Source organism: Haliotis asinina, chromosome 1 (assembly GCF_037392515.1).
Source record: "Haliotis asinina isolate JCU_RB_2024 chromosome 1, JCU_Hal_asi_v2, whole genome shotgun sequence".
Taxonomy (NCBI): Eukaryota; Metazoa; Mollusca; class Gastropoda; order Lepetellida; family Haliotidae; genus Haliotis; species Haliotis asinina.
Window position 1 is genome coordinate 96,175,352 of NC_090280.1, and position 72,089 is coordinate 96,247,440.

At 40.2% G+C, this 72,089-nt stretch overlaps 5 protein-coding genes across 5 annotated transcripts; 4 read left to right on the plus strand and 1 right to left on the minus strand.

Moving 5' to 3' along the window:
• Window positions 1–22,981: 22,981 nt before the first annotated feature.
• On the minus strand, window positions 22,982–24,235 carry LOC137286057 (A disintegrin and metalloproteinase with thrombospondin motifs 9-like). The gene has a single exon (XM_067817772.1). The coding sequence runs from the start codon at window positions 24,233–24,235 to the stop codon at window positions 22,982–22,984; it is 1,254 nt and encodes a 417-aa protein (XP_067673873.1).
• Window positions 24,236–32,230: 7,995 nt separating this feature from the next.
• Window positions 32,231–39,819, plus strand: LOC137284720 (ficolin-2-like). The gene is made up of 4 exons (XM_067816643.1): window positions 32,231–32,467; window positions 33,183–33,225; window positions 35,575–35,718; window positions 37,120–39,819. The coding sequence occupies exons 1-4, from the start codon at window positions 32,258–32,260 to the stop codon at window positions 37,506–37,508; spliced, it is 786 nt and encodes a 261-aa protein (XP_067672744.1). The 5' UTR covers window positions 32,231–32,257; the 3' UTR covers window positions 37,509–39,819.
• A 2,242-nt stretch (window positions 39,820–42,061) lies between these two features.
• LOC137284731 (sulfotransferase 1A1-like) lies at window positions 42,062–48,114 on the plus strand. The gene is made up of 5 exons (XM_067816655.1): window positions 42,062–42,248; window positions 44,707–45,057; window positions 45,786–45,889; window positions 46,479–46,641; window positions 47,609–48,114. Exons 1-5 carry the CDS (start codon window positions 42,071–42,073, stop codon window positions 47,716–47,718), a joined length of 906 nt encoding a protein of 301 aa, XP_067672756.1. The 5' UTR covers window positions 42,062–42,070; the 3' UTR covers window positions 47,719–48,114.
• A 4,686-nt stretch (window positions 48,115–52,800) lies between these two features.
• LOC137277341 (sulfotransferase 1B1-like) lies at window positions 52,801–56,680 on the plus strand. Its single transcript, XM_067809035.1, has 4 exons — window positions 52,801–52,980; window positions 53,536–53,883; window positions 55,273–55,376; window positions 56,540–56,680. The coding sequence occupies exons 1-4, from the start codon at window positions 52,803–52,805 to the stop codon at window positions 56,678–56,680; spliced, it is 771 nt and encodes a 256-aa protein (XP_067665136.1). The 5' UTR covers window positions 52,801–52,802.
• An 8,070-nt stretch (window positions 56,681–64,750) lies between these two features.
• Window positions 64,751–70,844, plus strand: LOC137277349 (sulfotransferase 1A1-like). The gene is made up of 6 exons (XM_067809045.1): window positions 64,751–64,925; window positions 65,827–66,012; window positions 66,911–67,264; window positions 68,398–68,501; window positions 69,422–69,599; window positions 70,735–70,844. Exons 1-6 carry the CDS (start codon window positions 64,751–64,753, stop codon window positions 70,842–70,844), a joined length of 1,107 nt encoding a protein of 368 aa, XP_067665146.1.
• Window positions 70,845–72,089: the final 1,245 nt, after the last annotated feature.

Below are 72,089 nucleotides of genomic sequence, written 5' to 3' on the forward strand. Positions count from 1 at the left end.
AGTATCGACATACCTGTGTGTTTACAAATGGCGTCGTCCGAAGCTGTTAGCCTCGTTCTGGAAGTATCACATGACAGGAAGTGGAGTTAAATGCATCGACACCATGCATATTTTTATTACATTTTTTATACAATGGTTTGATTTTCAATGTTCAATGGTTAACGGATTTATGCTTTATTCCATATCTGTCGGTGACGTAGCCCACGTCTATTGCGCAGTCGAAACTTGTTTGCCCCCAGAAGTCGTCGTGGTCCATTTGGGTGACTCCGCATTTGCAACATCGCATGTCCCCGCTGTTGCATCCTCTATGTAGTAGCTTGTTGTTTTCGGTGCATTGGCTGCAGCGCAGTTCTTCTACCGTGTTGTATCGGTCTCTTGTGTCATAATCTTCGAGGTCGGAAACCATTAAAATTTTCAATGTTGTTTCTTCAGCCTTGTTGAGGTCTTCTAAGTCGTGTCGTATCAGGAGCTGAAACATTGAATTGTTTAATGAAAAATCAGGACACTATATTTTTTCTAAGTGTTTGATTTTTCTGATAAATATGTTGCAAGCAATATTTACCTTTTTTATTTCCTCTCGAATTGTAGTGTCGTCGGATTCATCTCCTGAGCTTTTGGTTGGACTAGTTTGAAGTTGTCTTTGATTTGTTTCTTCCCTGTCCATCGGACGTGGTCGGCCAGTGTTACAATCGTCCCGCTCGCATACTGTATCAGCTGCGGGAGATATGGGCTGAGTCTGGGGGTCCACACTGCTGTTATGTACTTTTCTCCCATCTCGTTCCTGGCGTAGAGGTATAACATTTCCTCCGGATATTCCTCCATGCACAATATCATGAATTGCCCCATGACTTCTGCAATTTTTGTCCAGACTTCTCTCTGGAGATTGTTGAGTTGGCTGTATCGTTTCATCCACAGCTCCATTTTCGGGGGGAACTTTCCGTATGTCAGGTGCCACCAGCGTGTTGTTTGGGGTGGTTCCGGTCCTAGAAAGGGAAGGAGGACATTGATGAATTTTCAATTCTTCAGCATTAATGGTATGTTCAACCTGGCATATGAGTTCGTCCCCCTCGTCATCAAAGTCTGTATCGTTCGATAGTGACTCTGGTGTGTTGGGTGGAACTTCTACTTTTGTTATTTCTATGTCGGAATCTGTGTCAGTGACACATTCTGGCTCAGATTCAAGTTGTTCGAATATTTTGTTCCACATAAGTGGATTTAAGGGTTTTTTCACTTTTCTTAGGAAGTTGGCTGTTTTCATTTTGTGAACGTATGTACGTGCTTTGAAAGCTGCTTGCCGATTAGGATAGTATTTTGTTAGGCTTGAATTTGTTGTCACTATTGTTGGTGTTCGTTTTAGGAGGGCATCGGGCCTACACTTTTGACGGACCATGGTGTCGGCTCCTTCGAAGATTAGCTTGGCCTCCTCCATGGTGTTTTCGTCGATCAAGCAAGGTTCTTCGACTATTATGACGTTTCTGTCGGTGCTGTCCTGCCAGATAAACTGCGTGTTACCGGTGAGCTTTGCTTCACCGTAGAACCTTGCTATGGGGAGGAGGCTTCTCGCTATTAAGGATTTGCCTGCGTTAGGTGGGCCGTAGAGCACTATGGTGTTTTTTTTGCTTTCTAGTTTGTTAAGCACGTTGTGCAAGTTTTGCACAAATTGTAATTGGTCTATGTCATTGTGGGACATGAGTCTGTCGAATGTGTCTAAGGAAGTCTGGACACTTTCGTATTTTGTGGTTTCTTCTGTGTGTGAGTGTGTGTATTCTTGCAATAGCTCTCTGTAGCTTAGGCTTTGACTGCGCTGTTGTTCAAGACTTAGCGCTTTTTGCACTAAGGTGTTGTAATTGGATTGCGCTATGATTTCGAACAGCTGTGTTGTCTGTGCGTCTGTAAGTCTGTTTACATTGTACATTTGTAGTAGTTGACCAGCGTGTTTTAGGTTGTTGTCTCTGATCAGGTCGATTAAGAATTTCAAACTGTCTGCGCATTTGTTTGTTTTTGTTGTGGTTTCTTTTTGTTCGTGTTGTTGTTGTTTTGGTTCTGGCTTGTTTCTGTTCGCCAGTTCCTTGAACATTTTCGTTTTTTCAACGATCTGTCTCGGAGCGGTTTGGATGTATTTTATCCACCCTTCGGGGTTCCGCATTTTCTGTGTGTTGGGTTGCATCTGTTTTGGATATGTTGATTTTACATATTCCACAAATCTTCTAAAGTGATGGTTTTTGGTTATGTGATAAGCTGAGGAGTGCTGTACTCCTATGTGGACGTGGTGCACACCGGACCACGGTTTTCCCTGCTCCTTTTTGTCTCGGGAGTCGGGTGGATGTTCCGATATCACGTATTGCGGATGTTCTCCGCTGACTTTGTTTAACATGCTTATGAGCTTGTTGTAATAAGGTTTCTCTTTAAATTCATTGTATGGGGTTAAGGTCTGTATGACCATGCACCATAAGTTTTGAGGTGTTTCTTCGACCACGGTAAGGGGTATGAATGGTTGAACGTGTTCATTAATGTCTTGAATTGAAAATTCAGCGTCCTTACCCCTTTCTAGTTCTAGTCCACCGCTGCCAGTGGGTTTTCCCATCACTGGTTCCATTTCCTGGTCTCGTTGTTCGTGCTTGGTCTGTTTGGGAGGCCTTGGTGGTGTTGCGGTCGATGATGGTTGTTTACGCTTTTTAGGAGGCACGTTTGTAGGCATTTGGAATTCTGTGAAGACAAAACCAAAGGTTTAGTTTACAACATTCACAGTCAGTTGGTCTGGAATCATCATTCCCCTTTCCACCTCTTCAGCTTGACACACAGGTTCTGCTTCAGCCTGTACTCCTATAGCAGTGTTTGATATAGGTCTGTGAAGACAAAAACAAAGGTTTAGTTTTACAACATTCACAGTCAGTTGGTCTGGAATCATCATTCCCCTTTTCCACCTCTTCAGCTCGACACACAGGTTCTGCTTCAGCCTGTACTCCTATAGCAGTGTTTGATATAGGTCTGTGAAGACAAAAACAAAGGTTTAGTTTACAACATTCACAGTCAGTTGGTCTGGAATCATCATTCCCCTTTTCCACCTCTTCAGCTTGACACACAGGTTCTGCTTCAGCCTGTACTCCTATAGCAGTGTTTGATATAGGTCTGTGAAGACAAAAACAAAGGTTTAGTTTACAACATTCACAATCAGTTGGTCTGGAATCATCATTCCCCTTTTCCACCTCTTCAGCTCGACACACAGGTTCTGCTTCAGCCTGTACTCCTATAGCAGTGTTTGATATAGGTCTGTGAAGACAAAAACAAAGGTTTAGTTTACAACATTCACAGTCAGTTGGTCTGGAATCATCATTCCCCTTTTCCACCTCTTCAGCTCGACACACAGGTTCTGCTTCAGCCTGGTACTCCTATAGATCTAGCAGTGTTTGATATAGGTCTGTGAAGACAAAAACAAAGGTTTAGTTTACAACATTCACAATCAGTTGGCCTGGAATCATCATTCCCCTTTTCCACCTCTTCAGCTCGACACACAGGTTCTGCTTCAGCCTGGTACTCCTCAGAGAGTTGATTGCTCCTTGGGGTCCGAGAAACATCAGTGTAGGGGTGTCGGAAAATGGCCCTTCTTCCTTGTGTCACTTGGAGAGAGGGAAGTTAAAGTAAAACGGACAATTATACATATACATTAAATTTATATCAGTAAACAGTAGAAATTCATTCTTTCTTAAATAGTTACCACCATAATTGTCACAATAACTTGATATTACATACATCACTTGTAGGACTAAATTGTACACTACATCAATCTAAATGTACACTAACCTTCCTTTCATATCCCCGATGTAAGACTGGATCAGGGTTTTGTTTGCTTGGATGGCCATCCAAAAATTAATTGAACATATTTGAAAAAGAGTTAAAAATAATAATAATTTATAGTTAATATAGTTAATAATAATTACATTTCGATCTAACCAATGTCACTCCAGTAAGTACATTGGGTTATCACATTTTCAACAATTTTTATTTCACACCTGGTAAACACTAAATCTAGAGCCGTTATGTTTAAGTAAAAAAGACGAAATACTGACAATAAAGTAATTCTTTGAATCTGCGCACAGTAGTGATACAAGAAGGGTAAAGTAATTAGGATAAATCATAATGTAATTATTAAGTAAAGATATACCGTGCCGTGCCATGTTATCGGGGCATTTGTTGCATAGATTTACCCCACTAGTAGAGCACTGTAGTCACTACATGAATATATCTAGTTAGGGGATAACCTACTGTGCCACTAATTATCTTGATAATACATACCACACTGCTATCAGATAGGTTAAAATTGACCCGATTAACCCGTGACACCCAAACACGACGACGGTCTTCATTCACAGGAAACCTGTGGAGACGATAAGGAAACAAGCTGGGGCAGTCCTTCCGTGGCACTTTCTGGACTGTACAGATCGATTCCTTCCATCCTCTGGCTATTTGTACAGTCTGTCATAGCACCGAGTCTCCCTGATCCACGATCATTGGGCCTACTTTTGTCATTAGGCATATTTTCGGAAAAAAACAGTAAGTTCCCCGATGTCAAACGTCAATATCAATTTGCAGCCGTTTAATGGCGGACGACACTAGCGCCACGACAAAGGGGGATAACTCCGAGCGGCATGAAGCACTGCCCCGTGGAAAGACATAATTATATGTCATGTATATATAGGAGGTTACATCGGAGATGAATTTCTTCAGTAACCTGGGAGAACCAACTGCAAACCATATGCAGATGAACTACACGAGCACGGCGCATTAAATTGCTGGAAAACGTGTACAAATATCGTGCATGTGAACAGCTGCGTTTTGAAGTAAAGGGGTTTTTTTTGGAAGAGTTTGCGAATTATTTACCGATTTTCATTATTTCCGGAACTCACGACAATAATTTTTTCAATGTTACGAATTTATTTTGCAATACACCAGTTAATGTGTAATCAATACCTTTAAACTGTATGGGATATTTTTTGCAATATGTAGTTTTTAGAACAGTTGCGTGAAATAAGTGGCTACATCTACAGTAGTAAGTCACTTTGATGGGTAGTATATGAAAACTTATGATCATCTATAACACAACAGTGAAGACTATACACGTGTAGTTTATTGACTTTTACGCAGACGTACATTCATTTGCATCAACATTTGTCTGGTTTAAATCTGTTTTCCAAAAATAACATCTTAAGCACTCGCGATTTCAAATCGTGAACCCATTCCATATGGTTGTAAACTGAGAGTCACGATGATCTTGGCACTGATAGGGAACCACACTGAAAGCAGTGACTGCGTTCAAGGATGCGTTAACAAGCTCTTCCATCTGTCAATCACGCGGTCATCGTTCACCTCGGTCATAGCAGCGTTAAGTATTTGTCGAAATGCCCCTGTTCTCACTGGTCACAACTATGAACAGAGTCTTCATCGAACATACACCCAAAAACACAGTTCCCGTGAAAGCCTCACAATCTTGCTGACCTCGAAACTGTAACTCAAAGTTAGACGTCCCTCTGCATGTTTTAGTTGATTCACCATGGATACCTCGTTTGCACACATAGGCACTTTCCTGGACTTTTTGATGATCACTCGTTGTGTAGCTTTTGTGCTCATCCTGAAATTTTCTCACGGCATCTTTGACACACACAGCTCCGTTTTGATTGTGTGACAATGGACTCTTTCAAACTGTGGGGCGCTCTCATCACATGCTTCCAAGTGTAGACGGTTGCTCTGTCATCTGACGCATTGTTAATAAAAGCAGACCAATCGCGTTCAGTCATTAGGACATCTCTGACTTCCATTTAGATACTTCCCTTAATAAGAGAGTTAGGATTGGAGTTCAACAGAATGTCTTTTAACTATGTGCTTGCAATATTACATCACGGCTTAAATGATCTCCGACTTCAGCTGGTTAAAATCATCTTTTACACCCAAGCTGTGTTCAAAGATCAACAGTGGTTTGCAAGGGATACTGAATCTCAGCACTTTTGTTCTTGACATCAGTGCTGACCCTTGGTGGTAGTGAAATGAGAAAGAAAACACGAAATAGATGTTACGTTTTTAAGGAAGAATTGTTTTTTTTCATTTTCGAAAATATTAACAGGTGAATTCATTTTTTATTTCACTTTGAACATATTTTATTGTTCTTTCATTCCCTCTTTCAACTTCTCTTCCATTTGTTCCTTTCTACTTAAAGTTAAAGGTGACATGCAACGTAAAACACAACTTTGCAGATTCTGATACCTTTCGGTATGCACTTACCGAAACAAATCATAAAAAATGCCAATTCAACCTATAAAGTTGAAAAAAAACCGCGATGAAAAGAAGCCCGCGAACCGCGAAATCGGAGTTCAAACGCTTCACTAAATTCCCCCCAGCGCTAGGGGGAAAATTGGTTTCAACAGCTGTGCTGCGCTGCGTCCTTAACGCATGCGCAGTGAATATGTTCGCGGAGCTTGAAACAGTATGCATGCCCAGCGTCTGAGGTCGTGAGCAGTAGTCTAATCATGATTGTGTACACAAACAAGTAAATAATCTACTCGTTACGTAAAACAACTTGTTGATTGTGGTAAGCAGTCTCTGTCACAGAGAAAGCTCAGTGTCTGGTTTATTCACACCTATATGTCTGCCTGCTAAAGACATCATGCAATACACAGCTTCAATCATTGACCACGTGCATTTTGAACTTAACACCTATCAGACTATACGACATAAACAAAATAAGTGATTTATGACTCGTGCACCCGAGTCCCGTGTCTGCCACATTATGTAATTAGGCACGTGTGATACACATGACATGTTTTTTTATGTCTGTGGGTTGCAAACAAACTACCTTCATTTTTTTCGGGTGACTGGATCTGACGGAAACTGGTGCAAACTCTTGTCAGTTTCAAGTCCTGCTTTGTACTTGGACTAGTGACAGATTGCAGCCACTCAGTAGTTTACCATCTCTACTGACATGATTTTTTATTGGATCGAGCGCAAATTCAGAGAACATGTATTTTCCAAACCCAACATCTCTATATACATTCTTCATGGATAACGACTTCTTTTCGTGTATATGATTTTGTTTGACAACAGTATATGAATCAATACTGAAACAACGCATCAAGTACACAAAAAGAAGTTGGTATACATAAAGAATCTTACTTTCTTGTGACTGGCTATACTTCTAAAATGCCCATCAAACAGATCATCTTTCTGTACACACGATGAACCCTCAGCATATCAGCAAATGAAACAGCCAATCGGAAGCCGGAGTTATACTTGCATATCCACCCGCTGTGACTGGGTTCGGTCTCCCGAGGGATTCGTTTCGGGGGAAGTAAGCCCAAGTACAAAATATTGCACTTTTGAATCGCGATTGTACGCTTATAATTGTGTTTATTTGGGTTTTTTTTAAAGCAGCAATGTATATTATATGTCATGAATAAGTGATAAATGTGTTTTAATTATGTTTGATGTTTTGGTTGCATGTGACCTTTAAGAAAAAAGGCATTCAAATACAGGTAATTCTCATTGCGCAAAAAGGTACATGTCATGTCCAGCGGATGTTCTTTGTAGTCTGGCATTTTCAAGAATAGTAACATGTGACACAATCGACAATGCTTCATCGAAATACATACTGACACGTTCTTCATCACTGAGCACGAGACACTGATGATGATGTTGTGAGGGGTGATCTATTGCAGTTACATAACAGTTATTACTACACAGTTCATGCACTTCCTTTTGCAGTGCATCCAAGTAAAGAATTTCCAGAATAGATTCAAATCTCAGTCTATTTTGTCGCAGTTCACGATTTCGGAAAACTCTTTGATCGGGAGCACCCACTTCCAGAACAATAACAGAAAAGGGTCCCTGGTCTTCTGCTAATGATGATCTTAATCGATTTCTAAGAACTCTCTCAAGGCATCGAGTTCCAGCAAGATAGGCAACAAGGTGATTTTTTTCAAGGCATTGTCCCTTCTCTAATCAGTCTTTCACGCCTTCCAGTCACCTTACATCTGTACTGGCTTGTAAGATTTCCACTCATCATGTTTCTAGAAGAAAAAAACAACAGCAAAACTGTATTAGTATTAATTTATTCACATGTGTTCTGTTTATGATCATTATGTTTTTCTATACAAGGTTTTGTTTCTGTCATACAAGTTTTTGTCTCTGTCATATATGAACAAAGTTTTATCATACAGGCTAATAACTAGAATGTTAAAAATCTTTGGACAAAAATAAAAAAACATGAACACTAAAATCCCTTTCTTTCGGAGGTGTTTTTTTTTCTCCCACATTTTCAGGAACACCAAAGGGTTTATTTTCATGTTTGTTAGACACTTTGTTTGCACCCATTTGGGAGAGATTTTAGAAATCTCTCTAAAACACAACCACGTTACATTTTTCTAAATAGGATTAAATCCCATAGGTTCGAGATTCAATGCCATCTGTCAACCGGTATCGCTTGTCATCTTGAGGCGTTAAAGCCAATTTGATCACTTTGTCTGTGTAGAGGGTGTTGTGAATGAATCGAATCTGATGATCAGTGGCAATGCTTTGCTTGTGTTTGAAAAGACAGTCTTTCAACATGTAGTGCCAAAGATGCTTCTTTCTGAATGCTTCTTGCACCCCTTTGGCGGTGCTCTTCTTGACCCTTTCACCCGAAGTTCTGTCAAAAGTGAACCTACAGTTTGTTGGTCGAAGTCCGACAAACTCTATGATAGTCTGATCACCCACTTCGTCTTTCATCAAACTGATGACTTTGTGTCTTTCCATGGAATGAAGTGGGTGGTCTTCGGGATAGTTGGAGGTATCAAAGAGGTGGAGGTTAATTAACATAAAATCTTAAGGATCACGGAGAAGAGTACCACTGGGGACCAGATTTGATAAATCAAGCTGTCCGTGTCTGTCATCAAGACCCTGACATGACCACTTGACATCACACTGTAATGGAAAAATCTTACAGAAGTCCCTTAGCATGCTCCAAAACGGTGAAGCCCACGGAGACAAGTTGGTTCAAAGTGACCGACACTTTGTCCATGCTCACCACGACCAAATTTTCAGAAAAAAACATTCATGCTTTTGAGATTAGGCTTTGCCGAAAACCTCCTTAGTCTTTCTTCAATTTGCTTGTAATTTCGAACATTTTGTAACTGTTTTCCATACACGGCATTGGAAAGCGACTTGAACAAATCTTTCGAAAAAGCGTCCGTTGCCTCTTTGCGCTTTTGGGTGATGAAGTCGATATAGGGTTTCATCTATTTTGACTGAGTAAATTTCAAAATTTCAATACACTTTCATTTCCTCACTTGGCTATGCTCTCACATTGTTTTATTCAAACATATGTCAAACATTGAAATAACATGGGTCAGTAGTATCTTGTGGCTGGGATGTCTCCTCACTACTATCCGAACAGAACAAACAGTAAAATAACCAGTGAGAGGTTGATCTGTTTGAGACATTGATGGCAGTTCTAACGTCATTATTTCATGCAAGCGTACAATTTAGCGAGTCAGTATGGTTCAGTGACCGAATACAGATTTCTGCGCATGCGCTGAGGCTGGTTTATCAAATGCGTATTTAAATGCGGAATGTGGATCGGTTCGCGACGTAAGAATAGTACAAACACAACATCCCTTTTTAACTTTCAGTAAATAAAGAAAACTGGACTACAGCATTACATTTTCAAAATATGGAAACCTTGCTTTCGTTATAAACTTTAGAAAACGAACTTTCTGGTTTGTGTTAAAAACATATATAAAAACAAATATAATCATGAAGTTATATTCTCTAAAGAAATACTCCTATTCTTCAACTAGATCATATTGACTTTATCATGACTTTTCCATAACATAATCTTATATTTTTTGGAAAAAATCATACAGGCTATTAACAGCCAATCCATGTACTCATGGGTACAGTCAGGCCTTTAAACTACAATAAAACACAACTTCCAGCACACTCGTCCATTACATTTTGTATGATATACATCATAAGGAACGTAGATCGTAAGATATGAAAGTATTTCTGTCTTCAAATTCTTCCCTTCTACATGAACTATTCAAATTCGTCTCAGAATTGTTCTGCAATGTCTTTTCATTGGCTTGGGGGTATTATTGTGTTCTGATACCGTGTTTAATTCCGTTATGTTCAAGACAGTCCTCTTCTCACTAACAAACTGACGATGATCTGTGAGGAGTTCAAATGAAGCACCATAGAGATACATAAGAAATGTTAGCATGCCTACAAAAGAGCATGAACCGTTTCCGTCTGATAAAAACGTTTCTGACTGTCAGGCAGACTTTGGCTTGCATATGACATCACCCAAAGTAACCTATTTTGCACTTGTATGAGAACTGTTCCGATTCCCACTGGACTGGCATATGCTATCACTTTAGTTGTGGCATTCTTGTCAGCATACGCCAAGACATCGGCACTGACCGCTAGACTAGACCCGATACTGTTTCTGATGTCGAACGATTGTTGTTTGTTCTTGTCCCGAATCAAACTTCACTGTTTTCATGTTAATGTACGCAAGAGTTCCGAAATCGTAGCTTGATATTTTCCTTCAAGTTTACAAGTCCAAGAAAACTAAATACTTCTTTGGTGGCTCCCTCATCTCCAGAACCACTTTCACTTTTGCTTCAGCAGGACTGACTCCCTGTTCAGACAGTACGGAATGCTTCAGCAGGACTGACTCCCTGTTCAGACAGTACGGAACTGACATCGGTATCATTCCGGAAAATCAAATTATCTTCACTCGCTGTTAGAGCCGTTGGAAGAATGTTGGTCATGTAAGATGACAATCGATCGTTCCTTCGTCAATTTCCATGAAACATACACAACGTTGTCACTCCTCCCACCCTACTTGTGAAACTTCCGGCTATGTTTTGGGCTTTGGTAAAGGTGTTTCACGGTATCTTTTTTCCAAGTTTTCACACAGTTTGTAAAATTCGCTGTTTCACCCAGTTAAGTCTCTGCATTTCATGTCTGTGGGTTTCATCATATACCTGAGGACTTCCCCTCTTAATGATCACGTTTCTGATATCTTCCTTTTCCCTGCTCACAATCTAACCAAGTCGCCGACCATCCGTAGGACAGAACTTTCTTGTCCTTCCTGCCCAGTCCCACCTCCTGACGGAATGTTCTTCAAAGTTCTGTATACTGTAGGAGGTAATTCATTTGCTTTAGTCACACCCTTTTCCAAATCGTCTAGAACCATCTTTGTGCTGTCAAATACGCTGTGTCAGCAGAGGAAATCGTCGGCTACACTGTCTGCTACACTCTTGATGTAGTAAGGTATATTCCAAAGCCTACAAGAGTTGCCCCCCGTACCTAGTAACATATACTACATAATGTAACACCTTTTTCTAATTTGTGAATAATAAGAAACAGAGTTTTCTTCAATAATTTCTCGGCATACATTACTTCCATGAATATACAGTGAACTATGTGTAGGGGCAATGCTTTCATGTACTGGTCTCTTTGTAATGAAGGATACGACAGCATCAAACATATATTATCGAGTAGGGACCATCTTAATGCAGGCATTGTTTCAATAATCTCCTTCGATAAAATTACTAGGAAGTGTTTCCTAGAAACATTATTGTTTAGTGAAATGGGAGCATTGAACTGGAATGTATGGACAAGTCTTCTTTGTGAGTGAGTGAGTCCAGTTTCACGCCGCTTTTAGCAATATTCCAGCAATATCACGGCAGGGGACACCAGAAAAAGGGCTTCACTCATTGTACCCATGTGGGGAATCGAACCCGGCTCTTGTGACGAGCGAAAGCTTCAACCACTACGCTACCCCACCGCCCCTCCTCTTTGTCTCTTCTTGAACACAATAGGGGATCATAAGATACACAGTACCAAAATGTTTCGTATACAACATGACGTTAAACGCGGATACATATTTTTTAGAAGGAGGTGCACACTATTGAGAAAAGAGGGCATACACACTTCCATTTTCACCCGTGATACAATGGTCATTTAACAAAGGACAAGGTATGATAAGGTTGGTGGTTGGCCAACCAACAGAAAACATGTTATTTGTTTAGAGACAAGTTAGCTTTGCATAAAAATGCTATATTTTATATGATCTGAGGTGTAATTTCACTGCAGAGGTGCCCAAAATGGGTTTTATCGGTTTCCATGAAAACTAACAAGAAATCTGAAATATCAATGTGCCATAATGACTTATTTACAACTGTCATTTTATTTACATACAAATTACATCAGTTTTACAACAGGTAGTCATGCTGAAAAACATGTCAATAGCAATAACAATGTTTTCACTTCAAAGGGCCCAATTAGGGTTGCAATACATGGTTAATTCAATTACTTGCCAACAACATTCTTTGCAAATGTAATCCATAGGTCAATTTCACAACATGTAAGCATGATAACCAATCATGCTGTACTATAAATTGCAGGGGCCTCTATTTGGGGCACAGCATCATTTTAAGTAGTAAGTGTTAAAAGTCAGCATTTACAACCGGTTTTAGCAAATATACAGTTAAAATCTCATTCATCTTATGTTGTTACAATAACCAATGATGTTGCGCTGAAAATTACAGGTCTTGACCTCAATGGGGCACATTTTGGGAGAAATTACATTGTCGGCACTGCTTGATTTTAACACCATATATGTGTTAAAAGTCAGTATTCATAACCACTGGTGGCAAATATACAGTTAACATCTCTTTCATCATGTGATATCACAATAACCAATCGTTGTGCTAAAAATCAAAAGTCTTGACCCCAAAGGGAATCCATTTTGGATAATATTACATTCTTGGCACAGTTTCATTTTGACTGTGTAAACGTTAAAAGTCAGTATTTACAACCATTCTTGCAAATATACAGTACACACCTCCTTCACAACATGTTACCGATATTATATCAACCAATCAAACTGTGCTAAATCACAGGTCTTGACCTGAAAGGGGTCCCTTGTAGGTGAAATTACATTGTTGGCACAGCTCGATTTTAACACCATGTAGGTGCTAAAAGTCAGTATTCATAACCAGCTTTAGTATACAGTAAACATTTCATTTCTAACATGTTCTTTCAATAACCAAGAATATGTTGCACTAAAAATTACAGTTCGTGACCTCAAATGGGGCTTTTTTGGGTGAAAATACATTCTTGACACACTTTCATTACAACACCAAGTTGGGACTGAAAGACAGTATTCTCAACCCTTTTGCAAATATACAATAAATATCTAATTCACAACATGATATCACAATAACCAATCATGTTGTGTTAAAAATCACAAGTCTTGACCCCAAAGGAGATCAATTTTGGGTAATATTACATTCTTGACACAGTTAAAAGTCAGTATTTACAACTGTTCTTGCAAATATACATTAAACATGACAATAACCAATTAAGTTGCACTAAAATTCACAGGTCTTGACCCCAAATGGGGTCTATTGTGGGTGAAATTAGATTGTCGGTACAAGTTCTTATTAACACCATGCAAGTGTTAAAAGTCAGTATTCAAAAGACTTCACAGAGTGATTATTCACAACTTATCCACCATAAATATATCAAACATCCACTTACTCTTCATTCACTAGTGTTGCTGGAACCTGGCATCTTGGCTTGGTGTCTGCCATACCCAAGGTATCAAATGACACTTGCTATGTGTGCACAGCATCCTACAACTCTAGCACCCACTTTGCATGTGCAGTTCCGTCCCATCACCTTAACTTCAGTGAACTGAACCCACAAAGTGTGCAAAAGAGAGCCAGCATGGCGTGACTATTTTAATTCGGATTAAATCATTCCACTTCCTTACACAGGAAAAGCTGATCGGCATATGCCAGTGCCAGCTTTAGATGCTAAATACCCATTGTTATTTCCCTAAGTTCATCCAGTGAAAACACTGGAAAACTGACATCTGCTTCAGTGATTGGTATGTATACATTCCTCTTTCTAAGAAGGTTTTCTCTTCCAACAAGTTCTTTGACTGGATTGCCCTGCCGACTCCTCTCTATCATCAACGATGCAACTCTCTCATCTTCTGGATCCTGGGATGCCAATGCAGGCCTGTACTTGTTGCATAGCGCACAAACAATACGCGCAAAATCATGGGGTACATAATGATTTGAAACAACTTTATCCAAAAATCGCCACTGCTTAATTCTTCCATTACATGATTCGACAACCAACCGCACCTTTGTAATCAGTCTTGATACATTGGCATCTTCTACTTCGTGTTGTTTTCCCCTTTTCCAAGTGTGCTGGCACTTCTACATGGAAACCATGACTCTCAAGATAGGTTATTGAGTCTCTACAGCCTCTATCCACAATTAAAACATCACCTTCTTCCAACCAGTTAATAATATCATCAGAATTTGTTGAAAGCATATGCTTAATTATGGATGCATCATTATTCTTTCCATCAGCTGCATATGGACCAAGCACGCTAAGAATATATCCATCGGTGCCACCTATCATCATGGGTTTAACTAAAGGTCTATGCTTATGCATGTTGTGGGATAGCTTCTGAAATGGGTGGTCAGACCCTTTCTGAATGTAAAGATATGTCCCATCCAAAACAAGAATAGCAACATTGACTTTGTCGTTGGTAAAAAGTGTCTTAGCAACTGGAGTGGTATGGTTTTTCACAAACTCATTATGTTGAATATGCCCAAAACCTAAATTATTGGGTACAAAATGTACCATGAGACATTCCCTTGCACAAAGAATTGCTCACTGTACCTGTGACCATGAGTTTGTAAGTTTCAACAAGGTACCCAGAAGGTTGTTTGACAAGATTTACAAGAATGAGTGCAACACATGTTCTGATTGATCTAACACTTTAACCCCGCAAAGACTTTGTATGTAACACATCGTCAAACTGATCTCTTGTGATGCCGGTAAGTTTAAAATAATCATCATCACTAAGAAATGCAGGTTCATCAAAATTCAAAGTTCCATATCTGATGGGGGGTACTTCTGGCAGTAGGAAGGAGGTAAATAATTTCTGTTCTGTTGAAACATTTTAAATCTTTCTTTCCTTCAATCTGAACGAGTGCTTGCCTTGTAAAAAGTCTACATGATAAATGATTTAGACAACAGCGATTTCCAGCAGGAATAATGACACCTTGAAAGACAAAAACTTGATTTCTTGCATCCTTTGGAAATGAAGTTGATGAAATATTTAGTGAATGTTCTTAGGACTTGTTAATATCAATGACTTTTCAAAGCTTTCGAAATCTGTTGATTTTATCTTCCTTCTGACATATGTTCTACATTTTTTTACATATAATACACTCGTCAGTAAATGTATGTTTTACTTCTTTCTATAAGTACTTTCTAAAATTGTCATCTCTTAATTTTCTTCTCTAGTATGGCTTGATATTGCACTTTTTACACCAAATGCCTTGGTAAAATTTCATCTTGAATCTGAAACAAAAAAACAAAGCTAACTGTCACTTTGTCTTAACTTAGTAATAGAAGTTTTGTGTTGGTAGAACAGAATCACAAAATCAGTGAACACTTTGGTATTTATCATATCAGCAGCATATAATGTTGATGATAGGCCATAACTGAATAATGGATGTTGTACAATGTGTTTAAAAACTATCACTAAGGAAATTGTTTACTCAGTTTAGTAAATCATTTTCTTCAATTATAATCTACCCCGATAAAAAAAGGCTGACAAGGCAAATGAGTAATAACCATACTGGTATTTTAACTCTGTGGATGAGGGTACTTGTAGAAATATACATGAATTACCAAGACCTGAGTGTTATTAGAATGAACTTTGTAACACTTTCAAGGTGTGTGAAGTTTACCTTCAGCATGCTGTTAAAGTACTTTTTCATGATCTTCCCAAAACCTATCGCGTTATCACGCTTCAGCTGTCATGGCTCTGTCCAGAATCTTCTCAACTGAAAAAACAGACCATTTTATTTCAACAGAAAGGTTTAGGGGGGTTTTTTTTAAAAAAAAACAAACAAACGCTGTGACATTCTATTTAAGGGTAAGATTACTAATGTCATTTGTCTAGATTTGAAGGTTTGTACAGCTTTAATACACCCAGAGGCATTAGGTTCGTTTTCCTGAAATTCTGTCACATTAAATTAGATGTTTAAATAAGACATCATTTAGAAACATCTTTTCAGTCATATTATGCTTACCTTCAACTTGAGGTTTTAAGTTGTCATCTTCATGAAATGACACTCCTGGAAGCAATTCAACACCATTTTTCATATCTGAAACCAAATATTTGAAATTATGGAAGAATTACTATTATGTGCCAGAAACTAGTGCTTACTAATTTTTCTAAAGCTACATATATATTTGGATGGGAATTGACCTCCAACAGCATAATCAAATATAGAGGCCACCTTTTGACCAATTACAGATATATGATTAAAACTACTGTTGGAGCACATGACAACACAGGTAATCAATCCTCAGGTTCAATGTGACTTTTTAAAACAATAGGAAGTGATCCTGTAAACACATTTGTTAAGAAAAACTAGTGAGTGCTTTAATCAGTTCTGTGTTTTGGTTATCGGTAATTGACTGGCAGCCCATAAACCAATTATTTGATTGATAAGTACACCACTTATTAACAGTTCTGGGCAATTTGCAAATAATCTTTTAAAAGTTAGCACCCTAACATAGAAACAATGTTTACCTTTTCCATGTTCTTTACTGATTGGGAACAAAGGCAACCAGACTGACTTGAAAACTTGAATGGTCAGTGTCTTCGTGCTTAAGAAAAGATTTACATGATGTTAATTAAAGCTAATTTCAACAGTGTTGTAACATAGATTACCAAACTTAAGAAAAATAAAATAAAATATTTGGATTTGATGTGAAACAGGTAAGCAAAACACTGTAGACTTGATAAAAAAACTTTGAAAAAAAGAGAGACAATTTACAAGGATTTGAACTTGCATGTCTGATAGCACAAAAAGCCAACAGTCTACCATTGCAACCACTAGGCTACATATTCCTCTGCCTTCTAATGAGAATTTAAGCTTATATATTACACTTTACAACAATGTATCATTTGACGTCTGTTTGTGTTCATCATCTGCTAGACCTTGATACAGCTTGTTCGAAAAAAGAAGAAAAGCCTTTTCATACAGGTAAGCGTAGTCATTTTGGAAATTCATGCCATTGGAAACAACAAGGTACATAATTTCTTGGTAAATGTATATGTTTATACATGGCAATCCTGTTGAATGACAGTGTTATTTTGACAGTGACAGGCGACTCAAAGGGGTTCGATAAACAGATGATGGAACAACTATGGTTTAATTCTGACGTAATAACAAAGATTCTCACCTTTACAGTGCAGCTTGATCATATTTTGAGAATCTTCAGATGTCTTACTTTTCTAGCGGAAATCAACAGTGTCTCCAAATACCAATGTTTATTACATCACAGAAATCAGCCTTGCGAGTGCCTTATGATATTGAAAATTTTAATAAAGATGTTTGATACGTGTATTTTAGAGCACAAAAGCATTCAAAATATAATGTATGATGGCATAGATGTGTAAATGTGATGGACAGTTTCAAAAGGTATTATTTTATGTCCTTGTTTATTTTTTTAGATGTTATATGGGGCAATTTCATAAACAAGAAAAAATATACTTTTTTAAACATTTTGATGTTTGCAAAAGCGTGACCCACCACAATTTTTAGGTGTGCATTCTGATTTCCTCTCTTCATATGTGGTGAAAAAATTGGGATGGGTCATGCTTTTGCTCACACTTTTCTATGACTCTGAAAATCAGAAAATGAAGTTTTTAGAAGATATTGTTAAATACGTTAACTTTGAGGTCTTCAAAGAAGAAAAAATAACACTAAAAACATAAAAATGTTATTGGAGGTAACTTCAACAATTAATTTAGCCCTTTTATGCTAAAATTATCACGTAACATTTTGAAAATCATGACATGTGGGCCAATAAGGGCCTCTATAATACTGGCTGAAAATAATGGTATGTTTAAATATACGTTGAATGTTTTGGGACTTACGTTACCCCACAATAACTTTAGAATACTTTAAAAGCTTTTGTGAGGAGACAGTCGCTCTCATATTCAGCTGCTCAGTTCAACTTCCAATGTTTTGGGTGTTTTTTTATTTATCTATTTACAAGCCATTTGTCAAAATTCATGGGACTATTCTATTTCTTTATAAAATACAATAATTAATGACAATTCACACTTAACAAATCCCTTCCTGTTTTGACATTGAAATACTTATCCCTTGTGAAGCGTTTAGAGTGAGTGAGTAAGGTATGAGTTACCGGTTGTTTTCACATCGCCAATATTTTACCCACATCGGACGAGAACAAGTAATTAAAAGTCTGCAAACGAAACCTAAAACTACTAAAATATCACATGTGTTAAAGTAAAACTATCATGCTCTCATAAAACGATATTACTGAATAGAACAATACAGTATCAAATTGGGTTGTAAGTTGCCAATCACTGAAGTTTGATCACCATGCTAGAGGCCATGGAGACTTACAGTACCTTTGCTAGCTGCATGGACCCCAGCTGGAGTTACATAATCCATTCAGGTGTTGACAACTGAGCCAGAATTAGCCAATAATTTAAACGAACATTTACTGTGATTACAAAAGTGGTAAGATCTAATATACTTTGAAAGATGTTGTCTTATACACCCTCTGAGCAAACCCCCTTTGAGGATACAAACACTAACAATCGTAGTTACTACTTTAATCTAACAATTTTGAAATGTCATTGATCTATTTACAAAACCTGTTATTCAAACGTTTTCTGACAATACTATTTCCTTAGAAGAGTCGAAGTTTAAATGATTGTTAACATTAGTAAACAGGTCCTAAACTGTTTTGAAGAACTGTGATTCTTTCATCACAAGGGATACAAAACAGAGGATCCTCACCTTTAAGCAAGTACGAATCGCTTAGAAATACACCTCGAAAGGGTCGGCGCTTGTCAGTGCACACCTGGTAATGAATTGCATAATTTAACAGTATCTTGAAGAAAAGACCTCGCATAATTTACAGTTTATAGTCTGAAGATTTGAAACATCGTGCAGATTATAATCAATGCCATCTGATACTCTAGGCATTGGTATTGGTAGTGGTATTGACCATTTTATAAGAGTCATTTTATGAACAATTAGGTTCTTTGCATATTTTATGATGGTTGGTAAGAGCGGTCCTACCAACGGTCCTAAGAGCATCAAGATTAAGTTTTTCAGGTATATCTGCTTCTTGTTTAGTAGTTATCCTGTATGACAGCAATAATACAATGAAAATGGTTCTCCGTTAAAACGATATTTGAGGCTTCTTGGACAATTCACCACTGGTGCAACATTTTTAGCAATGTGGTTAATGTGTTCATTTTAGGAGCAATCTTCTTGTCATGTATGAGCTAACTGTTTATGGCTTTGAACGGACCTAATAACATTAGACTCAACTTTGGAGTTGATTGCAGTTCACCAGTGAAGCGGTTAACAAGCAAATTGTAGCGCAATGAGCAATGAGCAAATGCGCAGCATAGAGAATATGACAAGTCTTCTTATATGCGCGCATAGGTTGGCAACGTACTTCCATCGCTTCGGATTGAAAAATATTTTTAATGTCAAAATAGAATATCGCCACCATCAAAGGTACACTCCCATTTATTCACTTGGTTGTGCTCTCAGATTTTCTATCACATGTTTAATAATTAATCACGTGAAATGTTTCATTCAACATTTTAAGCGCCACGCTTTGTATTCAGATCGTTCTTCGCTTGCATTACCTCTGCCAGCTTCCGTTTGAACGGAGTGACGGAACAAGAATAGGCAGAAAGTTGAACGGAGAGGGGCAACGGAGGCGAAGAACTGCCTAATCACAGGCAAACTGTAGCGCAAATGGGGTTGCGCAGCATAGAGAATATGACAAGTCTTCTTATATGCGAGCGAAGGTTGGTAACGTACTACCTTCGCTTCGGATCGAAAAATATTTTTCATGTCAAGATAAAATATGGTCACGGTCAAAGGTACACTCCCATTTCCTCACATGGTTGTGCACTCAGGGTTCCTACCCCATGTTTATTATTACTCACGTGAAATATGTTTTAGTCAACGTTTTAAGCGCCACTCGTGGTATTCAGGTCGGTCTTTGCCTCCATTGCCCCTGCCAGCTTCCGGTTGAATGGAGTGGCGGAACAAGAATAAGCAGAAATTAAAAAGAAATACCCTATTGCTTAATTTTATCATGAACCTGTTTGAGTTTATACGTCTTATATGTCGTCGCTATTGTTAGAATTTCCGTAACATTTATTCTACATAAAAACACTTCTGGCGTAATGGGCGAATGAAGCAGGGGAGGTAACTGAGCATTCCATATGGAATAATACCCTCCTGTTCCTTCACTTCTTTGAACCGGAAGCTGGAAGGGGTAATGGAGGCAAAGAATGGTCTGATATACCACGAGTTGCGCTTAAACTTTTGAATAAAACATATTTCACGAGAGTAATTGTTCAACGTGGGGTTGATAATGTGAGAGCACAACCCAGTGAAGTAATGGGTGTGTACCTTTGATAGTGGCGATATTATATTTTGACATGAAAAATATTTTTCGAACTGAAGCGATGGAAGTAGTTTGCCAACCTTTGCTCGCATGTAAGAAGACTGGTCATTTTCTCTATGCTGCGCAACCCCGTTTGCGCCACAGTATGCCTGTGAGCGGTCTTACTGGATACAGAAGATATTACCATTTTTCTGCCCATTCAGATACTAGACATCGCGTTTGAAAAAGTCGTCAAACACAAGGTAAAAGTCGTCAAACACAAGGTAAAAGTCGTCAAACACAAGGTAAAAGTCACCCACATCAACTGGCTGAGATACATCGTTAAGAAGACTCGGTACGTACGTACACATACGCTGCTGAATACATGGTTCAAAACAAAAGGATACCACAAAATGAAAGCTCCGTCTGCAGTTAAAGAGAAAGAAACCATGGTGGACAATGCGTCACTCTGATGAGACGCAAGGCAATCTGACCTCCATTTGAATAACGCATGTGGTGCCGGAGCATCTATCTCATGGAGGCATGTTGTTTAGGAGGGCGGATGGCAGTAGGAAAATGTAAACCTCTTAAACCTCTTAACCTCTTAATGGACCTCTTAATGGATGTATACATTGACTCTATATTCAACGTGAATATAATTTTGATATACTTTGTTGTACAGGCAAATAATCATGGAACGGAAATATGCCCATATTAATAAGCACTAAATGTATAATTATGTATCCACGTTGGATCAAGATAAATTTATGTGTGTTAATGTACACACTGAATACATGAACTTTCAATATCTTCATACACACCCAGGTTGAATGAACTGTGTATATGTACAACCTGAATGAAGAAAAACGTGAATATGTCCATCTGGAGTAAAACAAAACATTAAATAAATGCCCTAAGTGTTCTGAAAACCAATGTGCACTTAGTATCTCTTATGGCAGTCTGTCACTATTGTCATCAGTCTATCTCATCTCAAGAGTCTCCTACATATTTGAAGAGAAAACAGTCACTATGTGTTCTTCCAAAACCTTATCCACTACGGAAGAATAGCAGCTAATAGAAGAAACGTGAAGTGAGGATGGAGTTAATAAGGAAAGTTTTATTGACTGCACAATCAATATTCACGAACTGTCGTTTTCAATAGCATTCATGAGGGCAATAAGGGCAAATGGAGGCATATCGTAAACCCACCTCCATCTATATGCCTTACACCTGTTTTAGCGAGATATTTTATTTTCTAAATAACATGTTACTTCGATTACATCTTGTCAGCTGACAAAAGGCCCAAACTGATCCAGGTTCTAGTCATTTATCAAACAACCTCAGTGTGGTCAATGTTCATGTAGCTCATAGTTGACAGGCGCTCGGTTAGCATGTAGAAGTTGGAAGGTAACATGGCAACGAAAAGTGTGGATCTTCAACTTCGGGGTTGAGCAGATATCAAAGAAAGCACAAGTTGCCAACCTTTTCATAGAGAGTTAGGCTCCCACATTCCCCCTGATTTTAACATTGCCAATGGCCTACAATTGTGTTTCTTGGCCCTGTGTCACTTTAAGCGTTCCTCCCGCATGGAGCTGACATCTACTGATATGAGAGGACTTCGAGACTTTAATAAAAGCAGTAATATTTATAGCTATAGCTGATTCATAATCCTCGATTATCCACACGACTGTGACGGACGGACTTAGATCTGATCTGAAACCACACAGCGAACTAAACATGCTCTCTCTCTCTCAAGGGAGCTCACTCTGGGTCAGAAACCTAGTCGAACTGCAGTAAAATGAATGTCGTTGCAGCAGCATTGAAACAAGCGTCATGAAAGAACGACTGAAAGTTACACGTCACAAACTGATCTATACGTCCATACTTGGTTAACACGCCTGCGTATATTCCGACAGTGAAATTACAACAAATACGTGCTTCATCAGTGTTATTCTCAATTACATGTTACAACACCGTTACAGTTCAATGTCAAACACAATAATGAACTCAAGCATAAAAGCATGCCAGAACATTGTTCGTACTTACGTTTTTGAACCTTAATGCACTATAGACAAACATACAAATATCTGTGGCTGTAGAATCATATTTCAGTGCTCTTGTGAGAATGCGTTTTATCACCATTACACATTCAAATGTTTCTACCTGCTAAAATCACCTTTGATTTAACACATAAAACTTCCCATGAAACAGAAACAAAATACTACTGCAATTCCTTTCAAAGAACAGAAATGTACAACGCTAATGGAACGGATAATTATTGGAGAATTTGTAATAATCTACACAGGTTGTTGCACTGCTGAGACCGATACTTACACTGATCAAGGGATCAGATCGATAAATATAAAAAAATGACATCTACTGGTAGTGTTAAGGGAAAGGGCCGTTTTAGAATGAGTGATCAATTCATCATCTCTGACATTTACATTTGTCAGTTACATAGGTACTTGACGGCGGAACTTTCATTGATGTTGTCTAACACATTCGGTGCCAATGCCAACCAGCCCTTGGGAATACAGCCTCCATCAAATCCGCCACATCTTAGATGGATAACAGCCCCCTCTGAACTTCTGGACAAAGCCTCCACAACTGATTTGTAGCCTACAGTTACCCACTGTTGGTCTTTTGACACGATCCATCCTGTTCCTCGCAGATCGATGATGAATTCCCCTTTCGTTCCACAAGGCCTGACCTTCAAATCTTCGTTGCTACCATAGCAATCTTTCGCGTGTCCGTACTTAGGAGGTGTTTGTGAAATGTTTGCATACGTGGTGTCATCAACTGACACGTACATCGTGACTGGATCAACTCTAATTTTCGAGTACCATACTTCACCTTGACGGCCTTCACAAGTCTGATACAAATATGTTTCCCCCTTGCAATGCCGGTTAGTCTTACTGGGGTAAATACCATAATTTTCATGGTGAAGTGTCAGGAATTCTTCAGGATTCCCGCTTGTCATATTGTGACAGTAGATGCGAATTGGATAGAAATCGAAGTTAGGCAACCTAATCCAGTATTCCCCATCAGCACTGGACGGCCCACACTGCTTCACCTCAAGACAGGATGATGGTACAGCTAAACGGCAACCTGTGTAGGACCAATTTCCACTCAGCCCACATGACGCAGTGGCTTCTGGGTGAAAATCGGATTCACACATATACTTCACAATTGTTCCTATAGGAAGCTCCCGAGCCGATACTGTGGTATTCAAAACCGCATGGGGAACAGCAGGCAGATCCGTCGTTAAACAACCAGACACCTTACAAACTGGAGCGTCTCCATCAGGAATGCAAATGGTATTGAGAGGACACAGATGGTTGGAACACACAGCAGACAGTCGTTGTGGCCAGTGTTGAATGTCCGAGAACAAGAAACTTGGAAAACTTCCCACTTGTGCGTCTGTGTTGTTTGACGACTTATAGTTGAGATCACACTGACGTTTTTCTGAATTATAGTTAAATGATACACAGTACTTTTTCCCAAGACAGTAGCGTGCACAGGTCATCAGCCCACTGACGTTTGTGGACAGGATTTCAGCATTTAACATTTTTATCCCCTTTTCCACAAACGGTACATTGTCAGTGCACATGTACTCTGATGTTTCGGCAAATTCCAAGATAGTAAGCCCATGCAATACAAGATAGCAAAAGACCCGAACATGGCTGCTAATTTCATTCCTCATGTCTAACCAGAAAAGCGAGAAGCAAACACCCGACTAGCCGCTCAAATGTTCTTCTAAATAGCTGATGTCTGGTCACGCGTGAGCAAATGTCAAAAGGACGCCTTACACGTCACCGTACACTCTGATCAACTAATGACAGTTCAATTCAGTTCAACCCTCATAAATGTATTACTACATACGCTTCTTCTCTGAAACATTATTTTGTTTACTTAAATGTAACAACAAAGTCGGTAAAAGCCTACCATCACCTTATGTTTGTTGCCAATAATATACAAATGGTGCTTTTAACACTGTTCCAGCAATATCCGGCTGGAAATACCAGAACCGAGCTTCACACATAAGACCCATGACAGGCGTGATGAGCGGATCAATGCTATATGTTGAGAGTGGGACTTCTCCAAGCAAGATTAAGATCAAAACAGAATAACTGACGTGAACAATCAAACTGTAACTAGAAAGAGACTGAGTAATGTGTTTGAGACAGGGATGTAAGCTGTTTGTATTTCTCACGTCATTCTATGAAGAAAACTTCCAGATTAGGCAGGTGATACTCTTGAAATATACATACATAGATGAATACAGTCCATACAGTTCACAGCCCTCTCAAATATATTTACATTTCTCTTTGAAGCATCAGTTAATTGATTTCCACGGGTACTGCACAACTTTAAACATGGAACTAACAGCCTTAGGTTGGGTCAAACGTCTCTTGAGGGTGGGACTTCTCCAGACTGGTATCAGAACATAATAGACAGTCGAGGATTACCTGTTTGAGACATTGATGGCGGTTCTTTGTATTTCTAACGCCATTATTTCAAGCAGACGTAAAACGTAGTCATTATAATACCGTATAGTTATGCAGGGGTGCACACCCCTCCATTTTGTCCTGAACGTTTACTAAATGACTTTTGAAACTCTCTGAAAATGAAGTGAGCACCTTCCTTTATCAGAAGGCTGCATTCCCCCTCCTATTTCTCAGAAAGCTGTAAACGTCCCTTGTAACTGCAGTAGTATCAGCAGACTGTGGGTTTGAATCCATGGTTGATGATCCCTTAGCATCGTGCCACTGTGTTGTAGCAATACAAATCGTAACGACTTTGTTATTTGTGTACTTTAAAGTCGCATACAACTCATAATGATTCTCACTAATGACCAGTAACATGGATTCGTCTAGTGAAGAAGAAACGCTAGCCAGGATAATGTCGGTGTACATATCTCCCGTGTTCCGCAATCACTGACTTGGCGGCGATTGTGCTGTTCCTTTAGGAATATGTGGCATGCTGCGCATTCCAGAAACATTCCTGGGACAAGTATCCAATAAACCATTCGGTATCTTGTTGAGTCTTTATATTTCAAGAGTATCACCTGCCTAATCTGAACGTTTTCTTTAAAGAATGACCTTTGTTTTATATATTTGATCGCCCTTCACAGCCAGCCTTAGTTTGTGGAAACCGTTCCTGGAATCCCTCTCAAGGTATGGCTCTCAAGGCTATGAAAGAGCAAAGGATATTTTCAAACCGAATGTGTACGCATGCATGAAGGGATGAAAGCTTTTGCCAGATCGTAATTAAAACGTAGGTTGGTTTATCAAAGACGTATGCAGTTTTGTATCGTTGCCAAAACATAACAACACGTATCCCGAACTATAGTATTCTCACTAAGAAAGCTGTTCACATCACATCTGTAGTATTCTCACTATAAAAGCTGTTCACATCACATCTGTAGTATTCTCACCATGAAAGCTGTTCACATCACATCTATAGTATTCTCACTATAAAAGCTGTTCACATCTGCTTCTTGTGTTTTGCTGAAATGACTGTGGGTATCATTTAAACTGATCGTTCTTAGGATTATCTATTCATTTTACCTTAAGTGGAACGTTATTGGTCTTTTGATATTAACCAATAATTTTACCTTAAAGATGCGTTCTCACAACACAATGTTTTTGCGGTTGGTAGTTGTCAAAATCCACTTGTCTGCGGACTTGGCATCAGTGTAACTTTAAGTAACACTCAGGATTTGTTCTTTCAAAGACCCGATTCCATACGTGGGTGTAATATGTGAAGTATATTTTTGGTGTCTCTCACCGTGGCATTCCTTGAATATTGATAAAGGAGGTAACATCCAAATCATTCACACGATCACATAACCCTGTTACTGGCCTGGACAAACGCTCAAATTAATGTCGTAATTGTCGTAAGAGGCGACTAACGGAATCGGGTGGTCAGGCTCGCTGACTTGGTTGACACGTGGCATCGGTCCCCAGTTGCGCAGATCGATGCTCATGCTGTTGATCACTGGATTGTCTGGTCCAGACTCGATTATTTAGAGACCACCGCTATGTAGCTGCAATAGTGCCGAGTGCGACGTAAAACTAAAGTGACTCACCCACTCACTTTTCACATTCACATGAAATATGTGCTAAAAGCAGACTCGATTGTTCGAAAGTGACTATATCATGAGCATATACTTACTTCAGCAGCATCAACAAACAAATTGTGTCTGAACCAGACAATCCAGTCATGATACCGGTGTTCACGAAAAGATAATGCACCGCCGGTGACCCCTTCATAAATGTATGCTAAGTTTTGTCAAATTTAATTATTCACGTGAAATAGTTCGGAAACGTGTGATATAAGTCAAAATAGTGAATTGCATCGGACATATGTGTTAATGATGCAGCAAATTTCGAAATGTTCCGCCATGTCTACCATAAACCTTCTTGAATGTTTTACTGATGACTTACAGGTTGTAACCTTTGATAAAACAACTTCTGATCAAGATCTAGAGTGGTATGATGCTCTTCGAAATCCTCATAAAAGAAATGGTATCCTGAATGATTTCAGAGATCTACTGTATATTGATGTTAACTCTGCCATTTCAAAAATTACATCCCTACTTCAATTATCCGGCGTTAGAGCAGGAGCTATCAGACTCACTACACCTTATCACCGTCAATCGCGCCAACCTCCTTGGTTTGATCAAGAATGTGGCAAACTTAAGTCTGAAAAATACAGACTTTTAAACTGTTTCAGAAAGCATAAATGCGATTCTAACCTCGATTCCTATTTGAATGCAAAACACAATTTTAAAAATGTTGCGAATTAAAAAAAGATAATTATCTAGCCAAAGCTGCAGATGATATTAAAATAGCAGCAAGAAATCCTGACTGTAAGATATTTTGGAGCACGTTAAAACGCTATCTTCAGAAAACAGTTCCCACAGATAATATTTCTCCGTACCAATGGTATCATTACTTCAAAGGTCTCCTTTCCTGTAGAGATACAAAACAGCTTTCAGATTTTGATAAATCAGTGTACGATTTCGTCTCAACGCATAACTGTGACGATTGTGAAGAGCTTTCATTCTCGCATGGTGTTTTGTCAACTCCAATTACCGAAGAGGAGGTAATAAAATCTATAAATGAATTGAAATGGAATAAGGCAGCGGGGCATGACGGTATCCCTCCCTCATTTTACAAATGTACTTGTACTTCTTTAGTGTCATATTTGAAAGATTTATTTAATGTAGTTCTTGACAGTGGTAAATTCCCATCGGTTTGGAATATAGGCATAATTGTCCCTTTATTCAAGTCTGGAAGTGTATCAGAACCATGCAACTATCGTGGAATATCTCTTCTAAATATTTCTGGAAAAATATTTGCTAATATATTAGAAAAGCGTTTACGTGCCTGGGTTGATCTAAACGAACTACTTGACGAGGCTCAAGCTGGTTTTAGATCCAATTATAGTACAACTGATAATTTATTTATATTACAGTCATTATGTACAAAGTACCTCTGCAGACCCTAAAGGGAGATTCTATTGCGCTTTCATCGACTTTAAGAAAGCCTTTGATTTTGTTGACCGTAAGAAATTGCTATTTATGTTACATACCAAAGGATGCCAGGGCACAATGTATAATATTTTAAGAAGCATGTATGACTCTGTAGCAGCCTGTGTTAGAACTCATTCTGGCAACACTGAATCGTTTAATACTTCCGCTGGTGTGCGACAAGGCTGTGTATTAAGCCCCGTACTCTCCATATTCTTTATTAATGAACTTGTAGATGATATGTATAAATCATGTAATAATGGAATATTTGTTACTCCCCAAATCAAAGATTTACTTTTACTTCTCTTTGCAGACGATATTGTTACGTTTTCATTTATGGTAAACGGACTGCAGAGACAGATAAATATTCTTCAAACATTTTGTGACACATGGGGACTAGAGTTGAATATGGAAAAATCTAATATAGTTGTCTTTAGAAATGGGGGTATAGTGGCACATTCGGAAAAATGGCTATTCCGGGGCAAAAGTATGAATGTTGTTTCATATTATAAATATTTGGGTCTTTTATTCTCTAGCCGATTAAATTGGTCCATGGCATCTAAAACTCTTGCAGCACAAGCTAGGAAGGCATTATTTCCCATTTCCAAACTCTTTAAGGCTAATAAATTTATTTCATTTGACTCAGCTTGTTTACTTTTCGACACTAAAATAGCACCAATATTGTTATATGGATCTGAAATTTGGGGAGTAAACTACTTCGAAGCCATTGAAAATGTGCATGTATCATATTTTAAAAGATTTCTTACTGTAGGTAAATTTGCTTCCAACAAAGCCGTACTTGGTGATACAGGACGCTATAACATGCATATTGAGAGTCAAATGAGAGTTATCAGATACTGGATTAAACTTATAATAATGCCCGATTACCGCTACCAGTATCAAAGCTATCAATTATTATTATCTCTAGACAAACGTGGAAAGTATTCTTGGGCTTCGGGTGTGCGAAATGTGTTATTTTCAAGCGGGTTTTCTTATGTTTGGTTTAAGCAAGATGTTGGTGATATAAAAATATTTCTGTCAGCATTTAAACAACGAATAAAAGATATATACATTCAGAATTGGCACGCATCAGTAAATTCATCGAGTTTTCTAAGTCATTATTCACAATGTAAATCGATGTTTGGACCTGAAAAATATATTAGGGTCCTTAATGATAAGTCCCTTTTAATAATTTTTTGTAAATTTAGAATCTCTCTACATGCCTTAAAAATACAGCGTTATAGAAAAGATAAAAATATACTAGAAGATTTATCATGTTCTTACTGTTCTTCTGGTAAAACTGAAGACGAACGTCACCTATTATTAGATTGTGAGGCATTCTCTGCCGGCCGAAGGAAGTATTTAAAATGCTTTAATGATGCCCCACAAACGATATATAAAATACTTAAATCTAATAACGATGACTCTATTAAATCAGCTGCCATTTTTATAAAACATTTGATGTCCATCCTTAAATTACATGTAAAACCATAATTTCGTGTCACGTGACCAATATTTGTTAAAAAGAAAAATTAACTGTACTATGGGCCACTGGGCCTTCACTACTGAATAAAACCTGTCTGTCTGTCTGTCTGTTCAACTCCACCGCAGAAGTTGTGAAATCTAAATACATCGCAAATTACAGTCAAATCTGAGGGAGCATTAAGGGCTCGACTTCTTTATTGAGTGATGGTTGCTTTGTAACATTCACACAATGTTAGATGTAACAAAGACTAGGCATGACAATTCAGTAGAGAAGATATTCTTAAAAATATAATTGTTTTTATGTATCAGTCCAAAACTTACAACACAGGCAGACTGAAGAGGTGTCCGTTGTGAATGGGAAAAGTCATCACAGCACGTGTACTCTATTCATATGTCAAGTGATTCACAAGTACGAGGATGCTATATTTCCCTGTCTGTATATTGACCCGGAGATAACATCCTGGTCTAGAAATAACCCATATAAGTGGAACAAAAGCGATCAGGATATATCACTTAACATTTCCCAGGAGCACGAGGATGTCAGTATACTTGGCTGTTTCTTCAATACAGGTTCAGTCCCAGATTGATTTTACTGAGACTGATATATAATAACGTATTCATCTCTAGCTATTGTCGGGGGCAGCCATATAGCCAAATGGTTTAAGAGTTCGATCGTTATGCTAAATGTGGATTCCCTACATAGGCACAATGTTTGAAGCCCATTTCTGGTGTCCACTCACGTATATATACTGCGATACTGATAAAAGCGGCGTAAAACCATAGTATTACTCTACCACTAGTTTTTCTTTGTGTTTGGCAAACGAAAACGGAATTAACTGTTTTCGTGCCATCTGTTCCATTTCATCGTCATGGGAATTGTTTCAACGGATGAGAGAGACTCATTATTCTCTGGATTTATCCTGACGGTATTACAAAAGTCGACAGCTTTTGGAACTGGAAAAGATATCAACGATGGCAAAATATCAAACTGTTGAAAGCCTCACTTTCAATGTCATAACCGAGATAATACAGCTATGCAACGTCTCCCTACAACAATTGTAATATGGCGTCAAATAGTTTATTGGGCCATTACTAATCACTCATAGATAAGGTATACTAGTTGTTTGTAGTGTAGCATAAACATTCAGGTTACAGTGGGAGATGTTAAGCTGAGAGGGGTATAAAACGCGCTTAAGCCCAGCGTGCTGTCTAAGTGAACTTATCCTCAGTACTTTTGGTTACACTCCACTACTGAGTCTAACGAAACCTCATGGGAGGTCGGGTCAGGAAACCTTTGAGACTGACCAATCAGAACACAGCTTACCAAATCGCGAAAGGGGACATTCGCACATACCTTTTGAACTTTTTATCTCGAAACGGTTCGTACCCGAACGATTCAGAATGCTATTTAGCGTACGCTCGCTTACGGGTGATGCACACGGCATACGTACAACCATGACAACGGTGAATAAACAGTCGCTGAAAATGGTGTTTGGGGCAATATTCAAAGATGTCATCTTGTGGAAATATTAGCTAATGGTAACCATGTCAACGGAAAGCCCAAAGCGTATATGCTGCAGGTCAAATAATTGTGTTATATGCGGATTTTTGTGTAAATCCGTGTACAACAAGGGCATGGGAACAAAGGCACGCGTTTAGTTTAACTGAACGCTGTTCTAAGCAGTATTAAATCCATTTGTCTACGATGAAACATAGGTGTTTATCTCGTAAAAGTTATATAGAGCCTGTATGTTTCGGGATGCACAGCTTCCGGTACTAAGCCGGTTCCCGGCTCCCTTTGCCCGCGCCAACTTGCGATGTGCAAGATAGGACCCAGCGTACTTCCGGTATCAAATTCCCGGTGGCAAACGTATATTCAAGAAACAGTTCTGGTTTCATGTATGACTTTACTTGCGTCAACTATCCTTATTTGTCAGCATGGGTCGCTGAAGGTCAGTTATATCCAGGATCATTTCAGGTCAACTTTAAATACCACGAAAACATGATACATGATACACATGCCTGACATGTCAAGAACAGCTACAGAGTTAGAACGGTTAACAGAAATATAATTCAATGCATATACCAATTATAAACTACTCAAACATTTTCCTTGTCGTTTGCACCCCCGACACATTAAAGACAGCGCAGTGTACACGTGGCATATGCTCTAGTCGATCTGACTCCCCCGGATCACTTTACCAACAGGGACCAAATAAAATCCTGATAATTATACCACCGGGAAAGGAAACAAAACCCGGATTGATACACCGGTACACCCCAACAGGTGTATCATCCCAAACACCAGTCAAATCACTTACATCTGACTATATACACAATAGAAATTAGTCAGTTAATAACACCATTCATCATGCTTGCATTTCTGGACAGTGAGGTAGCCTAATCATTAAATCGTTAGCTGATCACGCCGAAGATCCGGGTTCGATTCCCAACATGGGTACAGTATGTGAAGTCCAATTCTGGGGTCCCCACCGTCATATTGCTGGAAAATTGCGGCATAAAACCACACCCACTCACTGATTGCATATCTGAACGTCCTGGTAGATTAACACAGTAATGATATTCAGGGTCAGTGGTTTCGTTTCTAATATTACACCGGTACCAGGAAGTATTTCGAAATTTACACCATTTCCTGTCATATGTCTTTGTTTGCTTAACGAGACTCGCTAGTAATCCTAAAACATGCAACATACAGACATCGGCATGGTCGGGGACAGATTCGATGTGTGTGACGACGTGTGGCTTTCACACCGAAGACCTTTAAGAAAAAGTCACATCCGTGGTCTGACAGTTTTAGCAGTACTGGCGTTTGCGTTCATAGTTGCCTGTGTGGCAGTACTATGTGTCGTCGTCAGTACACTGAGGCGAAACCACCACAAGCTTCCATTTTCTGTGAGTGTTACTCGCCGCATGCGTCTTTGTTTGTTTAATTTTCATGAAATATATTTAATTTTTTAATAAGAGTCACATACGACTAGTGCGTACAGCGTCTTCACCATTCGGTCCAACTTTTGATCTATTACCCCTTTTTAAGATGTGCTGTTGTTTGTTTTTTTGTTTGTTTTCTATCCTGTTAAATGCTATCAACTAGTTATAGCTTATAACTGTGGTAAAACTGGTTAGACGACAATCCATCGACAACAGGTTTTAATTCCCTATGCGTTTCTCATGTATTCACTTCTCGTCACGATATGGCTGAAACAATGTCGACGTGAAGATGAATGTGAAGAGGACATTTACCAAATTGTGTGATTTAGTGACAAACACGATACCAGGTGATTCCCCATTTGGTATTGTACCCAGTGTTCCAGTGATGTTGAATTAAAGAGCTCCTGATTTACAAATATACACTTATGAATTTTTGTTGTTTTGTTTGTTTGTTTGTTATTCAACTCAGCTTTATTACCAGATCTGTAAATATATCATCAAATCTGGACCAGACAATCTAATGAACACAGCACTGGAATTCATGTTGTTTGCTGAAGACCGGGTCCTCACTGACAACTCTTGACAAAATAATTGCCAACACTTGAAGACGTGCGACAGTAGGGTAACATAACTATCACCAAGTATCACAAGGAATATTAAAATTCGGTTTCATTTTCAGATGAGAAATGCTGTTTATTATAAGAAGGAAACTGGCGATGAAGGTACAGTGTTTAAACATATTATTTTCATTAGCGTTACGTGTAAACGTTACAACGGTTCCGGAAAATGGGTACAATATGATTCATGTCGCTCTGTGCTTTGAATCCGTTGATTCATTCTGGGCAGGCGTTCCTATGGATCAGGTTTGTATAAATAACTCTCACTTTCCTGGTCCTGATTCGGCCAATACCATTGATGGAAATATGCTTTCACGGGCGGAAAAAACACTATTCATATGTTATTATTAACATTAAAGTACAATATAATTAGTCTCCAAGACCTGGCCGAAACCATAGCGACCAACACGAAGTGACAAGAACGATCGGAATTCACATTATTCTACCACAGACTCTCACAAAGGAAATGCATTCCCATGGCCACAACTGTGTGTGTGACCCACGCCTTGCATGTTTAACATAATCATTCAGGTATTTGGATAATTGGAGTTTGAAATGTTTCGTATTGTGTTACACCGTTCTACCGACCCACGTTGCCAACATACGATCTCTCTGGTTACTATTTCTTAAAAAATATACATTGAATAAAGTTTAAAGCAGGCAACGCGGTAAGAAAGTAACCTTTTGACTTGCCAAAAATAGTTTCATTTTTTCTCTCTTTTGCAGCGGATGTACTACAGCTTTAAGACCTTCATTCTGAATGGTGCATGTATTGTGACAGAGACACCATATATAACACAAATAATTTATATATCGACACTTCGTACCCAAATAAATTTCCAAAATCATAATCTGTATATATATGAGTTGGCATATCTGATATATTACGGTAAACATTTATCCCTTTCCTACTGGTAGTCAGTATGTGGCAATGCTGTGTGTATACATGGTCTGATAGCATGGGGCATTGCAGTGAATCTCTCAGCGTACAACAAGTGTAAGAACGTGCATATCTAACACATCAATACATCACCTTGTGTATAGGGTTGGGCATTATTCAGACATTGCAGTAAAACAATACTCTCGCATGCATGAGGTAGAACGCATTGGACATACCACCATATATTGGATATTTATATCATTGAATTTTCTGTCCCTTTTGACAGTCGTGTGACTGGCAAGATTCAGGAAAAGCATGATAAATATACGGACTTCGCCTTTGAAATGTCTCGCTTGCATCCCAAATACACTGTCGTCAGGCTCCCCATTGTTCTTGGTGCCCTTGGTTTTGTACCTCCTGATGTCTTGGCGCAGATCAGGAGAGTGCCCGGGCTCTCCACCGGGTGCACTGCCTTCTGACAAGCTGGGTAATTCAGAAGGCTGCAGTGTTGGTGAGCGTTCATATTGTTGGTGTGTTCGACTACTCAGCGTTTCCTGGGAGAAGTCCCATTCACTGTCTGGGCTGCGTGTAGAGGGGGCGAGGGCCCTGAACTAATGAAGAGTCTTACCGGCCTGACTGTGTCAGGATCACCCAAACCCTCTCTGTTGTATATCTATCTTAATCTATATAAACCTAAAGTGTGCATCTCAGTCTATGTTAGGACATCTCTTGTTTTCCCAGAATAACCGCATTTGAGGTTTTTGTTTTGGAGGGACAGGTTTTACTTTTCGTTAGTAAGACCGCTTCCCACTGTTTACTTTTCCTAACTAACAACATTCAAATTATACATGAGTGTTTGAAATCAATTGAAAAGTATCGTTCAAGATTAAAGTCACAAGACAAAGGTATACCGACAAGATATTAGAACTGCAATTTTCTGATTCGTAGGCAGACGTTCTATCGCACGGTCACCGGGCCAACGAAGGTGAAGCGGTTAAATTATCTACTTATAGTTACTTATAGTTATTAAATTGATTTTACGCGCGCTTCAGTTATTGTTACGTAGCTTCGTTAAATGGCCATTTACACTGTAATTACCCATCACTGACGGTATATACGATAGAGAAAACACTTCTTAGGTAGACAATGTGAAAACATCGGGGTCGATCCCCCCCAGCCCCCCTCCCCCTCCTTCTATACGTAAATAATAATAGTACATTTCTCATGCGCACTACTCCATGCACAATGTATAATCGAAAATCTGATTATTATTACCCCGATTTAACCCAAGCAGTCTGTTAGGCGCAAGAAGGTTACCTTCATACCTTTGTGTAACGTTGATGCATTCAATCGGTTTGCCTTGTGGTGTAGCAAACACCGTATAATAATTACTATTTCTTCGTACACACACGCGCGAAAAACATACTCGTACTTTCTCTCATACACACAGATTCGTTAGTTTGACATGTCATGAATTGCTACGCTCTTCAAAGCGATGTTAAAACATTCACTCACTAACTCTCACACTGGCTCACTCACTCACCTCTCACTCATTGAAACGTTTCCTTGTACAGCGCCACCTCGCATCATCATACAGAGAAGAAGGGATGGGGACGTGGACTTCACCCGGACATGGAAAGAATACAGAGAAGGTTTTGGTGATTTAGATGGAGATTTCTGGTTTGGAAATGAGAACATTCACAAGTTGACACGCAAAGGTATGATCGTTGTTTCTAATCTCCCAGAAACATCTCTAATAATATTAGGGACAGGTATGTTTCATAGCCATCTCATTTCATAGCCATCTCATGAAAATGTGTGTTTTGAATACATCATGACAATGAAGCGCCTTCAAAAAATATCACGCGTGACTTTTCATTTCCTGAAACATATCTTGACTGTGGCTTATACGGAGTTTTTAGATTTGCACCTGCCTATGCTTGATTTGATTTGTTTGTGAAACAAAATTAAAATACGCGACGTGTCTGTTCTTTATTATCATCCATCACCAGTTAGAATATACTCACCGAATGTTCAATAAACCAGTTCTCATAATGGCATGCGTAGATCTAAAACTATTAGTGGAGGAATACCATGACAAACTAATCGTGTCTCGACCAAACAATCCAGGTGCTGACATCATGAGCATCGGGTTACGATGACATGGGTCAACCAGACCAAGCATGTTGACCATCTGATCCCGTTAGTCACCTCTTACGACAACCAAGGGTTACAAGGGTTACCGAAGATCAATTTTTCACATGTTCGTTATTGTTTGCCATATTAGTAAAACATCCGAAAATGTGTTTTCTTGTACGTGGATTAATCAACTGTTAATCGGTCTGTAAATAAATGGGTTTGGACCACACAATACGGTGATCATAAGGAAACACACCAAGTCAAGGCGCATGATTACCCGATATGTTCAGTAACCTTTCACGACATGGATTTTAGGCTTGCCTCTCAGTTCTTTATCGTCAGCGACAATCCACCGAGTATGGTGAGGGATCAGTCGTATACATCTATTATAAAAGGTTAGTCTTTTTGTGTCACGTTTTGATCCCATACCTCAGGTGTTTCCAGTTACATCACGGCTCTATGTCACTATGTTTGTAGCTTTAATAACACGTGTTTTGGTATTGATATGTATTCCATTTGATCTGATACCCCGAGAATTTGACAATAATGTCACAGCTTTGTATACGCCTCTTAACAATCTACCTTCAGTTGTTGGCAGCCTATAGCCTGTAATATTGTATTGTCTTGTATGGTTTTAAAATGTTTAAAAATTCTTTACAGGTGTTTTCAAATCCATATCTGTGATAAACTAGTTGTTTTACTGTCCTCACTTGACGGGTTTATATCATTTACCTATCATTATTATAAATATATAACTGGATGTAGTCACGATACGGATTGAAATACTGCGAGTGTGACTTAAAGGTTTAACTCACTAACTCACTATTTACGCCTGTCTGTAGCTGTAGTGAGACATGTTCTGATATTTATAGGTGTTACGTTTTGACCCCAAACTTCTTGAGACTGACATTTACTATCGGTTCTATTTACTTCAACTATAATCATTCACATACTGAAGCCGTAACTGTTTGTCATTGCAGGCTATACCAGACTTCACATCCAGCTCACAACGTTTGACAATATCACATACAATATTGAATACGGCGACTTCCGGGTGCGATCCGAAGCAGAGCAATACCAGCTGATTGTGGCCAACTTCAAGCCAGGTCACCTTGCCCTTTCGTTCGACTGTCTCATTTCCCATAATGGCAGCAGATTTTCTACGGTTGACAGGGACAATGACATGTCGAAAGAAAACTGTGCCTCGCTTTACTTCGGTGGATGGTGGTACTCCTCTTGTCAACTGTGCAACTTAAACGGACTTTACAGGAACAATGAACCCTACAAAAAGGGGGATATGATCTGGTGCTCTGTTAACAGATACAGGGGAATTAAACATACACTGATGGCCTTACAGTCACAATCTTGATCTACTTACCAACAAGTGACGGTGAGGTAGCCTAGTGGGTAAGGCGTTCACTTGTCAGCGATAACCCTCGTTCCATACCCTACATGGATACGAGTGAGGTCTATTCCCGGTGTCCCCCGCTGCGATAATGCTAGGGTACTGCTAAAACGGCGTAAAACTAAACTCATCCACTCACTCACAGACCACAGCTGAACATTTCTGTGCACATCATACAGCTGAACATATTTGTGGAGATCGTTCCTCACATACAGTGTGACCCTATCAAGACTAGAGGTCGACAACAGTATTTCCTACATACATGGATATACATGTAGGTGACTTTCTGCAATAATTTTCATCTGTCAGTATAAGTTTATCACCCTGGGACGTTAGTTCCTTTTGTTGTGACCTTACTCTTGTTTTCTGAGACATGGACTAGGACGTCATATATAGAGGATACTAAACGACCTTCATGTAATACCATTATATTAAACGAGTTAATGAGCTGGTGGTATCAGACGAGCGAAAAAGAGTTTGATACGAATCTTTAACGAGTCTAATAAAAATGGTATTTCACGGAAGCGAATTTAGTATTCTGTTTAGTACCCGCCAACAGAAACTGACAGAAACAGCGGCGAAATTGCCTACAGTGTGAGGACTCTCAGCTTTCAAGTCAAGCAAGGTCTAGTAAAATCGCGACATCGTCATTAGCGATATGACGTCACAACTTTGAACCATTTTGACGTCATACGTCAAGCGGTATTTCACTAGTGTAATACTGCCGTAAAAATATTACACTGCAGTTTCTTCAACGGCCCAGGAATAAAGATTAGATATGACACCAAACATTTTAAGACGCCACAAACATTAGAAGCTTTCTCAATAGTCTTACATAGTTGAGATGAAGAGCCGTGCCAATGAAAATTCATAGCTGTAATTCTGAGACAATTCCCCTAAATCCCAGCATTTAGTGAAGTCACATTCATCTCCTTAATCGAAGAGTATATGAAAGGACCTTGGTGCCTATGGATATGCCTTTACCATTTGGAATTGTCTCTATTCGTGGAAGGGGTTGGGGATTTCACCTGGGAACTTTTGGTAGTGTATCCCCTGGGCATTCGGACTGAATAAAGGGTACAAAAATGAAAGGAAATTGTAAGTTTCCACTCAGCGTGTGACATTCATTATCTATTCAGCCAGGGACGTACAAACACAATGGTAGTTTCACCATGTTCTTGTCATCAGTGATGATGATATACTGAGGGCAACAAATAAGGGAACATCACTTCATGGTACTGTTCCTATTTATATTCTCAGAGTTTTCCTCGACAACACTATTCCGAGCTGTTGGTTAAAATTGGAAAATATTTTTAAAACGCTTTTTTCCTATGTTCCTTTATTTGTTACCCTCAGTATATTACGGAAAAAAACAGCAACACCTGAGTAGATAATTGATATCACAATGTCCATATCGCTTATTTGCCTTTGCTTTGAGCAATGACAAAGAAATCATATGTACAATCTGGCAGTGTTGGGTCTGTGTTATTCCTAAAGCCTCCTATTACTGAGCTTTTCCAGATGCACCCGAACATAAATAGGTAAATAACTGTAATTATTCTTTTTATAAAGCGTTTAGAAACAAAATGCACATAGCAGAAATCAGTTTACGATTATAAATCACTAGGCACGGTGAAGTTTCAAAACGTTATGAACAAGTATTTGGTATTTATATATAGAATAGTTTTTGGCAGTGCCTCCTTTGAAAAGGATTCAGGATAGGTTCTTGAAGAAGACCCCATGAGCCAAGGCCCCGACAGAACATTCTTGTCCTAATACCTGGCGCCATCCGTGATCCATTCATATAGATTCTCAACCATTAGTCCTTTGCATCCAACGTGTTCTATTGCACTGACGTTCTATATCTCTACAGTATGTCAGTTAATAAGATAATGGGTCATTAATTTGAAAAGTTAATGCACATCCTCTACTTAAGCATTTAAATATACAACCAGACAACCATTTGGCAAGGGTAAGGAGGGCTATAATGTTTACTTCCAGTGACATACAAACATCAATTCGTACAACTATTAGCACTTTTTAACTTCTTCGCTACTCATCTAGGTAAAACTTGCTTCACAATGTTTGGGGTTTTGTTTCTGAACAAAATGATAATCAGAATAACGTATGCATTCGATACAAAGCACAACATTCACCGGTCAAACTACACCACTCGCGTGTCATCTCACGTGTCACCAATTAGCTTGTGAAAACAAACAGGCTTCCTCACATGGGATCAAGGGGATAATAAAATAAACTTACCTGTGAAATTTTATCATTTATTTAATCTTGTGAATCTTATTGACATTGTCTGGGAAGTCTTTCTTTCAAGTCAGCATGGAAGGCTTGTCACGGAAACGTAAAGCTCTAAATCTCGACACAAAATACCAAATCATCCAAGCTGTAGATGCAGGCGGTAAATCCAAGACTGACATGGCAGCAGACTTGGACATACAAATTTCAAGGCCAATCAGTTGCGGTTAGAGAGATTTAAGAAGCGACGAGGGATATGTTCAGCCATGACACACGGAGAAAGCTCGTCTGTTGACAGCAAGTCAGTTGATGATTGGCTGACGTCACAGAAGCACAAAATTACCGATTTTGTTAAAGATGCAGAATTAAATACATGATCGATGATGAAGTGAATGATCCATGACAATTATATGTTCGTTGGTTTTGTCTTATTTTATTTCCTGTGTGAACATGATCTTGTCTGAAACCAGTGGCGTGGTGACGATTCTTTGTAATTTCCGAATATTCACGAACATTCCCGAATCGCTTAGAACGAACTTCGCTTACAACGAACTGAAAACAACAGTCCCTTTGAGTTCGTTATAAACGGATATTACTGTATCAGTTTTCATTCCATTGTCCTCTCAGATCCTCCGGGCGTATGCAGCCCAAGTTGCACGTAGGGCGCTAGAATGTAACATATAAACACTACCGTATCATGAATGCATCATGCACCGAATGCACCGAATGAGCGAACAGAAGCACATTTAGTGGCAGGGCACTTGTCCCTGATGACAGGTGTGGAATGCGATTTGGAGTGTATCACCTCGCTTCAAGTGTCGTGAGATCGTCAGAACGTGTTTTTCAGTGTTCCACAAGTAATACGGGACAGGAGCCAAAGCAATGTCAAAAGCAATTCGGGCAAAAGTCCTTTTACCAAAATTGTTCACATTTACCTGTGCGTCGAACGGATATATTAGCATCACAGATCACAAAATGCAAACATTATTGTTCTGTTACTAAATAAATGGTATTTTTGTTGCCATAGTAAACAAAAGCTTCCTATCACGGCAGCTTACAGTTACTCACATACTGGCTCGATAACGTGAGTGCCAACTGGATTGCAGAGAACATATATATACACAGTTACACAATTACGTTCGCAATCATGGACATGGAGATAGAATCAGTTCGACTGACTTTACACCCTGTCTCTGCGACGATCACATCGGACATCACACTGACACATCACATCACTCTGGGTCCGTGGACAACAACGATGACGCTCGCACTTGTCTCAGGATCAGATCGACTCATTCTACACCTTCGGGACATAACGATAACGTCCGCCCTAAAACAATTAGCAAAGACTCATTACAACACCACGTATAGGTCAGAGAGTCATGAGCCAACCATGACCTTTGATTCAACTATTCCAACCGGAAGAAGCATTCGATGGGCTCAGTTCCACATTCTAATGACCAAATGGCTTGTGAAAAAGTGAAACGATGTGCAGGAAATTGTTTCATACAGCTTCACAACCAAGGACCTTTCTGTCACGGTAGGTGCAGTGTATCGCATTCTTTATTTTTCGTGTGCAGTTTTTGGTGTATACACGTGTCCCTCACACTTTCATCAGCTAGTTCAAGGGTCTGTTTCACACGGCTATCGTACCGCAACGACTGTCGCAAGTATGAAACATACATGTAGGTGTTATGTTATAGAAGGTACGACAGTCGTACCGCTGCGCTGGCATTGTGAAACGGGCCCCTGAACTAAATACAAGGCTCCCGGGCTGATCGGTTTTCTCATGAGTTGTGTCCCTTGGTCACGCCGGATTTCTCTTCGCCTCCATCACCTACTTGAGCGTGTTTCGTCAAAATGTTAAATGTTAGAGGTCTTTTCTTATTCTGTAAGCTGACTCAGAGTGATGCATCTGGAACACGTAAAGTAGTGTTACACCCAACTCACTCTAATTTCAAACATATGCATTAAGTATGTTTAGTCTTACACTTTCTCAGTCAGTCGCGGTGGCTGAGCGGGCTAGACAGCGTGCTGGCGAATAGGTGCCTGACTCTGAGGGTACGGGTTCAAATCCCAGATGGGACACAACCAAACAAAAGCACTAGAATCTGTACTTTCCTGAGAACATGTAATTCCAAAAGTAACATTGCATTGTGAGCACGTTCCAGATGGCATAGTGTATTCATATTCATGCATATGCTCTCTCTGTATTACACCAGTTATGCATTTATGCATTACGTTCATGTTTTGAATATATCTCCGTAGACACGATGTCACGCTTAGTGGAGCTGAAGGACCGTGGTGGTGCCACAATGTCTGTGAACCAGTATGAAGACTGCTACTTCTACCGAGGGAGTCTGCCCATCCCTTTTGATGAACACATGAGACGCGTTAAAGAGATGAAGCTCACCCCCGAGGATGTGCTGTTGTGCAGCTATCCCAAGTCAGGTAATCACGGGCGACGGGTTTTCCTTGATTTTCAGTTGGAGCAATACCTGCCTCGTCCCATTCTTAAAGGAACTATATCACACCACACTTTCCTGAAAGTAAATAATGCAGTTCTTTCCATAATAGTAACTATCAGCCCTCAGCGAAACTACCATATAATTTCTTCCAAAAATGTTCGAATGAAATAATGTAAGGTTGCATTTAATCAATCGTCCGAATCGTATTTCAAGTAAACCCCCATAGAAGTGATCTATACGAATATGCTGTATTTGAAACCAGTTCGTCAAACACATACAACACCGTGCACGACAGTTTTCAATGTACGGAGCACAAGTCATATTCCATGTATAGCATGTGGTCTCTGTTTGGAAGCTGTTCGCTTTGATGTTTCTACTATCGATTTCAGGCAAGTCGTAAGGGATGATGGGTACTTTATTGCATCAATAGGAGGCTAAAGTGATACAGACCAACATATTGTAGAAACTGTGTGACACTGTGCCTAAACTCTTTGCATACGTATAGTGTTTGAAATCGTAGTCCAGTTTATCTTCAAAAATTAAGTTGTTGACAAAAGGGACATACATAAAGCAACATAACCATTGTATAAATATGGTTATCAAGGTCGATTATTCGATAATAGACATCCTCTCTTAAGAAGCGTATGGTATCCTTTATGTAGGCATAATATGTGATCTAAGAAGAAGCTAAACTATTATCTATGCAGAGTGTAGTATCATCTTGATGTCAGTATCATCAATGTCGATATGTTCTTTACGTTTATGAAGGTATTTACCGCGAAGATGATATTTTTGGACAATGACACTAACACACTTCCGTATATGTCATTGATACTGACAGGATGATACACAGCGATCCTTGAAGATCCGGGTTAAAACGGGGCTACAACAACACATGGTTATCAAACGGGTCAGGCTCGCTGACTTGGTTGATGCCTTTCATTGTACCCGAATTGCGAGGATAGATGTTCATGATGTTGATCACTGGACTGTCTGCTACAGACTCGATTATCTACGCACCCGTCGGTATATAGCTGGAATGTTGCTGAACAGCAGACAAACAAAACATCTATACCAGCCACAAAAAGAAACTGTGCATTGCCAAAATATTATCCCAGTTGATAAGCACGATAACAATGTCATTGGTACATATAAACTTTAATGGAGGGATCAAGAGACCATAACAAGCCGTGAGAATTTCCACCATCGCCATTGAGAACAGCGGTGCGTCGACGACGCAAAGAGCCTATCAAACGTGCAAGGAAGGCTTGTGGGATGTCACGCCAGATTCTCTCAAGTTCTGTTGCAAGGTCAAGGGCGTTATCTGGCGGATGAGGAAGACGGTGTAGACGTCGATCCATCTCCACCCAAACATGCTCTATCGGGGAGAGGTCCGGTGAATTTGCAGGCCATGGCAGTAAGTCCACGTTCTGGTATTGCAAGAAATCCATAGGAACCCTTGCCGTATGAGGGCGAGCATTGTCCTGTTGGAATGTTAAACTATGGCCATGACGTTACAGAAATTGAATCGCCACAGGTCGAAGAATCTGATCCCTGCAGCCCACATCAGTTACGTTGCCCTGAACAATCACCAAAGGAGTTCTTTGGCGTGCTGTTATTACACCCCAAATCACCACGGAATCACCTCCAAAGCGATTCCTCTCCAAGACACAGGCCTGTGCATAACGTTGTCCCACAGGTCTATAGGCACGTTGATGTCCATCACCATTGGAAATGGACTCATTTGTAAAAACAACATTTCTCCACCAAAACAAGGGTCTGCGGACATGATTTCAACACCACAATTGTCGATGACGTTGTGTCAGGATAGGTTGTATGGCGGGACGTCGTGGTCTAAACCCGTCATGACGTAAACGTTTTCCAGCTGCAGTCTGTAATCTGTGGTGAAGATGGGTCACCCTTACCCTCAGTCTTGTCTTGGTGTTCTAACACGTGGACGTCCAGAACGTGGCGGATCGATGACGTCACTTGTGTTCTGGTAACGTCTCACCAGTGCAGAAATGGTGTTCCGGTGGCAGTGGAAATGTGCAGCCACAGACCATCCCAATGGCCCAATGAAGGACATTAGTCTTGGCATGCTCTGCGTTTCAATAGCCGTTCAATTTTTTGAACCATCGCAAGGGCAGGGCTTGAGCTTTCCAGAGTAACTGTATTGTGTGGCATTCATTTGCTCTGTTTCTCTTTCCCGGAATGCACGTGCAACAGTGTATTGCACGTCTGAAGGACGAAACCACAGCCGTCACGGAACGTGTCGCATGCATGCATGTTGGATACATGTCACTAATCTCTGAGATTAAATCCACATTTTTGTATACATAGAAGATATTTTTGCACTGTCGAGCTAATATGCTTCCATATATTTCAATGACACTGACAGTTAGATACATTGCAGTTATGAAGCAATGCATGCCTATTTCCAGGTACCCACAGTTTATGGGAGGTGGTATCATCCATCGTACACGGTGACTTGAAGTCCAAGGAAAGTGTCTCGGATGTCGATATGCTAGATTTCACATCTATGAAACTACTAGACAGAACACCAACACCAAGAATTCTCGGCTGTCACTTCCGTTTCCGGTTTCTTCCGAACGAGGTTCTAACCAAGAAGCCGAAGGTGATCTACCTCCAACGTAACCCCAAGTCTGTCGCCGTATCCTATTACACCATGACGTACGGCATGACGACGGTGCGCAGTTATGAGGGTCACGTGCCCGTCAAGCAGTACGATGGTACTTGGGATGATTACCTGGAGTCCTTTCTGGAGGGTGAAGGTAACAGTAAATCATGAGTAAGTGTGTGAGTGAGTGAATGAGTGCTTTCGGTTTTACAGCGCTTTTAGCAATAATCCCGTAATATCGTGTCGGGAGACACCAGAAATTGGCCTCACACATTAAACCCATATAGGGAATCGAACCCGCACCTTTGGCGGGACGAGCGAGTGCTTTTGCCACAGGGCATTGTTACAGGGCGCCAGAGGTTTGAGATGCACGAAAACAATTTTCTTGGATTAGGTTTTGTCATAGTTTTGCAGGACTCTTCTCTACATTTTTCTCACGCTATTCTCAGACATCAGTCTAACGCTTCAGCCGCTTCAAGATGGTTATTCGTAATTCACATCATCTAAGCCACTGATCCCTACCCTGTTAAAAGTGCTAGTCAGTCATCACCTCTGTTTGTAGATCTCCTTATTCATCAACCACAGGCTTCACTGTAGACTTTCTACATTACCCTGGCAAGCGATAAAACTACAATAGTTTAGTCTTAAACAACCTAACGCTTTGCCCTTGCGTTACACCAGTACACGTTTACATCTGAGTCTCCCAAGGCAACATGCCTCCCTTACATAGCGTTGAATGGGTACCCGGTAGGATGTGACTGTTCAACCATGTAGCTTCTAATAATGCAGAACGGGTTCTATGCTGCTGATTAACCTTTTAACTTAGTTTGCGTGCAAACTGATTTATGTGTCAAGGTAACAATACCGTGTTTTCGTTTCCAGTGGAATACGGATCCTGGTTCGATCATGTACTAGACTGGGAACAAGCAAGGGTAGAAAATCCTAATTTGCCTCTATTTGTTCTGCAATATGAAGATATGAAAAAGGTATGCAAAACCAATATTACACGTTTCATACGGTCAGGTCGGGCGTCATCTAAGCGTGTAGCCTATATTTAATTAACGTACAGTTTTTGGGTTTTTTTTTTTTTTTTTTTTTTTTTTTTTTTGGGGGGGGGGGGGGGGGGGGGGGGGCTTGTTTTGTTGGGTTTTTTTTGTTTCCCTTCTGTCACCAACGAGAAGATAATTATGAAACAAGAAAAAAACACATGGAGCAGGTCAACACTCGTTAGGTGATTGCTGATTATGAAATGATTATTTGTTACATTAACCGATTATATGTTTGTTTACAGTTTGGAACCTGTGTTTCGGTGTTTCCAGTGTTTCGGAGAGTGTTCTCAGCCTACTAACGAGTTAATAATATTTGTGGCGGTATTGTCAAATCCAATTTTCAAGTGTATGCTTTCTTGTGCAACACAAATTTATAACGAATTTTGAAATGCTTTATTTGAAGTGTTTCAATGACGGCTACTGAAGATGTTAGCATCAGCTAAGGGAGTGTATATATATGTTTGCCTTACATTCGCATGGTCAGAAATTACGACGTATGCCGGTTATCTCCCCTGTCCACTTACAGGATCCAGTCTCATGGATTCAAAAGATGTCGGAATATTTAGGAAAGGAATGTGATGTTGACACCGCCGCCAGCATTGCACAGATCTGCAATTTCAGCACTCACAAACGAAAACGACCTCAGTCGACAATAGTGCTTGCAGCTGACGGCAGGACCACAAGAAAAGGTTAAACAATGATATATTTGATTATTATACTTTAAGTTATGAAGAGAAGTAACGGCTGGTTCGAACATATGCCTGCTTATGAATTATGAATTTACCCAACAATCGCGACATAAACATGTGATCTTGTCTCTGTGTCAGCCTACCTTATAAACTGTCAAAAAAAACTAGAAACGCACAGGTGAAAATTCAGCAATGTAAACACTTTATTTCATTTGTCAATAATAATAGTAATAATGATCGTACAAACATCAAATTTCACTTGGGTGATGTCAACAGTCACTGTTACAAGGTGCACATGAAAAATGTTTCTGGAAACGTTACACTCGACGTACGGATGGCGTGAAAGTCAGTATCTGTTGTGACCACCTTGAGCATTCAACACTGCTTGGCACCTCCTAGGCATAGACGTGATCAGTCTCCGAATCCGTGCATGGGGTATCCTGGTCCATTCCCCCTGCAAGGCCTGAGACAGTTGTTGCAGTGTTTGAGGTTGAGGCTGACTTCGTAGGACACTTTTACCAAGGTGGTCCCACAAATGTTCAATTGGATTGAGATCGGGTGATTTTGAAGGCCAAGGTAGAACTGTGATGTTCTGATTCCTCAGATAGTCCATGGTGAATCGTGCCACGTGCGGCCTGGCGGTGTCCTGCTGGAAAACGTGACGTTGAATGTCGAAAACTAGAAGCAAGTGACGTTTCAGAACTTCGTCCCTATAACGAATTGCTGTCAGGTTTCCCCGGACGTGTACCAAATCACTCCTCATGTTGTAGGAAATGGCCCCCACACCATAATACTTCTAATACTCCTAATGTTAACAAATGCAAGTTAAACTCGAGGAATAACACAATCTAATAGCCTCTGAAATGTGGATATCCTCTGCAACGCCGCCATATAGCCGGAATATTGCTATATGTGCTTTAAAACTAAACTCACTCACTCACTATATATAGAACTATGTTTGTTTTAGGTCGTGCTGGTGAATGGAGGCATTGGCTGACTGTGGCACAGAATGACCATTTTGATAAGATTTACAAGATAAAGATGGCCAAGAGTAGCTTTCTGAATCACTACAACTGAACTGTCTGAATCACTACAATTGTATTGTCTGAATCACTACAACCGAACTGTCTGAATCACAACAACTGAACTGTCTGCCTGAATCACAACAATTGAACTGTCAGAATCACAGCAACTGCACTGTCTGAAGCTCAACTGAACTGTCTGAATCACTACAGCTGAAGTGTATGTCTAAATCGCAACCACTGAACTGTCTGTCCAAATCACTACAACTGAACTGTCCCAATCACTACAGTTAAACTGACTTCGTCATATCTGTATCAAAGTGATAACTACTTTGCGGAAGTGCCGGTATCGATGTATGTTCCCGTACTCCCCATCTTCTCAGTGCTGTTCAAATTGTAATCAGTCGCATATATAATATACACTGTCATTAAATAGAAGGATGCGTCCTGAGGGATCGTTTTAGTTTGGATTTTTTCCAAGTGGGTTCTTGGCTTCGCTCAGAAGTTTACGACATGTTAAGGTTAGGGTTGTCATTGGTCATCAGCAGACAAAGCTTGTCGTAAAAGGCGACAAACAGGATCGCATTCCAACTGCGTAGATCGATTCTCATTAATTTAATCACTGGATTATCAGGTCCTCTTGGTTTCAGCGGCGTGGTTGGATGCATAAGACGTACACGGGTTTTCCACCCACAACTAGCTGTATTATGACTGCAGATCGAAGAGCTATCTCGAATACAGTCTTGTGAAAAGAGTCATAGATCAGTTAAAGTACAGAAGGTTATGGACAGGTAACCGCGCCTGTCAGCATAACGGAGGGTTTTTCCAATTGTCCTGCCCCACAACGAAGCACACGTGACACATGTGGTCTCAGCTTAGACGTTGCCTGTGTTCACCCATCAGAAAAGTGGTACCACGGTGAGATAGCTATTAACATTCAAACGCAGAACCGCGGTAGTTCTGTCCATCGTGCTAAATGCGCTTGGAACATGTCCGTGGTCTTATTATTACTTCAAAGGAATGGACATACACAGATAGCTACAAAAGTGTATGTCACACATCTTACACCGATTTGTTTCTGCTGCTTGACAAGTATTAGATGAGCCAGCGCAATGAACGCGTTTGTGACAAGCAGGCGGGGCAAAACACTCTGGACGAATTCACTTACTAGCAGTTGCCAGGCAGATTGACGATTATGCACGTGCAATACATGCTGACCATGGCGTGAAATCAATACCGCGACTGTTTAACACGTGTCTGGTAGAGCGATTTAGTTCAGAAAAACACCATCGCGACACGATTCGCAAGAGGAAATTGAACTTTTCAATATTTAGACGACAACCTGTTTCCCTCTTGTTTTGAATGGAATGTTCCGGAGGGCGTTCCCATATGTGCAAATTGGGGGCATTTGTCAGGTCGTGGTTCATATCATACATGTCAAGCAAGAAGCGAGGCTAAACTATTGACTCAATCTACTGTTGGTAAGTCGCCGACTTGAGATTTTTTCGTTTTCTTGTCACGGTTCCATTTATCTCCACCATCAAAATGGACCGCTGGTGAATTGTGCATTACGTTCGTAGTAAGAGAATACATCTCATAATTATGTTCACTCTCGATTGATGGTCCTTTGCACGTTCTTTACACCTACTTATAGATCTTTCTGTCTACAAGAGCTATACTCTCTGAAATAGGAAGAAGAGCATATCATGTTTCACGTCACACCACAACTGTATATATTATTGTACATACATGTAATAGGTAGAGTCTGTCGGTGTACATGTGTCTGATAGACAAGACGTGTTTTTATTGCTCTGATAATGGGTGTCTCTTTAGCCCAGTATCGGGCTAATATTGGTACATTTATACAATCAAATGGTTCCAAATCGTTTGCACGGTCTCCAAGTCGAACAAAGATACGTTTTGCTTACTCCTCCTGTTCCTTCTCAGCACACAACTTGTGACGAGCAGGTTAATGGATCTCACACCCATTAGTCCACCCAGTAGACTGGTAAAGATGGATCAGTGCAAGTTGATCAAGGTTTGAATGAGTCGAACAGTGATGCGATGAAGGAATGTTCACTGAACTGAACTGTGCTGTGGATGAGGATTTTGAATAGCTGGCACGAAAGTTGGGCCTGGACGAGCAACTCGCCCATGGAGAATGTGGAGTTACATTGCTCAGTTAAAGAACCTGAAGATAAACCAGAAGATCTTGAACCTTTAAACCGACATGATAATTTGTTGTTTCATGGACTACACAGATAAACCATTATGTCTTCATAGATATTGATTCACTAACCAGTGTTACTGATTATGTCATTGGCATATAACATCTCACACCACTATTACTTGTCTGTATACTTCTTGTACATGTTGGGTAATATCATGGAGAGACCACAGACTGGACTAAAGCAAGTGAAACTGACCAACTGCCATATCGATATGAAACACAAAACTAGTTTCGTGGCAATGAAAGCAACTAGACATACTTTGGCAACAGTGTAGATTTCACTGAGTACTATTGTGACCATGAAGTTCAGAGTGTGCAAGGTTTTATTGGGTCAAAATGCCCAAACATCTATAAAGATTTTTTATGATCAATCACCAGTCATACGAACCTTGTGGAGTGAGTGAGTGAGTTAAATTTTACATCTCATCGGCAATAATACAGCCACATAGCGATGAAAACAATGTAATCAGTCTAAAATATCCGTCGACAAAGGGCAGTAAAACTAAGTAGATTATCACAGATATATGGATGTTAAAACTAGTCATGAAATCTAAAATATTTTAACTAGAGAGGACGATACAATATATAAAAACAGGCCGAACCTTGTGGAAGTACAGGTGGGGCCGAGGCCCTGGCAACGGTTTCAAACGTTTATGTGAGGGTTTATGTGAGGGTTACGGGACTTAGCAGAACAAACAATCTTCAGTTGTACACAGTGGATTTTGACAGGGGTGATTCCTATCATTTACTACGTGCCTGTACCATAACTCTAGAAAACCTAATGATCCCAAATGTGTAACTACATGAATGATACAATCACGATGACGTTTAAAATATCTGCTTAATCGTGTCAACCCTAGAATAAGTACGTATGGAATAGCAAATATACTGTAAATCAAGAATTTTATGCGAGTGGCGAGACGTTTTCGCGAATTGCCCAATTCTCAAAAGTGAATAGCAAATCCTACCAAACTGAATCCGATCACATACGAAAGGCTGTAGTTAACTTTACAGTGAGCTCAGATGAGTACTTCTGTGTGTATGCAATCACTGATATTTTTTAAAAACAAGAAATATGATGTACGTTGTTAACATAAACTCTAACAGCTTGTTCACCTGTCCAAAAATTCATTTGTTGAATAATATTGAATAATGTGTTTGCATCATGTTTATGGTTTTGGTGACAGCTTGTTGAAACCTCAGTGGTAAATCACCAAATGGAAATAATATGCAGATAAATCAAAAGACTTTTTAACAGTTATCTAAACTGTTCAATAAATACGTGGAAAGGGTACTTGAATGTTGTGAGCATAGTGAGTGAGAGGGAGAAGTTTACCTGTTTCATGTAGCATGTCCAAACATTGTTTACACAACAGTCCCGTTTCCTGTTTACTGAGTTCCGTTCTAACGCACAACGTAATGCGATAACCAGTCCAGAATTCTTAGAATATGAATCAGTGTGATCTGTTACGTCCTAGCACGTGTATATTGCAAAACTACGCTCCTTCTAAATCCTTGCAAACACGTCGTACAGCGAGCTCTGTCGTACAGCGAGCTCTGACAAACGAAAGCTTTGCCGGCTCTTTGTTTATGGCTTACCAGCCCGATAGGCGCTAATTTCAAATTGCAAATGGTTAGTAATGGAAGTTCTGCATTACATATTGTCACTAGCAGACAGGCAGGCAGACAACCAGACATTGAGTTTTCTCTGTGACAGAGTCTGCTTGTCACAATCAACTTGTTTGTTTTATGTAACGAGTAGATTATTTCCTTGTTTGTGTACACAGCCAAGCGTATACTACTGCTAACGACCTCATACCCCGGGCAAGTGTACTGTTTCGATCTCCCCGAACCTACTCTCTATGCTTTATGAGCCCAGCGCAACATACCTGCTGAAACCACTGTATTTCGGCGTTCATTTCATATAATTTCCGTAGCTATTGTTTCCTCTACACCAAACGGAACACTAGACTGGGTATTCGTTTCAACTAACGTTCAGCGTTTTGTGCTATGTTATGATTTATCAGTGTTATGTTTGTGGCCATTTTGCTTTCAACTGATATTTAATGCATGCCAAATATGTCACGTAAGTATGGTTCATTGAGACAGTGAGGTATAATATCCGTTGCGGATTCCAGTAAAAGCCCATTGATATCTGCTCAGGCCTTTAGTCGAACCAGCGGGTACAGAATGGTATGATACAGTGTCATGCAGACCCCCAATCCAATATAACCAAGAAAGCTCATGCAAGTGTAGGAAACATTTCATCAGTTTCAGGGCTCTTTTCATTGTGAATTATGATCATTTTCCTGTAAAATATTTCTGGTCAGAAACCAGATGTAAGCCTAGCTATCGTGGTAAACAGACCATAATTAATATCAAAGTGGATGTGGGATTTGGACCAGTAATAACAGGGTATTGTCTGACCCAGCGGACATAACTGTCCACAGCTAACCGAGGCGCAGATGTTCATGGATACAAATAATGCAGTTGGAGATATGAGTGGACATGACATGTGCATAATAACTAGTGTGTTGTTTTTAAATGATTTTACAGTTGTTTCTTCAATTCTTAGTATTGCATTCGATCTGTGAGGAGCTGGGTTAGAACTGACCTACAGCAACTCATGCTTGTCGTAAGATCGGACGGTCAAGCTCCCTGACTTCGGTGGCATATACTATCGTCTTCATATAATTAACGCTATTGATCCCTGGATTGTCTTGTCCAAAATCGATTACTCACAGACAGCTACTGTGTATGCGTGTGTACGTGTATATAAAGTGATCAGTATAAATATAGTATAATTTGTGTTAGAGAGAGAGAGAGGCAGAGAGAACAATACCAATTACATTGTACACGATTGTACATGATATGTGCATTGTACATGTAATATTCTTACAGTTGTGACCATGTCGTCCAAAGTGGAGTTGGTAGACCGTAGTGGTCACAGTTTTGTGGTCAACTGTGTTGATGGATATTACTTTCATCGGGGCTCAAAGCCTATTCCGTTCCACCACCATCTAGACAGCGTTAAAGAAATGGCAATACGCCAGGATGACGTCATGATCTGCTCATACCCTAAATCGGGTAAGTATCGAAAAACCTTCACCACGCCTGCACGTGTGTGTTTGTTGCTTAGATTCCCACCTAAAATATTCAAGCTGTATGAAGGCAGTATGTAAATAATCATATCTTGACGAAAAAAAAACAAGTGTACGAATAATATATTTGTAGAGCGCCTAACCCTCAAAGATATTTTGTGGCGCTAAGGATAAATGAGCTCAAACCGAAGACGTTAACTTGGTTGACCCAATCTGCCTTTGAGGAGGTTAACATTCGTATGACCGTTTGATCTTCTTGGTACCCATTTTCGGCGTGGCGAACAGAGGCAATGTTTTTTTTAACAAACTTACCTGCCCTAGGTACGTTGTGGTAGCTATTAACCTGTGACCATTAACCTTAGAATTTAGATTCACAGGGAGCTGAGAATGAAAAGTGAGCGCACACTAATTCGAGGATAGCGATAATAATGTAACCCTTGAGTTTCTTTAGGGTATGGATATTGAACATTATGACTATGCACATTATGATCAGTAAGTCACTCCCTCTTTTAAACATAATGCAGGATGTGTTCTCATTCAGGTTTACACTGGCTGTGGGAAGTCGTCAACATGATAACACATGAAGATCTGAATCACCGCAGCCACAAAGAAAGCATGAATCAGCCAGATTTCAGAGCCAGCGAGCTTGACAAGGTTCCATCTCCTAGGGTCCTTAGCAGCCACATCCGCTTCCGATTCCTTCCTTGTCAGCTCATTACTAACAAAACCAAGATCATCCTACTTGAGCGAGACCCCAAGTCTGTGGCAGTGTCTTTCTACAACATGACAGTTGGGATGAAGGGTGTTGAAGGGTACACTGGCATTGTGAGTGTAAAGGAGTATAATGGTAGCTGGGAGGACTTTCTTCAGATGTTCCTGGAGGGAAAGGGTAAGTTACGATGCATTTCTTCTGTTCACAGTATTGGCTTATGTTTACTAATACAACATGATGTAAAACGGACATATGTTTTGTTTGTGATATTTTTATGCTTTCTCTGCAGTTAGGTTATTTGATCTGTGAAGATATGTATGCCACCACCTTTGTATGCATTTAGCTGGTGTATTGCTTTCTGCATTTTAGCAACGTTGATTCACTAGCTTGACAATGATATGGTTTCTTGGGATGTGAATGAATACAAATGATTCAGTCATGATATTGGTTTCATACTGATTTGTATTATAGTCCACAATGATTCAGCGTTGATACTGCTTCATGTTTCAGTTCACATTGACTCGGTATTGATACTGCCTCATGTTTCAGTTTTCAATGACTGGGTATTAATACTGCTTCATGTTTCAGCTCCCAGTGACTCGCTGTTAACACCGCTTCATGTTTCAGGCCCAAATACTCGGTATTAATATTGCTTCATGCTTCAGTCCGCAATTACTCTGTATTCATTGCTTCATGTTTCAGTCCACAATGTTTCAGTCTCAAAATACGTGACATTAATATTGGTTAATGTTTTAGTCTTCAGTGACTGGATATTCATACTGCTTCGTGTTTCAGTCCACAATGACTCGGTACTGATACTGCTTCATGTTTCAGTTCTCAATGACTGGGTATTAATATTGTTTAATGTTTCAGCCCTCAGTGACTTGGTATCAATACCCCTTCATGTTCTCAGTGACACGGTACTAACTCTGCTTCATGTTTGAGTCAACAATGACCCGGTATTTGATACTGCCTCATGTTCCAACCCCCTTTGACCCAGGGATGATACTGCTTCATGTTTAAGTTAACTATACATGGTATTTGATACTGCCTCATGTTCCAATCCCCTTTGACCCAGGGATGATACTGCTTCATGTTTAAGTTAACTATACATGGTATTTGATACTGCCTCATGTTCCAATCCCCTTTGACCCAGGGATGATACTGCTTCATGTTTGAGTTAACAATGACCCGGTATTTGATACTGCCTCATGTTCCAACCCCCTTTGACCCAGGGATGATACTGCTTCATGTTTGAGTTAACTATACATGGTATTTGATACTGCCTCATGTTCCAATCCCCTTTGACCCAGGGATGATACTGCTTTATGTTTTAGTTAACAATGACCCGGTATTTGATACTGCCTCATGTTCCAATCCCCTTTGACCCAGGGATGATACTGCCTCATGTTCCAGTCCTGAAAGACTTTTGTTTAGAAGGGATTCATTAGTCCCTAGTGACTCGCTTCGTGTTCCAGTCTCCAGTATGTAGATATGTTCCATCGGGTTCAACAACGCACCCGTCCCGGTCACTGGATATTAACATTGGTGACGTGCATGTTTCAGTGCCCTATGGCTCGTGGTTTGACTACAAGCTTGAATGGGAGGACATCAGGAAACAACATCCAGACTTACCACTCATGGACTTAACCTTCGAGGATATGAAACAGGTACGAAATCAAATGCAATGTCTGTACAACCAAGATATGTATCCATAAAATTCATTACGATCCAATACAATAACGGAGACTTGTTAACATCATGCAGATTTCCACATTAAATGTGATGAGTTTTTCGCCCTCTGTGATACTCTACATTCCAGGATCTGGTCGCATGTATATGGCGAGTTGCAGATTTTGTTGGTAAACACATGACACCCGAGAGAGCAAAATCCATTGCAGAAGCTTGCACATTTCACAATCTGAAAAAACGTTATGATAACGCAGACACTAAAACCAAAGACATCGCATGGAGAAAAAAGACAGGGATCTTCCGGAAAGGTGACAAAATAAGATATTCTGAATGATTGTTATTTTGTTTATATTTCGTTATTGTGCTTGTTTGTTATTGTCACGTGATCGCTCGCATTGTCAAACCGTTTCTACACAGATAATCCTGAACATGAAATGAGCCTCAGTCCAAGTGTTTTCCGCCTCTGCCACCAGGAAACATATATAAAAACACCAAGCTATAACCGATTTTTAAATTCCTGATAGAGGACTTGCTCGACACATGTTAATTTCGTAGACTGATGGTCATATTGTTGATCACTATATTGTCAGGTCCAGACATGATTTTTACAGACAGGCGTCATATGGCCGAACTATTAGCAAACTATTGCATTTTATGTATACAGATATACCTTTTCTGCCTCTGATACTGTTGTTTATTAAGTAATGGCATACTTTCTCGCCTCTAATATTGCGTTTATCATTTCAGGTATAACAACAGACTGGAAGAATTGGTTTACAGTAGCACAGAGTGAACAGTTTGATAACGTTTACTCAGAAAAAAGGAGAAAGAGAGATAGGTTGAGCCCACAATATTGACACATTAAATAATATTCGGCTGGTATTGAGGAAGTTTATTTCAGGTGAATCAGATAAAAAATACAAATATTGTTAAATTCTAATTGATTCCTCTTCTCTTTCGTTAATCAAAATAGGAGTTACGTATTCTACACACACACACAGAGAGAGAATTCGGTTTTATGCCGCATTCAGCAACATTTCAGCTATATGGCGGAGGTCTGTAAATATGCTTGGTTACTTTCGATAGACCCCCTTTACAGAGGAGGGTAACCGCCCAGCCTTCCTCTGCGTTCTGTTTTCAGAACACCACTGAACCCTCAAAGGGAGCACGGCGAGTGCAGATAGAAGGTAGTCGCCATGAAGGCAGAACCCTTGCCCAGAACGCCACTGCAGCGTCGACTGTACTGAACATGATCAAAACAAACGCAGAGCGGTCGCCGTGATTGATTGATTACAGGACGAAGAGCGAAGGCAGACCCATCGCCGAGGTAGTGGAGTGAAGGCACAAACGTCGGTGAAAGGACGCGACATTTAAAAACTTCGTAAACTGCTACGTTGCCCCTGCCTTCTCTCTGCTTACATTGTTCGTCCGTCGAGCATCCATTCGTGTCCGTCGAGCAACCATTTGCGTCCGTCGAGCATCCATTCGCGTCCATCGGGCAACCATTCGCGTTCGTTGAGCATCATCTCTGCCATCATTCAGCGATTAGCACATATATATGACAACCACGGCGTTCGCTCTGCCCTTACCGTACTTCCCCTCTGCCTTTCCAGATTGCATATATATAGGTCTTGTGTTTGGTGATTCTTGGGCCAGTCCGTTGGAGGATGTCGTCAAAAAGGAATAGCTCCATTCTCAGATATTTGTAGAATGACCCTTTGTCTTCTGGACGCAGTTTTTGCATTAGTTCACTGTAGTCCCCGAACTGCCACCGTCTATTGCATCAACCATCAGCGGACCCACAGGGTTCTCAGTCTTCTTCTACAGCTATTTATCTTTCTAGTTAAGATGACAATGGCTATTTGGTTGAAAAACAATGTCTGTTGATCTTGCAAAAAGCTATTCGAAAACGCAGTTCATAGTTCATGCTTAATGAAGCCGTTACGCTATGGTCCCACTTGGCCTGCTCATATGAAACCTATGATAAAACGTCGTAGCCAGGTACTCGTATACCTAGAGTATGCAGTTTGCAGAATAGTCGCCACAGAACACATGTACAGAAGGCGGCGAGAAGGCAGAGCGAACGCGAATGAACACGTAAGGAAGACACAGCGGTCGGGGAGAAGGCAAAACCAGTGCTGAACGGACGCCGTTATTTAAGTATGATGGTACAGGAAGGCAGAAGGAAAGCAGAGAGGACACATAAGACACTTAAAGAACGCCACTGAAATGTAAAAGATTGGCAGCTTAGGTCGTACAAGGGTGTTACAGGAACACCGGAGCAGTTACACAGAAACAAAGGTAAGAAGACACAAGGGACGCCGGAGCAGTTAAACAGAAACAAAGGTAAGAAGACACAAGGGACGCCGGAGCAGTTAGACAGAAACAAAGGTAAGAAGACACAATGGACGTCGGAGCAGTTAAACAGAGACAAAGGTAAGAAGGCACAATGGACGCTGGAGCAGTTAAACAGAAACGAAGGTAAGAAGGCACAATGGACGCCGGAGCAGTAACACAGAAACAAAGGTAAGAAAGCACTATAGATGCCGGAGCAGTTAAACAGAAACAAAGGTAAGAAGGCACAATGGACGCCGGAGCAGTTAACAGAAACAAAGTTATGAAGGCACAATGGACGCCGAGGCAGTTAAACAGAAACAAAGGTAAGAAGGCACAATGGACGCCGGAGCAGTCAACAGAAAGAAAGGTAAGAAAGCACAATGGATGCCGAAGCAGTTAACAGAAACAAAGTTATGAAGCACAATGGACGCCGAGGCAGTTAAACAGAAACAAAGGTAAGAAAGCACAAGGACGCCCGGGCAACTGAACAGAAACAAAGGTTTGGCGACCGTTGTACCTCCTGGTATGTTAGAATGCAGTGAGAAGGCAGAGAGACCACCGTGCTGAGTAAAGTCGACCTCAGTTACGTAACGTAAATTCATAGTGTAACATGGTGAAGTACTTACGTGCTCGGACACCTTTAAAAATACCATCAGCACCAGCAAGTGATGCGGGCTACAAGGTCAGCAAGAGGGATGGAGTAAACCTATGTCAGTATAGAACCTTGTGTTGGGTTATTCATTGTATGCCAGAGTGCCAGTAGATGAATGCACTGTTGTAGTTAGGACCTACCAGCCTCGGGCGCACCAGTCGAGTGTAACTTGACATCAACCCGGACAATGTGGATCGGCCATATTAATAGGTAAGTGTTAATAGGGTTTACAAACACACAAAGCCCCCAGTAACGACACCTGTCACAAAGGTTAAACATACAAACGTACATGTGTAATTAAATACAAAATTGCTAGGGTAAGTGAATATAATTATGAAAGACATTGTCATCTGAACATCTGTACATATATGCCTGAAGTTTCTCTGCATAAATTATCACGTGGCATTATGCATATTCAAGCAAAAGTACAGTTGTAAATAGCTCAACACTCACTGAAGCAGGCAGACTTGCAGCAGACACTCTAGTGCGATACGAATATTCAAAGGTACGGACTAGTTTCTATGTATATTTTCTGAGTATTGTAATCTCACTTGGTGCGTCTATTCAAAGACTGTTAATCGCAGTAGTAAGAATTCTGGAGACAAGTCGAACATTTTTAGTATATCAGTTTTGATAATGTGATTACGATTCTGATATTCTCATCTGCAACAATGTCGGTGACATCGTATTACTAGCCAAAAAATAAATATATTCATATCACAAGCATCAAACAAATATGTTATCAATAGAAGCTTTTAGAACAACTGTTTTTAATGTTAAAGAAATTATAGCTAAAAAGAATAACGTTTGGCCCTCATTCCACAAGTGGAAATACAAAAAATTCAAAAAATAGAAACGTAAAATGAAATTAAAAAATGATACTTACAATTTTGCACACATATGTAAACTCAAACATGTTTTAGGGTTGCACAATGTTTCTGGGATGTTTCAAAAGATCATGCTTGACCAAACCAACCAAACGGTTTTATCAATCAGGATTATTTGTTTGATTGGCATTATTAGAATCTAGAGAGTAATAAGAGGGTAAGATTCTTTATGGATAACAACTTCTTTATTAAATATGATATCAAGCTTGACAACGGTATAAGGGTCCATACCGAAACGTCGCATCATATGTAATAAAGAAGTTGTTATCCATAAAGAATCTTACCCTCTTATCAATCATGATTGTCACGATGTGCGTGGATGTCAGGCGGCACGAATATCAAGCACAATGATTGTTTCTCACGCGCAAAGCATGAGTACAGCACGTGACTATAACAGACCCAAGTGAATCTCACAATTTCATCCACGACCTTTGCAAGTACTGTACACGAAAATGGGACGGCCAAACGCTGTCGTTCGAATTGGACGATTGCAAACTGGCGAATCAAAGAGATGAGGTGGCAAGGATCTTCAACGTCCATTCCAGCACAATAACTCGATTGTGGGATCGATTTCGTCAAACAAAGTCGACAAATGACCGTGGAAGATCAGGAAGACCTAGAGTCAGCACACCTGCCCAAGATCGGTACTTCCGGTTAACCCACCTACGTGGCCGGCGTAGTTTCTAGCCCGAAGAATGTCCGATCAGACAGTGAGGAACCGTCTCCGAGAAATAGGAATACGTGCCAAACGTCCAAAAGGTGCCCCCTCCTTGACAAGACTACATCGACGTCGAAGAGTGAGATGGTGTAACACGGTGCTGCCTTGGAACCTGGCAAACTGGAGGCGTATATGATTTAGCTATGAATCCCGGTATCTCCTCAGGAGACCGTGTCTATAGACGACGTCATGAACGTTTTGCTCCTAACTGCATTAGACACGTGGACAGATTCGGTGAATGGAGTGTTATGGTGTGGGTCTGACGGCTAATCGATATATAGACCAGATTCTCCGTCCGCATGTCCTTCGCCTTGTTGACCGTCAACGGCAGCTCTCCCAACAGGGCAAAAGCCAGGCCCCACACAGCACGTGCCACCGTGGACTACCTGGTCAATAACAACATCAATACCCTCCCCTAGCCATCCAGATGCCAGGATCTAAACCCTATCGAACACCCTTGGGATCAGATCGACAGACGGGTACGTCGCCGTCGTAATCCACCACAGAATCTTCAGCAGTTGTTCCACATGCTGCAAGTGGAAGGGAAAAGGATTCCACAGCAAACATCCAACGGCTGTATCCAGGTGGACAACAGTAATGACTGTTATTCTCATGAAATATGATAAGATAGTAATGCATTGCTGTACAAAATTTCATTCATGTATCTTTGCATTCCGCTGATCTCACTGAATAACACCAAATTTTCATTGATGTTTGGGTTTTGCGTTTCTTTTTTGAAGAGTATATTTGATCACTGTGTTGCAGTCTTACTGTACTTGTCTTATGTCTTAATCTTGTCTTTTATCAGTGCTGATAATACGTAACTTATAATAGGTTTTGATGTTTATACATGCTATTTCACACATGCCTCAGTACTTTATCCAACAAACAATGTTTTGCTGCCTTACATAAATTACAGAAAATCGGTATTCAAGCCAAGTATATTATTGAATGTACACCTACTGAAGTGACATGAATAAAAAGATTTACATAAAAAAGTTCAAATTTGTTATGTCGAGTCCCTTACAAGTGTAAATATGTATGCACAATGAGATTTAAAAGTGATATTAAGTGGTCAGATGTAACATATACCATTCAAAAAATGTAGGTGATATTTCACTTTGAGATCATACCACTAGCCAATGCCAATGCATATAAGAAAAAGTAAATTAAATATATATATATCCATACATGTGAAACATTTCCAAGGGAATGGAAGAAATTGGCACATTTTGCCTTAATTTCTCTTCAACATTTGATTCCTCCTTGACTTCATCGTGTGCTTTTCACCAGTCTTATCAAATGCTATATCCCTTACTCGTTTGATGGTATACGTGTGATATTCCAGTAATATAACGGTGTAGTCAATGCCGAGGCTTCGGCGTGACGAGCGAGCAAACGCCTTAGCCACTAAGCAACCCGCACCTCCCCAGTTACACAAATGAAAAGGTGCCTTATTTGCCTGAAAGGGTTTCATAAAATCAAGGTAAGGTCACAGAGTCTGCCAGAATCCTCTAAACTCGAATCCAATTTTCCTTTTCATTATACAGGGATAAGCCTGGCTCTGAAATCTCACATGGGACCACCTAAATGAGAGGGTTTTTTTCAAATCTTATGAGATATACTGATCGTGCACAAGAAAAGGAATAAACGACAAATAGGACATCGTCACATGCATCTGATCATGCCTCAACCACTCACCAATTTTAGTTTTCCGCGTATTTTGAAGTATAAGTTTCGGAATTTGGTTTTCATATTGAATCTGTAGATCTACTAACATCACCATTGGTGTCTGTTTTCTGGTTTTCTTCAAGGCCAACGATTTCAGTTGTTTCTTCGTTTTCTTGTGTAGCATTTACAAATTTCAGTATCGAATGATTTGGTTTCGTAGGCAGATGTTTTTGGGAGGCATGATGTTGCAGAACTTCCGAACGCCAACTCTGTACAATGCCGCACAGTGCATAAACAACACAGTACTGCGAGGTTCAGAGTTTACCATACTCCTTGCAGCGGAGATTGTTTTGCACAGCACCGTGTAACGATGTTCGAAGTTCCATAGCGGAGGTTATGTTTCGAATATTAAAAACAAGTGGAAGGCAACGGGAATATCATTGACAGAATAAAATAACGACAAAGCCTTTCTCAGTAAAACTGATTCAAACAGTTCATTATTTCTAACCCTACAGGTGAGCAGGATTTTAAATCGCTGCAGATAAATTTGAGTGTGATTTTGAAGCGACTGATGTGAGAAAATCGCGACATCGCGGCCCAAGGCAATCCAATTATGCTTTCATACTGTGATGCAAAGATACGTGTAAAGCAAATCAGCAAACTTAACAGCCCGATCCTGTTCGTCACCTTTCACCAAGCCACTGAAGATAGTCTATCCCGGACCTCTACAGGTTGTTGTCAAACGGTAAGGCAACGAATGTTAGAGTGAGTGAGTCAGTATGGTTTTATGACGCTTTTAGCAATATTCCACCAACATCACGGCGGGGGACACCAGAAATGTACTACACATTTTGTCTCTATGTGGGGAATCAAGCCAGGGTCTTCGGCGTGACGAGCCAACGTTTTAAACATTAGACTACCCCAACGTTCCAAACAATGGTATGAGGTATATGAACAATCCAAATTTCACAGTTCACCCACGTGTTGCGCCATTATAGCCGTGTGTTGTCCGCTTAGATCTGAATAAATATTAACAAGCATCCACTTACACTGTGCCAAGTATTCAAATAGACACTGTCATTTTTTTGTCCAAGCAGATACCACGCACAACCACGCTGTAAGAAATTAATAGCTCCTATTCATGTGTTATGTTGTATTAAGAACTTAACTACATTTTTTTCAATTTGCAGATGATTTCACATCAGTTTCACAAACTACTATATATGTTACAAAGACGACTGCAAATTTTATACAATAATGCGTCATACTGCGAAGTGATACGTATTCACACAAAAATACAACTATGATTGTATTCAAAACGGTGGCAGATGTCTGGATATTTAGGATGGGCCTCTGTAATATGTATATACGCAGATGTATACTGCATTCTTAATAGAACAGACATGTAATTATATAGTACCGTGATGAAAACTGAAATGAATGATTTAAGCATTATTTGTTGAAAACAAGAAAAAGGTATTGATACGTCGTAGGAAAATACAAGGCTCAGAATACATTGTTCGCGTCCTGGCGGCCCTGCTGTCTGTATAAATTCCACGCCACTGACTGCATGTTCATTCTGACGGATTCGCACAACGAACAAGAACGTCGGTCACTGACAGAAAGGTGGTGATTACTTGACTTCAGCTGCAGTTATTAATTGTAGACAGAACATTGCTTTGTGCCACGCTAACAAACAAAGGGTTATGAAAATTATGAAACCTCGCCACCGAGACTTGAAAAACATTTGCACCGAGCCATCTTAGCATTGGCTATGCCTTGCTCAAATTGCCAAGACACAGGATAATGTATTATGATTGTTATAGAAGAAATAAATAGTCGAGGAAACATGCCCAGCCAGCTGTCTCAGTCGGACGACGTGTTGTCCATGTATCGGTCACTGTATGTCATTTTCAAACAGTCAAGCATTTTCTTCCATTTTTGGTACCTTCAGCTGAATGGTGTCAAACACTAAACTGTTTTCTAGATCGCACGAACGCGCGTAATCAAGTAAACATTTTCATTCGTTTCTTGGATAAATAAAAACCTACTAGTATATCCTCTACCAGGATTAAACAGTCTAAGGGCAAAAGATGATGCAAAGAGCGACCAGAACTTTAATCCTCTGTAATTGAGGCAAGTTAACCTTGTCAAATTATTCCAGATATGGATGGAATAATGCTCAATGACAGTGGGGAGCAAAAGCGTTACAGTGTTAACTACTTTTAACGATGAAACGAAGTTTGAATAGGGTCCGCACTTTGCCCACGGTTCTTCGCAAGATCAGTTAGTACTCAAGGTGACACACAACGTGCACTTAGTTCGATCCAGTCACGTAATTTCGAACCAGAACTTATTCTTGAACATACACTTTTCACCGGACATCCGGTACCCGTAAGTAAGCTGGGCCTTGTCTCGCATGCCAAAGGTCCGCGCGAGCAAAGGGAGATGGCAACCAGGTTAGAACCCACAGCTGTCTCGCCAAGCGAACCAAGATGGTGACCATACAGAACGACATTCGAAAAAAAAAAATAAAATGAGAAAATCGGGAGTTGAGATCAACTTCTTTATGTTGAATATCAAGAAGTTTCGGAGCGCATGGTTTTCTCCTTCATCAGGTTCTAGAATGTCATTCGTCACCACTCGCCCTTTCCGTAACCTTTAGTCCTCGTGGTTCTGAACACGTCTCTGGAGTAGCACGAGACTTGCCCAACCAACATTACAATGAGGTGCGTGAAAGACGCGTTTGTGAAAGGAGAGAGGGGAGCGTGCCGTGAACTGATCCACTACCTGCTCGAAAGGGGAACAGGTTTGAGAACTTCATGCACGTAATTTATGTGATTCATGCAGTAATCACCTTCTACTCAAAGATTCGGAAGCGTCTTGTTTCTGCTTGAGCATTTGCATAATAGTATCTTGAAGTGTGGACTGTGAAAAGAGTAGTAAACACTGCAGGTATTTGAAACGTAACACATCGTACTCTAAATTAGGTAACGGGATCAAGTCATTCACACCGATTTCAATGCCATAGAATTAATTTGTGCGAATATGAAAAATTGGATTGGGTCCCAGAATTTAGATTTCAAAATGGCGTCTGTACAGAGAGCTTGTGAAGAACGATTGTCATCTAATGGCCAGAAGGAGTGTTCAGACTCATGCAAACATACGATCGAAATTGAGGATCGTTACTGGCATCGAGAAATTGCCCTAGAGGATGAAATCGAAAAACTTGTCATCGAACCTGGCGTCGATACTAATGATAGTAATATCAGTGATATTGATGACGAGTAGCAGATTGAAGAGACTTACATGTAGCAAACAACAGAGAACAACCAGTGGGCAATGAAAATAAAGTTCTGTTTGTTGTATGTATTATATAGTACCCCATTTTAGATTTACATAATGTTATTTCATTTCCCTCGGAGACAGCACAAACGTATTATCAGAGACCAAATAATAGATCCATTATATGGTCTCTGGTATTATCCATAAAATATTCACGGAAATTAACCTTTTGTTGTTTTTTTTAAATATTTTAACGTTAAACACAAAACAAAATAATTCGATTGTTGTATTTGGTTGTGTATGGAAATCGGTAAACGTAGAATTGCAAATAGAACTTGTTCCATAGAGCGAGAGTCGACTGACACGCTTCACAGCAGTTTATCGCTTTACGCTCCCTCGGTGCCTTAATGGTAAAATAGACTGCACCGCATGTTTAAATGACAGGTCGGCATTATTCTAATGTTCGTCTTGCAGTACGTTCGTCTCACAGTACAGGCCCCATCAGGATGAAATTGATGAGAGATGTTTTCGTCCGTCCTCTGCACGGGAAAAACATGAGGCGTGATTGCTCACGTTTTCCTTCTTATACCCGGTAGATCCGTATAGATGTCACACTGCATGTTCGAAATTGCATTACTTGCGAAATGTGTGACGGCTTAGTGGCGGAGCTGGGAAAAGTGTAAAATTCCGGTTACTACGGGTCCTACAATCTCGACCAAAGCGAGGAGTGTTTCATCCAGCACGTAACATGACACCATTTGCATTGTGATCCGCAACATGATTCTCGCATTTAGCGGGTGTTGAACCCTGTTTGTTTTCAATCTTATTAGTGTGTCATGTGTCTAAATCATGTTTCACACTAATCATGAATATTTCAGACCTGCCAATGTCTCACAAAGTGGAATTAAAAGACCGAAGTGGACACAGTATTTTGGTCAACTGTGTAGATGGATTTTACTTCCACCGAGGTGCGACACCAAGACCTTTCCATCAGCATTTGGAGGACATCAGAGACATGCAGCTGCGTCCTGATGATGTCTTCATTTGTGCCTACCCCAAGTCTGGTAAGAAGAAGCAGCCTTTGACGAGTCAGTCACTTGCTCACAACCATGTTTGGGACCGTTCATAATGTATGGGTGTTGGCGTGATGCTGATTTTAAGCGAAGTCAGCCATTATGTTCAGGGGAGATGGGGAGTCATCTATTTTGTACACAATGTACTAGGAGTTCCGCAGTTTTAAACACAAGATTATAAAGAACAATATGTGTAGCAGGGCGTGGAGTCATCCGTGAGATGACATTCTTACCATGTCAGCTTGCTGACGGGGTTAACCTCTTTGGTCATGTGAACAAGGCGTCCGACTTTGGATCGGAAGGTCCGTCGTTCGAATCCCAGCACGGGACTCGGATAATATGTGGCTGCTACATATGCTTAAATGTTATGAGAATTGAGGAGGGGGTCATTCATTTTGTATATGACATGCCGGAGTCTTAGTTTGGGTGGTAGTACATTCCTTATAACTAATTTTTGTCAAAACACAATGTTATGAAGTCGGAGATTTTCACTTCTTAAGCGTACCGAGAGTAACAATGCAGTTTTCAACCTAAAATATGCTACTGATTGTATAGTAATACTGTCATGAATACAGGAATGTTAGCCAACCTGACGTAAAACTACACTCACTCACTCATACACATGGGTCCCGTCTAAATGACGGTTTTTACTCAAATCAACGATGCTTGAAAAACGGCGAGGGTCTCCTTTCACGAAGCAGCCTTTACTAAGGTTAGCATTAATACCTATTCTTTCACATTGCACTAAGGTTGCCTAAGTGACTTACGATCAGTGATAGTGATCGTGAAAGGAGGCCCAGATATGTCATTTCCAGACTGTTACAGTATGTGACGCTGCAAAACTATACACTAAACAGAAGTAGCTAAACACTGGCCGATACACCTATAGGTACGCACTGGATGTGGGAGATTGTCAGCATGGTGGCCCATGAAGATTTGGTATACCGGAATCACCTGGAAAGACTTAACCAACCAGAGTTCAGATCCATCCGTTACCTTGACAGCCTGACATCCCCCAGGGTAATGAGCTCTCACCTACATCTCCGACATCTTCCACGCCAAATCTGTGAAAACAGAACCAAAATCATTCTGCTGAGAAGAAATCCCAAGTCAGTGGCCGTGTCGTATTACCATATGACAAAGGGCATGAAATCGGTAGAAGGTTGTGAAGCAGGTCTAGTGGAGGTCCAGGACTATGATGGACAGTGGGACGACTATCTTCAGCTGTTTTTGGACGGGGAAGGTATGAATCCGAATTCATGTTTCTAATTCATATCCTTTTATTCAATGGCATGTTCTGTAGAATCCTACAGGCCTGTAGTATAAAGTATGCGCCGATAGTATACAGTCAGAAAATCTGGCTGCCATGCGTGAAAATTTTGACGTTATTCCCACTGACAAGGGTGAGTGAGTGAGGTTAGTTTTACGCCACATTGAGCACTATTCCAGGTATATGGCGGCGGTCTGTAAATATCCGAGTCTGCACCAGTGATCAACAGCATGAGCATCAATCAATCTTTTATGGCAAGTACAGGTTGCTGAAGGCCTATTCTACCCCGGACCGTCACGGGTCCCCACTGACAAGGCCTCTATTATCATAACTATTATCTGTAAATATCATAAATTGTTTCATCAAAGAGTTTGATGGGCGTGACATATCCGATAATGCTAATCTGTACACTGAGGTAGAGATGAGTCCTGTATGTGTACCCCTAAATCCCCGTCTCAAAGATTAACACATCCCTCATTACTATCAAGGAAGGACTTTCACTTTCACTCAGAAAGTAGTTGAGACAAGCGGAATTAACAATTTGTCGATTTTCAAAAACTCAAAGGATGTGCTGAAATGTTTACAATCCCAGAAACGGACCGAGTCCCCATAGATAGACAAGAAAACTTTGAATGTTCCATTATATCCTCAGCATCAGACAAATGTTCATTCCAACACACTGCGTAAATATAGGACAGGTCTTAATTCAACACAACAACGTCCTTCACAAGTACAATGCATACAGGTGAGATAAACGCTGTACAACGTATAATAAGACTGCTTAATAACTCACTCACTCACTCACTCACTCGGGGTGGTTGTTGTAGCCTAGTGGTTAAAGCGTCCGCTCATCACGTTGAAGACCCTTGTTTCCCAGCATAGGTTCAGTGTGTGAGCCCCATTTCTGGTGTGCTATTGTTAGACTTGCTAAAGCGGACGTAAAATCACATTCGCTCAAATTGCTGATTTATAACGTTTACCCTTATTGTGATTCCTCGCTCGGCAAATCCAGCTGTCTGTTGGAACTTCATCAATACGGACGTCCCTTACTTTATTTTTATTTTTACTAATTTTATCTCAAAATGACACGTGCTTTGCATCTACAGTTCCGTGGGGCTCCTGGTTTGACTGCCTGCTGGACTGGGAGACTGAGAGGAAAAAGCACCCTGAGTTACAAGTGTTAGACCTAACGTTTGAGGAGATGAAACAGGTTATGGTTGTAAATAATCACGACCCATTCACACATGAATGGTGTTATGATACATAGTGTTCAACATCTAACTGAAATATGATTCAGATACCAGCATATACCTTTTCTACACAGAATATTAGTGTGTTTGCTGCATAGATTAGAATTAAATAGACTTTTTTCTGTACAAAACAGTAATACTCTAAGTCTATTTTTCACAACGTTTTCTGCACAGAGTATTGAAATGCGTTTTATTGCACAGAAATTTTTGTTGTGTTTCTTTGGCATAGGACACTTGGGAATGTTTTCTGCGCAGAATAGTGTAGTGCAGTTTCTTCACAGAATATTACACAATGATTATAGGGTGTCATCTGCACAGAATAAAATACTGTGTTTTCTGCATATAATATTAGTGGATTTGACAGCGAATATCAAGGTGTGTGTTGTGATCGGTGTACTGTGGAGTGTAGTTTTCTGTCTAGAAAAGCGTAGAGTGTTTTCTGTGCATAATATTGATGTTTTCTGCACAGAATATCGTGGAGTATTTTCTACATTGAATAGGGCTGTGGGGTTGCCGAGTCGCTAAAGCGTTCGTTCGCCAAGCCAAACCACCCGGGTTCGATTTCCCACATGGGTACAATGTGTGAAGCACATTTCTGGTGTCCCCAGCCGTGATATATGCTAGAATATTGCTAAACGCGGCGTAAAACGCACTCACTCAATGCACAGAATATTATGGTGTGTGTTCTGCCCATAATATCCTTGGGTGTTTTCTGTAGAATATTGTGATGTTTTTTTATATCAGAATGTTATTGCGAGTTATCTACACAGATTATTATGAAGTGTTTTACAAAGAATATTAACTGTTTCTTTCTGCGCAAAATATGAGTGTGGTTTCTGCCCCAAAAATTGTAGTGTATAGTTTCCATTTGATATTTCAGAACCCAGTGTCTACTGTACTAAAAGTTGCCAGTTTTCTTGGAAAGGAAATGACACGACAGTGGGCCATGTCGATTTCAGAAGCCTGTAATTTTCACAATCTGAAGACTCGTGACGCTAATGCTGCAACTAGATGTATGGACTTGACATTGAAAGAGGGATATGGAATGTACAGAAAAGGTATTGATGGAAAATTGGCCCTTAGTAGGAGTAGCAGGTCCCATCCATCCATCCAGGCATCCACACACACATACATACACACACGCGCACGCACGTACATACGTCAGCTCTTTTGAGGCAATTCATATGAGAATGACTGTACATACAGATGGGATCGGGATATGGGGAATGATTGCTTCCGACAGGGACGGATGTAATGATATTTTACCATGGTACAGTCGTTTCAGGGTGTGTCCATTTTAAGATTACTACAGTTTATCGTAATTCTATCAGTTCTGTCCAATCTCACCACTCTGAGGTGAAATTTAAGTTTATCTGTTTGTTGTTCACTCTTAACTCAGCAACATTCCGCAATATTGCGGTTGCTTGTAAATAATCCAGTCAATATTAGCATCCCTCTACGCAACTGGGATACGATAATAAATGTCATGGGTTGATGAAGATCAATTCTAACCCGAATCTTCACGGGAAATTTGAGGGTAGTTATTCAACCCCTGATACGCCACTTTGAGTGATTGTGATCAGTCTTGAAGTATAAATGTTGCTCAGCAATCTTATTATCAGTCATTTTCAGTCTGAAATGTTCCTGTATCTGACGTCTCACTTAGTATTACTTCTTTCAACATTACAGTGCCATAAAAGGCGACTGTGCTTGTCGTAAGAGGCGACAAACGCGATCGGGTGGTCAGGTTCGCTGACCTTGTTGACACATTTCATCGGTTCCCAATTGCGCAGATCGATGCGTATGTTGTTGACCACTGGATTGTCTGGTCCAGACTCGATTATTTACAGACCGGCGCCATATAGCTGGAATATTGCTGAGTGAGGCGTAAAACTAAACTCACTCACTCACAATTCAACACTACAGTGACGGTTGTGGTCAATAATTCCAATCAAGCTGCAGTCACTTCGTTCGATCATCACGCTTAAGACCCGGGTTCGATTCCCCACATCGGTACGATGGTTTCCCCGCCGTGTCATTGCTGGTGTATTGCTACAAGCGGTGTAAAACCGTGTCACAGAAATGAGTCTAACTGTATAACATAGACTCCTTGAAACAGAAGTATGTAAATATTGATTTCTCCTTTCATGTCTTTCGTTTAGCAATGTTTTGTAAAGACACTTTCTGTTTTAGGAGAGACACAAGAGTGGAAGAAATGGTTTAGTGATGCTCAGAATGTCCGCTTTAGCAAGATGTTTGCAACGAAAATGGAAACATCTCAGTATTTGAGGGAATGGAGTTAACACACTGCCCATTAAAATCAACAGGCTTCATGGTATTTGTGTAGCCAGGATTTGATCTGTCGTCTGGTTACAGGTGGTTGTCGTATGGCCTCAAACAACCTGTTACTTGGATTAGTTTGATTAGATGTAGCTGTGTGGCTTTGCGTCTTTAGTTACTTTAAGCTGTGGCTTAAAGGACTTGAAAAATCACTTACCTCCAGATTTTTGTTGCACCTTGTTGTGTGGCCAATTACATTTAACTGCTTCCTTAGGTTATTCGCTGTATTATATGTTAGTCGGGAACTGGCCATGGTGCAGAGACACCTGTGTCTCCAACATTGTACAGGAAGGGTAAGATATTCTGTTTAAACAATAACTCCAGTGCTGTGTGCCATGGTGAGTCTTTTGTAGAATATTTTTTGCCAAAATAAAGAGGCGACAAAACACTTTCCATAGTTGATTTAATTGTTGATTATACAAGAGCACACTTCTTGGTGAAATACACTAACAACAAGCCTTGCGTAGTCCTTCAGTGGTATGCTGATCGTGCAGCAACGTTCACATAGAATTAGAAGCTGCATCACATTTCAGTTAATTGAATGTTTATCTACCTGAACCGAAAATGGTTGAATCCCAAGTCAACTATACAAAGACTGTCATCAGAAGTACTCTTTCTTATTGGTTGGGGGATCAAACATCTCCCCGATACAACCTGCGAATGTTTTTAGTGAGAAGTTTGATGTGTTTCAAATATTTTGATAGTGAAAATAGGGCCCACTTGTAGGTTAAGTACAAAGAGTCATTCATGCAGGTTTTTCGTGCGCATTGCTCGGTAATTCTGCGCAAAAGAGTGACAAAGGACTTTCCTCCATTGTGGTCTATATAGGTGCTTCATGGCGTTCTTGTTATGTGAGCGCTGTGTGCCTTAGCCGCCCCCTCCCACCTTTGTCCTAAAAGTTTATTAGATGACTACTGAAATTGTCGTTGAAACGGGTGAAAATGAACTCTGTTCACCCCCTCTCTCTAAAGGCAGTATGCGCCCTTGCATGCTGGGGGTGAGAGTATTGTTTCTGCAATACGAGTACCGATCTCTATCTAAAGCAACACTCTAACAGACGCAGATATAGACATCGCGGTGCTCTTAAAATCTGCTTCACGGCGAATGTAGCTGCATGGTTGTGATTCCTACCGCATGCCCCGTGTTTGTCCCTTTTACACTCAGCATTAAGGGGGTAAACAAGTACTCGATGGCTCGGAGTGTCACTG

Bases quoted from the DNA above. Each gene is read 5' to 3' on its own strand.
- LOC137277341 (XM_067809035.1), top strand. From the start codon at position 52,803: ATGTCGTCCAAAGTGGAGTTGGTAGACCGTAGTGGTCACAGTTTTGTG. The intron at 53,884-55,272 runs GTAAGTTACGAT...TGCATGTTTCAG, and splicing joins GATGTTCCTGGAGGGAAAGG to TGCCCTATGGCTCGTGGTTT. The intron at 55,377-56,539 runs GTACGAAATCAA...TTCTGTTTTCAG, and splicing joins CCTTCGAGGATATGAAACAG to AACACCACTGAACCCTCAAA.
- LOC137286057 (XM_067817772.1), bottom strand. From the start codon at position 24,235: ATGAGGAATGAAATTAGCAGCCATGTTCGGGTCTTTTGCTATCTTGTA.
- LOC137284731 (XM_067816655.1), top strand. From the start codon at position 42,071: ATGTCACGCTTAGTGGAGCTGAAGGACCGTGGTGGTGCCACAATGTCT. The intron at 45,890-46,478 runs GTATGCAAAACC...GTCCACTTACAG, and splicing joins AATATGAAGATATGAAAAAG to GATCCAGTCTCATGGATTCA. The intron at 46,642-47,608 runs GTTAAACAATGA...TGTTTGTTTTAG, and splicing joins CGGCAGGACCACAAGAAAAG to GTCGTGCTGGTGAATGGAGG.
- LOC137277349 (XM_067809045.1), top strand. From the start codon at position 64,751: ATGGCGTCTGTACAGAGAGCTTGTGAAGAACGATTGTCATCTAATGGC. The intron at 66,013-66,910 runs GTAAGAAGAAGC...ATACACCTATAG, and splicing joins TTGTGCCTACCCCAAGTCTG to GTACGCACTGGATGTGGGAG. The intron at 68,502-69,421 runs GTTATGGTTGTA...TTGATATTTCAG, and splicing joins CGTTTGAGGAGATGAAACAG to AACCCAGTGTCTACTGTACT.
- LOC137284720 (XM_067816643.1), top strand. From the start codon at position 32,258: ATGCAACATACAGACATCGGCATGGTCGGGGACAGATTCGATGTGTGT. The intron at 33,226-35,574 runs GTACAGTGTTTA...TTCCTTGTACAG, and splicing joins GAAGGAAACTGGCGATGAAG to CGCCACCTCGCATCATCATA. The intron at 35,719-37,119 runs GTATGATCGTTG...TTGTCATTGCAG, and splicing joins TCACAAGTTGACACGCAAAG to GCTATACCAGACTTCACATC.